This window comes from Lathyrus oleraceus, chromosome 6 (genome assembly GCF_024323335.1).
Source record: "Lathyrus oleraceus cultivar Zhongwan6 chromosome 6, CAAS_Psat_ZW6_1.0, whole genome shotgun sequence".
Taxonomy (NCBI): domain Eukaryota; kingdom Viridiplantae; phylum Streptophyta; class Magnoliopsida; order Fabales; family Fabaceae; genus Lathyrus; species Lathyrus oleraceus.
In genome coordinates this window covers 269,555,868-269,627,956 of record NC_066584.1, presented here as the reverse complement: position 1 = coordinate 269,627,956, position 72,089 = coordinate 269,555,868, and the positions used below count along the sequence as shown (strand labels likewise).

At 35.5% G+C, this 72,089-nt stretch overlaps 1 protein-coding gene across 1 annotated transcript; it reads left to right on the top strand.

The window, feature by feature from the left end:
- Positions 1 to 40,497: 40,497 nt before the first annotated feature.
- Positions 40,498 to 43,579, top strand: LOC127093162 (protein SIEVE ELEMENT OCCLUSION B). Its single transcript, XM_051032066.1, has 6 exons — positions 40,498 to 40,793; positions 40,869 to 40,958; positions 41,069 to 41,502; positions 41,584 to 41,812; positions 42,109 to 42,594; positions 42,730 to 43,579. Exons 1-6 carry the CDS (start codon positions 40,560 to 40,562, stop codon positions 43,363 to 43,365), a joined length of 2,109 nt encoding a protein of 702 aa, XP_050888023.1. The 5' UTR covers positions 40,498 to 40,559; the 3' UTR covers positions 43,366 to 43,579.
- The last annotated feature ends 28,510 nt before the right edge of the window (positions 43,580 to 72,089 follow it).

The following is a 72,089-nucleotide window of genomic DNA, read 5'->3' as shown; positions in this document are numbered from 1 at the left end:
ATTTGTTAAATTGGAGTAGATCCCTCCTATTCGCCAATGAGGAGAGTCCTCTCTCTTTTTAGCCATATCGTTATGTGCCATCTGTCCTTCTAGTGTGGTCCCATTTTTGAAATAAAAGAAAAAAAATCACTCACCCTTCAAGCTGCTCGCCGCGTGTCCTATTGGATATAGTGGGTAATATATGTGAGCTGCCTTTTTTAGTTGTCATGTGATTTCTAATTAGAGAGGATAAGAACGCTCGCTGGAAAGGGATATTTAAATGGTCTCCATGTCCGAATTTCAAAGAGAACTACTAGGGCTTCTTCAATTTGTTTTTTTTCTTTTTATTTCTTCTTCTTATTATTTTCGATATTTAAGAAAAAGTATTTAATAATTAAATTGAAAATAAATTAAACTACTCAAAATAAACCTAAACTAACTATTCACTTAATTTTATTTACATTTATTGATTATTTTGATAAAAGAATAAAAATAAAATGACTAAAAATAAATAAAGTAGGGCGCACATATGCTTAAAAAAATAAACTGAATGCATTAAAATGATCAACGCAAAATAAACCTCTCAGAAACATACAAGTTTTAATAAATTTTTGAAATAAAAAATGCCCGGTTGAAGAGCTTCAGGCTGATCAAAATGCAACTGAAAAAGTTTTTGGAAAAATAAAACGAGCACGTCAGATTAAACTACGCAAACTATAGGTTAATAATACTGACGTCTGCAAGCTTGATTTCGAAACTTTTCGTATGTTGATTTTACATACATTTGAAAATCAATTCAACCGGTCTGCATGTAAATCCAAAAAATTACTTTAGGCATTATGCACGGTGAAAGACATGTTATGTTGCGTAGATGATGCAAAGAAAAAATAAATTCGAATTTGTGAAAGTTTTAAAATGGCCCAGACAAAATTGGGGTATGACAGTGATGCAAACTCGTCAAAATGAAGATTTTAGAGATCAAAATCTCCATATAAGTGAAGTTCTCATGCAACTACTAAAGGGAAACCGCGATACAATATGCTTACAATTTTCTCTTAAGTCGATCCTTACAAATGAACATAATAAGTTATAGAAAAAATTAACTCTTGTGGCGATTAAAACATTTAACGTAGAATCAAATGAATGATCACAAGCGATGGACGATGGTCAACACTTCAACTCAACCCACACGAACAAAGTGCCTTCAATCTCAGTGATATCTTTAACATGATGGAAGAAGTTCAGTGAGAGGGAGATGCTATTATTTTTGCATAAAAGTTTATGAAAGAGGAATTTTTTTATCTCGAGAGTATATATTACAGAGAGGATGAGTGGTTATAAATGAGAGAGTGGAGAGAATGAGATAATGGGATGGTTTAGCTGCGGTGGATACAAGGAGATGAGAGGTTTTTCTGAGTACATGTCTACCTATTTCCACTTTTTTTTAGTAGAGTGAATATTCAGCTTATTGTGCAACATCCAAAAGGTGGGAGACAAAAATAGTAGGGATCATGTTGTAGATATTGTTAAGAGGTAATTTGCAGAACAAGAGGAAAGGGTGCTAAAGAAGGAAAAGAAAAATTTGTTAAATTGGAGTAGATCCCTCCTATTCGCCAATGAGGAGAGTCCTCTCTCTTTTTAGCCATATCGTTATGTGCCATCTGTCCTTCTAGTGTGGTCTCATTTTTGAAATAAAAGAAAAAAAATCACTCACCCTTCAAGCTGCTCGCCGCGTGTCCTATTGGATATAGTGGGTAATATATGTGAGCTGCCTTTTTTAGTTGTCATGTGATTTCTTATTAGAGAGGATAAGAACGCTCGCTGGAAAGGGATATTTAAATGGTTTTTAAATGGTCTCCATGTCCGAATTTCAAAGAGAACTACTAGGGCTTCTTCAATTTGTTTTTTTTCTTTTTATTTCTTCTTCTTATTATTTTCGATATTTAAGAAAAAGTATTTAATAATTAAATTGAAAATAAATTAAACTACTCAAAATAAACCTAAACTAACTATTCACTTAATTTTATTTACATTTATTGATTATTTTGATAAAAGAATAAAAATAAAATGACTAAAAATAAATAAAGTAGGGAGCAAATATGCTTAAAAAAATAAACTGAATGCATTAAAATGATCAACGCAAAATAAACCTCTCAGAAACATACAAGTTTTAATAAATTTTTGAAATAAAAAATGCCCGGTTGAAGAGCTTCAGGCTGATCAAAATGCAACTGAAAAAGTTTTTGGAAAAATAAAACGAGCACGTCAGATTAAACTACGCAAACTATAGGTTAATAATACTGACGTCTGCAAGCTTGATTTCAAAACTTTTCGTATGTTGATTTTACATACATTTGAAAATCAATTCAACCGGTCTGCATGTAAATCCAAAAAATTACTTTAGGCATTATGCACGGTGAAAGACATGTTATGTTGCGTAGATGATGCAAAGAAAAAATAAATTCGAATTTGTGAAAGTTTTAAAATGGCCCAGACAAAATTGGGGTATGACAGTGATGCAAACTCGTCAAAATGAAGATTTTAGAGATCAAAATCTCCATATAAGTGAAGTTCTCATGCAACTACTAAAGGGAAACCGCGATACAATATGCTTACAATTTTCTCTTAAGTCGATCCTTACAAATGAACATAATAAGTTATAGAAAAAATTAACTCTTGTGGCGATTAAAACATTTAACGTAGAATCAAATGAATGATCACAAGCGATGGACGATGGTCAACACTTCAACTCAACCCACACGAACAAAGTGCCTTCAATCTCAGTGATATCTTTAACATGATGGAAGAAGTTCAGTGAGAGGGAGATGCTATTATTTTTGCATAAAAGTTTATGAAAGAGGAATTTTTTTATCTCGAGAGTATATATTACAGAGAGGATGAGTGGTTATAAATGAGAGAGTGGAGAGAATGAGATAATGGGATGGTTTAGCTGCGGTGGATACAAGGAGATGAGAGGTTTTTCTGAGTACATGTCTACCTATTTCCACTTTTTTTTAGTAGAGTGAATATTCAGCTTATTGTGCAACATCCAAAAGGTGGGAGACAAAAATAGTAGGGATCATGTTGTAGATATTGTTAAGAGGTAATTTGCAGAACAAGAGGAAAGGGTGCTAAAGAAGGAAAAGAAAAATTTGTTAAATTGGAGTAGATCCCTCCTATTCGCCAATGAGGAGAGTCCTCTCTCTTTTTAGCCATATCGTTATGTGCCATCTGTCCTTCTAGTGTGGTCTCATTTTTGAAATAAAAGAAAAAAAATCACTCACCCTTCAAGCTGCTCGCCGCGTGTCCTATTGGATATAGTGGGTAATATATGTGAGCTGCCTTTTTTAGTTGTCATGTGATTTCTTATTAGAGAGGATAAGAACGCTCGCTGGAAAGGGATATTTAAATGGTTTTTAAATGGTCTCCATGTCCGAATTTCAAAGAGAACTACTAGGGCTTCTTCAATTTGTTTTTTTTCTTTTTTTTTCTTCTTCTTATTATTTTCGATATTTAAGAAAAAGTATTTAATAATTAAATTGAAAATAAATTAAACTACTCAAAATAAACCTAAACTAACTATTCACTTAATTTTATTTACATTTATTGATTATTTTGATAAAAGAATAAAAATAAAATGACTAAAAATAAATAAAGTAGGGAGCAAATATGCTTAAAAAAATAAACTGAATGCATTAAAATGATCAACGCAAAATAAACCTCTCAGAAACATACAAGTTTTAATAAATTTTTGAAATAAAAAATGCCCGGTTGAAGAGCTTCGGGCTGATCAAAATGCAACTGAAAAAGTTTTTGGAAAAATAAAACGAGCACGTCAGATTAAACTACGCAAACTATAGGTTAATAATACTGACGTCTGCAAGCTTGATTTCGAAACTTTTCGTATGTTGATTTTACATACATTTGAAAATCAATTCAACCGGTCTGCATGTAAATCCAAAAAATTACTTTAGGCATTATGCACGGTGAAAGACATGTTATGTTGCGTAGATGATGCAAAGAAAAAATAAATTCGAATTTGTGAAAGTTTTAAAATGGCCCAGACAAAATTGGGGTATGACAGTGATGCAAACTCGTCAAAATGAAGATTTTAGAGATCAAAATCTCCATATAAGTGAAGTTCTCATGCAACTACTAAAGGGAAACCGCGATACAATATGCTTACAATTTTCTCTTAAGTCGATCCTTACAAATGAACATAATAAGTTATAGAAAAAATTAACTCTTGTGGCGATTAAAACATTTAACGTAGAATCAAATGAATGATCACAAGCGATGGACGATGGTCAACACTTCAACTCAACCCACACGAACAAAGTGCCTTCAATCTCAGTGATATCTTTAACATGATGGAAGAAGTTCAGTGAGAGGGAGATGCTATTATTTTTGCATAAAAGTTTATGAAAGAGGAATTTTTTTATCTCGAGAGTATATATTACAGAGAGGATGAGTGGTTATAAATGAGAGAGTGGAGAGAATGAGATAATGGGATGGTTTAGCTGCGGTGGATACAAGGAGATGAGAGGTTTTTCTGAGTACATGTCTACCTATTTCCACTTTTTTTTAGTAGAGTGAATATTCAGCTTATTGTGCAACATCCAAAAGGTGGGAGACAAAAATAGTAGGGATCATGTGTAGATATTGTTAAGAGGTAATTTGCAGAACAAGAGGAAAGGGTGCTAAAGAAGGAAAAGAAAAATTTGTTAAATTGGAGTAGATCCCTCCTATTCGCCAATGAGGAGAGTCCTCTCTCTTTTTAGCCATATCGTTATGTGCCATCTGTCCTTCTAGTGTGGTCTCATTTTTGAAATAAAAGAAAAAAAATCACTCACCCGTCAAGCTGCTCGCCGCGTGTCCTATTGGATATAGTGGGTAATATATGTGAGCTGCCTTTTTTAGTTGTCATGTGATTTCTTATTAGAGAGGATAAGAACGCTCGCTGGAAAGGGATATTTAAATGGTTTTTAAATGGTCTCCATGTCCGCATTTCAAAGAGAACTACTAGGGATTCTTCAATTTGTTCTTTTTCTTTTTATTTCTTCTTCTTATTATTTTCGATATTTAAGAAAAAGTATTTAATAATTAAATTGAAAATAAATTAAACTACTCAAAATAAACCTAAACTAACTATTCACTTAATTTTATTTACATTTATTGATTATTTTGATAAAAGAATAAAAATAAAATGACTAAAAATAAATAAAGTAGGGAGCAAATATGCTTAAAAAAAAACTGAATGCATTAAAATGATCAACGCAAAATAAACCTCTCAGAAACATACAAGTTTTAATAAATTTTTGAAATAAAAAATGCCCGGTTGAAGAGCTTCGGGCTGATCAAAATGCAACTGAAAAAGTTTTTGGAAAAATAAAACGAGCACGTCAGATTAAACTACGTAAACTATAGGTTAATAATACTGACGTCTGCAAGCTTGATTTCGAAACTTTTCGTATGTTGATTTTACATACATTTGAAAATCAATTCAACCGGTCTGCATGTAAATCCAAAAAATTACTTTAGGCATTATGCACGGTGAAAGACATGTTATGTTGCGTAGATGATGCAAAGAAAAAATAAATTCGAATTTGTGAAAGTTTTAAAATGGCCCAGACAAAATTGGGGTATGACAGTGATGCAAACTCGTCAAAATGAAGATTTTAGAGATCAAAATCTCCATATAAGTGAAGTTCTCATGCAACTACTAAAGGGAAACCGCGATACAATATGCTTACAATTTTCTCTTAAGTCGATCCTTACAAATGAACATAATAAGTTATAGAAAAAATTAACTCTTGTGGCGATTAAAACATTTAACGTAGAATCAAATGAATGATCACAAGCGATGGACGATGGTCAACACTTCAACTCAACCCACACGAACAAAGTGCCTTCAATCTCAGTGATATCTTTAACATGATGGAAGAAGTTCAGTGAGAGGGAGATGCTATTATTTTTGCATAAAAGTTTATGAAAGAGGAATTTTTTTATCTCGAGAGTATATATTACAGAGAGGATGAGTGGTTATAAATGAGAGAGTGGAGAGAATGAGATAATGGGATGGTTTAGCTGCGGTGGATACAAGGAGATGAGAGGTTTTTCTGAGTACATGTCTACCTATTTCCACTTTTTTTTAGTAGAGTGAATATTCAGCTTATTGTGCAACATCCAAAAGGTGGGAGACAAAAATAGTAGGGATCATGGTGTAGATATTGTTAAGAGGTAATTTGCAGAACAAGAGGAAAGGGTGCTAAAGAAGGAAAAGAAAAATTTGTTAAATTGGAGTAGATCCCTCCTATTCGCCAATGAGGAGAGTCCTCTCTCTTTTTAGCCATATCGTTATGTGCCATCTGTCCTTCTAGTGTGGTCTCATTTTTGAAATAAAAGAAAAAAAATCACTCACCCTTCAAGCTGCTCGCCGCGTGTCCTATTGGATATAGTGGGTAATATATGTGAGCTGCCTTTTTTAGTTGTCATGTGATTTCTTATTAGAGAGGATAAGAACGCTCGCTGGAAAGGGATATTTAAATGGTTTTTAAATGGTCTCCATGTCCGAATTTCAAAGAGAACTACTAGGGCTTCTTCAATTTGTTTTTTTTCTTTTTATTTCTTCTTCTTATTATTTTCGATATTTAAGAAAAAGTATTTAATAATTAAATTGAAAATAAATTAAACTACTCAAAATAAACCTAAACTAACTATTCACTTAATTTTATTTACATTTATTGATTATTTTGATAAAAGAATAAAAATAAAATGACTAAAAATAAATAAAGTAGGGAGCAAATATGCTTAAAAAAATAAACTGAATGCATTAAAATGATCAACGCAAAATAAACCTCTCAGAAACATACAAGTTTTAATAAATTTTTGAAATAAAAAATGCCCGGTTGAAGAGCTTCGGGCTGATCAAAATGCAACTGAAAAAGTTTTTGGAAAAATAAAACGAGCACGTCAGATTAAACTACGCAAACTATAGGTTAATAATACTGACGTCTGCAAGCTTGATTTCGAAACTTTTCGTATGTTGATTTTACATACATTTGAAAATCAATTCAACCGGTCTGCATGTAAATCCAAAAAATTACTTTAGGCATTATGCACGGTGAAAGACATGTTATGTTGCGTAGATGATGCAAAGAAAAAATAAATTCGAATTTGTGAAAGTTTTAAAATGGCCCAGACAAAATTGGGGTATGACAGTGATGCAAACTCGTCAAAATGAAGATTTTAGAGATCAAAATCTCCATATAAGTGAAGTTCTCATGCAACTACTAAAGGGAAACTGCGATACAATATGCTTACAATTTTCTCTTAAGTCGATCCTTACAAATGAACATAATAAGTTATAGAAAAAATTAACTCTTGTGGCGATTAAAACATTTAACGTAGAATCAAATGAATGATCACAAGCGATGGACGATGGTCAACACTTCAACTCAACCCACACGAACAAAATGCCTTCAATCTCAGTGATAGCTTTAACATGATGGAAGAAGTACAGTGAGAGGGAGATGCTATTATTTTTGCATAAAAGTTTATGAAAGAGGAACTTTTTTATCTCGAGAGTATATATTACAGAGAGGATGAGTGGTTATAAATGAGAGAGTGGAGAGAATGAGATAATGGGATGGTTTAGCTGCGGTGGATACAAGGAGATGAGAGGTTTTTCTGAGTACATGTCTACCTATTTCCACTTTTTTTTAGGAGAGTGAATATTCAGCTTATTGTGCAACATCCAAAAGGTGGGAGACAAAAATAGTAGGGATCATGGTGTAGATATTGTTAAGAGGTAATTTGCAGAAAAAGAGGAAAGGGTGCTAAAGAAGGAAAAGAAAAATTTGTTAAATTGGAGTAGATCCCTCCTATTCGCCAATGAGGAGAGTCCTCTCTCTTTTTAGCCATATCGTTATGTGCCATCTGTCCTTCTAGTGTGGTCTCATTTTTGAAATAAAAGAAAAAAAATCACTCACCCTTCAAGCTGCTCGCCGCGTGTCCTATTGGATATAGTGGGTAATATATGTGAGCTGCCTTTTTTAGTTGTCATGTGATTTCTTATTAGAGAGGATAAGAACGCTCGCTGGAAAGGGATATTTAAATGGTTTTTAAATGGTCTCCATGTCCGAATTTCAAAGAGAACTACTAGGGCTTCTTCAATTTGTTTTTTTTCTTTTTATTTCTTCTTCTTATTATTTTCGATATTTAAGAAAAAGTATTTAATAATTAAATTGAAAATAAATTAAACTACTCAAAATAAACCTAAACTAACTATTCACTTAATTTTATTTACATTTATTGATTATTTTGATAAAAGAATAAAAATAAAATGACTAAAAATAAATAAAGTAGGGAGCAAATATGCTTAAAAAAATAAACTGAATGCATTAAAATGATCAACGCAAAATAAACCTCTCAGAAACATACAAGTTTTAATAAATTTTTGAAATAAAAAATGCCCGGTTGAAGAGCTTCAGGCTGATCAAAATGCAACTGAAAAAGTTTTTGGAAAAATAAAACGAGCACGTCAGATTAAACTACGCAAACTATAGGTTAATAATACTGACGTCTGCAAGCTTGATTTCAAAACTTTTCGTATGTTGATTTTACATACATTTGAAAATCAATTCAACCGGTCTGCATGTAAATCCAAAAAATTACTTTAGGCATTATGCACGGTGAAAGACATGTTATGTTGCGTAGATGATGCAAAGAAAAAATAAATTCGAATTTGTGAAAGTTTTAAAATGGCCCAGACAAAATTGGGGTATGACAGTGATGCAAACTCGTCAAAATGAAGATTTTAGAGATCAAAATCTCCATATAAGTGAAGTTCTCATGCAACTACTAAAGGGAAACCGCGATACAATATGCTTACAATTTTCTCTTAAGTCGATCCTTACAAATGAACATAATAAGTTATAGAAAAAATTAACTCTTGTGGCGATTAAAACATTTAACGTAGAATCAAATGAATGATCACAAGCGATGGACGATGGTCAACACTTCAACTCAACCCACACGAACAAAGTGCCTTCAATCTCAGTGATAGCTTTAACATGATGGAAGAAGTTCAGTGAGAGGGAGATACTATTATTTTTGCATAAAAGTTTATGAAAGAGGAATTTTTTTATCTCGAGAGTATATATTACAGAGAGGATGAGTGGTTATAAATGAGAGAGTGGAGAGAATGAGATAATGGGATGGTTTAGCTGCGGTGGATACAAGGAGATGAGAGGTTTTTCTGAGTACATGTCTACCTATTTCCACTTTTTTTTAGTAGAGTGAATATTCAGCTTATTGTGCAACATCCAAAAGGTGGGAGACAAAAATAGTAGGGATCATGGTGTAGATATTGTTAAGAGGTAATTTGCAGAACAAGAGGAAAGGGTGCTAAAGAAGGAAAAGAAAAATTTGTTAAATTGGAGTAGATCCCTCCTATTCGCCAATGAGGAGAGTCCTCTCTCTTTTTAGCCATATCGTTATGTGCCATCTGTCCTTCTAGTGTGGTCTCATTTTTGAAATAAAAGAAAAAAAATCACTCACCCTTCAAGCTGCTCGCCGCGTGTCCTATTGGATATAGTGGGTAATATATGTGAGCTGCCTTTTTTAGTTGTCATGTGATTTCTTATTAGAGAGGATAAGAACGCTCGCTGGAAAGGGATATTTAAATGGTTTTTAAATGGTCTCCATGTCCGAATTTCAAAGAGAACTACTAGGGCTTCTTCAATTTGTTTTTTTTCTTTTTATTTCTTCTTCTTATTATTTTCGATATTTAAGAAAAAGTATTTAATAATTAAATTGAAAATAAATTAAACTACTCAAAATAAACCTAAACTAACTATTCACTTAATTTTATTTACATTTATTGATTATTTTGATAAAAGAATAAAAATAAAATGACTAAAAATAAATAAAGTAGGGAGCAAATATGCTTAAAAAAATAAACTGAATGCATTAAAATGATCAACGCAAAATAAACCTCTCAGAAACATACAAGTTTTAATAAATTTTTGAAATAAAAAATGCCCGGTTGAAGAGCTTCGGGCTGATCAAAATGCAACTGAAAAAGTTTTTGGAAAAATAAAACGAGCACGTCAGATTAAACTACGCAAACTATAGGTTAATAATACTGACGTCTGCAAGCTTGATTTCAAAACTTTTCGTATGTTGATTTTACATACATTTGAAAATCAATTCAACCGGTCTGCATGTAAATCCAAAAAATTACTTTAGGCATTATGCACGGTGAAAGACATGTTATGTTGCGTAGATGATGCAAAGAAAAAATAAATTCGAATTTGTGAAAGTTTTAAAATGGCCCAGACAAAATTGGGGTATGACAGTGATGCAAACTCGTCAAAATGAAGATTTTAGAGATCAAAATCTCCATATAAGTGAAGTTCTCATGCAACTACTAAAGGGAAACCGCGATACAATATGCTTACAATTTTCTCTTAAGTCGATCCTTACAAATGAACATAATAAGTTATAGAAAAAATTAACTCTTGTGGCGATTAAAACATTTAACGTAGAATCAAATGAATGATCACAAGCGATGGACGATGGTCAACACTTCAACTCAACCCACACGAACAAAGTGCCTTCAATCTCAGTGATAGCTTTAACATGATGGAAGAAGTTCAGTGAGAGGGAGATACTATTATTTTTGCATAAAAGTTTATGAAAGAGGAATTTTTTTATCTCGAGAGTATATATTACAGAGAGGATGAGTGGTTATAAATGAGAGAGTGGAGAGAATGAGATAATGGGATGGTTTAGCTGCGGTGGATACAAGGAGATGAGAGGTTTTTCTGAGTACATGTCTACCTATTTCCACTTTTTTTTAGTAGAGTGAATATTCAGCTTATTGTGCAACATCCAAAAGGTGGGAGACAAAAATAGTAGGGATCATGGTGTACGTATTGTTAAGAGGTAATTTGCAGAACAAGAAGAAAGGGTGCTAAAGAAGGAAAAGAAAAATTTGTTAAATTGGAGTAGATCCCTCCTATTCGCCAATGAGGAGAGTCCTCTCTCTTTTTAGCCATATCGTTATGTGCCATCTGTCCTTCTAGTGTGGTCTCATTTTTGAAATAAAAGAAAAAAAATCACTCACCCTTCAAGCTGCTCGCCGCGTGTCCTATTGGATATAGTGGGTAATATATGTGAGCTGCCTTTTTTAGTTGTCATGTGATTTCTTATTAGAGAGGATAAGAACGCTCGCTGGAAAGGGATATTTAAATGGTTTTTAAATGGTCTCCATGTCCGAATTTCAAAGAGAACTACTAGGGCTTCTTCAATTTGTTTTTTTCTTTTTATTTCTTCTTCTTATTATTTTCGATATTTAAGAAAAAGTATTTAATAATTAAATTGAAAATAAATTAAACTACTCAAAATAAACCTAAACTAACTATTCACTTAATTTTATTTACATTTATTGATTATTTTGATAAAAGAATAAAAATAAAATGACTAAAAATAAATAAAGTAGGGAGCAAATATGCTTAAAAAAATAAACTGAATGCATTAAAATGATCAACGCAAAATAAACCTCTCAGAAACATACAAGTTTTAATAAATTTTTGAAATAAAAAATGCCCGGTTGAAGAGCTTCGGACTGATCAAAATGCAACTGAAAAAGTTTTTGGAAAAATAAAACGAGCACGTCAGATTAAACTACGCAAACTATAGGTTAATAATACTGACGTCTGCAAGCTTGATTTCAAAACTTTTCGTATGTTGATTTTACATACATTTGAAAATCAATTCAACCGGTCTGCATGTAAATCCAAAAAATTACTTTAGGCATTATGCACGGTGAAAGACATGTTATGTTGCGTAGATGATGCAAAGAAAAAATAAATTCGAATTTGTGAAAGTTTTAAAATGGCCCAGACAAAATTGGGGTATGACAGTGATGCAAACTCGTCAAAATGAAGATTTTAGAGATCAAAATCTCCATATAAGTGAAGTTCTCATGCAACTACTAAAGGGAAACCGCGATACAATATGCTTACAATTTTCTCTTAAGTCGATCCTTACAAATGAACATAATAAGTTATAGAAAAAATTAACTCTTGTGGCGATTAAAACATTTAACGTAGAATCAAATGAATGATCACAAGCGATGGACGATGGTCAACACTTCAACTCAACCCACACGAACAAAGTGCCTTCAATCTCAGTGATAGCTTTAACATGATGGAAGAAGTTCAGTGAGAGGGAGATACTATTATTTTTGCATAAAAGTTTATGAAAGAGGAATTTTTTTATCTCGAGAGTATATTACAGAGAGGATGAGTGGTTATAAATGAGAGAGTGGAGAGAATGAGATAATGGGATGGTTTAGCTGCGGTGGATACAAGGAGATGAGAGGTTTTTCTGAGTACATGTCTACCTATTTCCACTTTTTTTTAGTAGAGTGAATATTCAGCTTATTGTGCAACATCCAAAAGGTGGGAGACAAAAATAGTAGGGATCATGGTGTACGTATTGTTAAGAGGTAATTTGTAGAACAAGAGGAAAGTGTGCTAAAGAAGGAAAAGAAAAATTTGTTAAATTGGAGTAGATCCCTCCTATTCGCCAATGAGGAGAGTCCTCTCTCTTTTTAGCCATATCGTTATGTGCCATCTGTCCTTCTAGTGTGGTCTCATTTTTGAAAAAAAAGAAAAAAAATCACTCACCCTTCAAGCTGCTCGCCGCGTGTCCTATTGGATATAGTGGGTAATATATGTGAGCTGCCTTTTTTAGTTGTCATGTGATTTGTTATTAGAGAGGATAAGAACGCTCGCTGGAAAGGGATATTTAAATGGTTTTTAAATGGTCTCCATGTCCGAATTTCAAAGAGAACTACTAGGGCTTCTTCAATTTGTTTTTTTCTTTTTATTTCTTCTTCTTATTATTTTCGATATTTAAGAAAAAGTATTTAATAATTAAATTGAAAATAAATTAAACTACTCAAAATAAACCTAAACTAACTATTCACTTAATTTTATTTACATTTATTGATTATTTTGATAAAAGAATAAAAATAAAATGACTAAAAGTAAATAAAGTAGGGAGCAAATATGCTTAAAAAAATAAACTGAATGCATTAAAATGATCAACGCAAAATAAACCTCTCAGAAACATACAAGTTTTAATAAATTTTTGAAATAAAAAATGCCCGGTTGAAGAGCTTCGGACTGATCAAAATGCAACTGAAAAAGTTTTTGGAAAAATAAAACGAGCACGTCAGATTAAACTACGCAAACTATAGGTTAATAATACTGACGTCTGCAAGCTTGATTTCAAAACTTTTCGTATGTTGATTTTACATACATTTGAAAATCAATTCAACCGGTCTGCATGTAAATCCAAAAAATTACTTTAGGCATTATGCACGGTGAAAGACATGTTATGTTGCGTAGATGATGCAAAGTAAAAATAAATTCAAATTTGTGAAAGTTTTAAAATGGCCCAGACAAAATTGGGGTATGACAGTGATGCAAACTCGTCAAAATGAAGATTTTAGAGATCAAAATCTCCATATAAGTGAAGTTCTCATGCAACTACTAAAGGGAAACCGCGATACAATATGCTTACAATTTTCTCTTAAGTCGATCCTTACAAATGAACATAATAAGTTATAGAAAAAATTAACTCTTGTGGCGATTAAAACATTTAACGTAGAATCAAATGAATGATCACAAGCGATGGACGATGGTCAACACTTCAACTCAACCCACACGAACAAAGTGCCTTCAATCTCAGTGATAGCTTTAACATGATGGAAGAAGTTCAGTGAGAGGGAGATACTATTATTTTTGCATAAAAGTTTATGAAAGAGGAATTTTTTTATCGAGAGAGTATATTGACAGAGAGGATGAGTGGTTATAAATGAGAGAGTGGAGAGAATGAGATAATGGGATGGTTTAGCTGCGGTGGATACAAGGAGATGAGAGGTTTTTCTGAGTACATGTCTACCTATTTCCACTTTTTTTTATTAGAGTGAATATTCAGCTTATTGTGCAACATCCAAAAGGTGGGAGACAAAAATAGTAGGGATCATGGTGTAGGTATTGTTAAGAGGTAATTTGCAGAACAAGAGGAAAGTGTGCCAAAGAAGGAAAAGAAAAATTTGTTAAATTGGAGTAGATCCCTCCTATTCGCCAATGAGGAGAGTCCTCTCTCTTTTTAGCCATATCGTTATGTGCCATCTGTCCTTCTAGTGTGGTCCCATTTTTGAAATAAAAGAAAAAAAATCACTCACCCTTCAAGCTACTCGCCGCGTGTCCTATTGGATATAGTGGGTAATATATGTGAGCTGCCTTTTTTAGTTGTCATGTGATTTGTTATTAGAGAGGATAAGAACGCTCGCTGGAAAAGGATATTTAAATGGTCTCCATGTCCGAATTTAAAAGAGAACTACTAGGGCTTCTTCAATTTGTTTTTTTTCTTTTTATTTCTTCTTCTTATTATTTTCGATATTTAAGAAAAAGTATTTAATAATTAAATTGAAAATAAATTAAACTACTCAAAATAAACCTAAACTAACTATTCACTTAATTTTATTTAAATTTATTGATTATTTTGATAAAAGAATAAAAATAAAATGACTAAAAATAAATAAAGTAGGGCGCAAATATGCTTAAAAAAATAAACTGAATGCATTAAAATGATCAACGCAAAATAAACCTCTCAGAAACATACAAGTTTTAATAAATTTTTGAAATAAAAAATGCCCGGTTGAAGAGCTTCAGGCTGATCAAAATGCAACTGAAAAAGTTTTTGGAAAAATAAAACGAGCACGTCAGATTAAACTACGCAAACTATAGGTTAATAATACTGACGTCTGCAAGCTTGATTTCAAACTTTTCGTATGTTGATTTTACATACATTTGAAAATCAATTCAACCGGTCTGCATGTAAATCCAAAAAATTACTTTAGGCATTATGCACGGTGAAAGACATGTTATGTTGCGTAGATGATGCAAAGTAAAAATAAATTCGAATTTGTGAAAGTTTTAAAATGGCCCAGACAAAATTGGGGTATGACAGTGATGCAAACTCGTCAAAATGAAGATTTTAGAGATCAAAATCTCCATATAAGTGAAGTTCTCATGCAACTACTAAAGGGAAACCGCGATACAATATGCTTACAATTTTCTCTTAAGTCGATCCTTACAAATGAACATAATAAGTTATAGAAAAAATTAACTCTTGTGGCGATTAAAACATTTAACGTAGAATCAAATGAATGATCACAAGCGATGGACGATGGTCAACACTTCAACTCAACCCACACGAACAAAGTGCCTTCAATCTCAGTGATAGCTTTAACATGATGGAAGAAGTTCAGTGAGAGGGAGATACTATTATTTTTGCATAAAAGTTTATGAAAGAGGAATTTTTTTATCGAGAGAATATTGACAGAGAGGATGAGTGGTTATAAATGAGAGAGTGGAGAGAATGAGATAATGGGATGGTTTAGCTGCGGTGGATACAAGGAGATGAGAGGTTTTTCTGAGTACATGTCTACCTATTTCCACTTTTTTTTATTAGAGTGAATATTCAGCTTATTGTGCAACATCCAAAAGGTGGGAGACAAAAATAGTAGGGATCATGGTGTAGGTATTGTTAAGAGGTAATTTGCAGAACAAGAGGAAAGTGTGCCAAAGAAGGAAAAGAAAAATTTGTTAAATTGGAGTAGATCCCTCCTATTCGCCAATGAGGAGAGTCCTCTCTCTTTTTAGCCATATCGTTATGTGCCATCTGTCCTTCTAGTGTGGTCCCATTTTTGAAATAAAAGAAAAAAAATCACTCACCCTTCAAGCTACTCGCCGCGTGTCCTATTGGATATAGTGGGTAATATATGTGAGCTGCCTTTTTTAGTTGTCATGTGATTTGTTATTAGAGAGGATAAGAACGCTCGCTGGAAAGGGATATTTAAATGGTCTCCATGTCCGAATTTAAAAGAGAACTACTAGGGCTTCTTCAATTTGTTTTTTTTTTCTTTTTATTTCTTCTTCTTATTATTTTCGATATTTAAGAAAAAGTATTTAATAATTAAATTGAAAATAAATTAAACTACTCAAAATAAACCTAAACTAACTATTCACTTAATTTTATTTAAATTTATTGATTATTTTGAAAATAGAATAAAAATAAAATGACTAAAAAATAAATAAAGTAGGGCGCAAATATGCTTAAAAAAATAAATTGAATGCATTAAAATGATCAACGCAAAATAAACCTCTCAGAAACATACAAGTTTTAATAAATTTTTGAAATAAAAAATGCCCGGTTGAAGAGCTTCAGGCTGATCAAAATGCAACTGAAAAAGTTTTTGGAAAAATAAAACGAGCACGTCAGATTAAACTACGCAAACTATAGGTTAATAATACTGACGTCTGCAAGCTTGATTTCAAAACTTTTCGTATGTTGATTTTACATACATTTGAAAATCAATTCAACCGGTCTGCATGTAAATCCAAAAAATTACTTTAGGCATTATGCACGGTGAAAGACATGTTATGTTGCGTAGATGATGCAAAGTAAAAATAAATTCGAATTTGTGAAAGTTTTAAAATGGCCCAGACAAAATTGGGGTATGACAGTGATGCAAACTCGTCAAAATGAAGATTTTAGAGATCAAAATCTCCATATAAGTGAAGTTCTCATGCAACTACTAAAGGGAAACCGCGATACAATATGCTTACAATTTTCTCTTAAGTCGATCCTTACAAATGAACATAATAAGTTATAGAAAAAATTAACTCTTGTGGCGATTAAAACATTTAACGTAGAATCAAATGAATGATCACAAGCGATGGACGATGGTCAACACTTCAACTCAACCCACACGAACAAAGTGCCTTCAATCTCAGTGCTAGCTTTAACATGATGGAAGAAGTTCAGTGAGAGGGAGATACTATAATTTTTTTGTAAAAGTTTATGAAAGAGGAATTTTTTTATCGAGAGAGTATATTGACAGAGAGGATGAGTGGTTATAAATGAGAGAGTGGAGAGAATGAGATAATGGGATGGTTTAGTTGCGGTGGATACAAGGAGATGAGAGGTTTTTCTGAGTACATGTCTACCTATTTCCACTTTTTTTTATTAGAGTGAATATTCAGCTTATTGTGCAACATCCAAAAGTGGGAGACAAAAATAGTAGGGATCATGGTGTAGGTATTGTTAAGAGGTAATTTGCAGAACAAGAGGAAAGTGTGCCAAAGAAGGAAAAGAAAAATTTGTTAAATTGGAGTAGATCCCTCCTATTCGCCAATGAGGAGAGTCCTCTCTCTTTTTAGCCATATCGTTATGTGCCATCTGTCCTTCTAGTGTGGTCCCATTTTTGAAATAAAAGAAAAAAAATCACTCACCCTTCAAGCTGCTCGCCGCGTGTCCTATTGGATATAGTGGGTAATATATGTGAGCTGCCTTTTTTAGTTGTCATGTGATTTGTTATTAGAGAGGATAAGAACGCTCGCTGGAAAGGGGTATTTAAATGGTTTTTAAATGGTCTCCATGTCCGAATTTAAAAGAGAACTACTAGGGCTTCTTCAATTTGTTTTTTTTCTTTTTATTTCTTCTTCTTATTATTTTCGATATTTAAGAAAAAGTATTTAATAATTAAATTGAAAATAAATTAAACTACTCAAAATAAACCTAAACTAACTATTCACTTAATTTTATTTAAATTTATTGATTATTTTGATAAAAGAATAAAAATAAAATGACTAAAAATAAATAAAGTAGGGCGCAAATATGCTTAAAAAATAAACTGAATGCATTAAAATGATCAACGCAAAATAAACCTCTCAGAAACATACAAGTTTTAATAAATTTTTGAAATAAAAAATGCCCGGTTGAAGAGCTTCAGGCTGATCAAAATGCAACTGAAAAAGTTTTTGGAAAAATAAAACGAGCACGTCAGATTAAACTACGCAAACTATAGGTTAATAATACTGACGTCTGCAAGCTTGATTTCGAAACTTTTCGTATGTTGATTTTACATACATTTGAAAATCAATTCAACCGGTCTGCATGTAAATCCAAAAAATTACTTTAGGCATTATGCACGGTGAAAGACATGTTATGTTGCGTAGATGATGCAAAGTAAAAATAAATTCAAATTTGTGAAAGTTTTAAAATGGCCCAGACAAAATTGGGGTATGACAGTGATGCAAACTCGTCAAAATGAAGATTTTAGAGATCAAAATCTCCATATAAGTGAAGTTCTCATGCAACTACTAAAGGGAAACCGCGATACAATATGCTTACAATTTTCTCTTAGGTCGATCCTTACAAATGAACATAATAAGTTATAGAAAAAATTAACTCTTGTGGCGATTAAAACATTTAACGTAGAATCAAATGAATGATCACAAGCGATGGACGATGGTCAACACTTCAACTCAACCCACACGAACAAAGTGCCTTCAATCTCAGTGATAGCTTTAACATGATGGAAGAAGTTCAGTGAGAGGGAGATACTATTATTTTTGCATAAAAGTTTATGAAAGAGGAATTTTTTTATCGAGAGAGTATATTGACAGAGAGGATGAGTGGTTATAAATGAGAGAGTGGAGAGAATGAGATAATGGGATGGTTTAGCTGCGGTGGATACAAGGAGATGAGAGGTTTTTCTGAGTACATGTCTACCTATTTCCACTTTTTTTTATTAGAGTGAATATTCAGCTTATTGTGCAACATCCAAAAGGTGGGAGACAAAAATAGTAGGGATCATGGTGTAGGTATTGTTAAGAGGTAATTTGCAGAACAAGAGGAAAGTGTGTCAAAGAAGGAAAAGAAAAATTTGTTAAATTGGAGTAGATCCCTCCTATTCGCCAATGAGGAGAGTCCTCTCTCTTTTTAGCCATATCGTTATGTGCCATCTGTCCTTCTAGTGTGGTCCCATTTTTGAAATAAAAGAAAAAAAATCACTCACCCTTCAAGCTGCTCGCCGCGTGTCCTTATGGATATAGTGGGTAATATATGTGAGCTGCCTTTTTTAGTTGTCATGTGATTTGTTATTAGAGAGGATAAGAACGCTCGCTGGAAAGGGATATTTAAATGGTTTTTAAATGGTCTCCATGTCCGAATTTAAAAGAGAACTACTAGGGCTTCTTCAATTTTTTTTTCTTTTTATTTCTTCTTCTTATTATTTTCGATATTTATGAAAAAGTATTTAATAATTAAATTGAAAATAAATTAAACTACTCAAAACAAACTAAACTAACTATTCACTTAATTTTATTTAAATTTATTGATATTTTGAAAAAATAATAAAAATAAAATGACTAAAAATAAATAAAGTAGGTTGCAAATATGCTTAAAAAAATAAACTGAATGCATTAAAATGATCAACGCAAAATAAACCTCTCAGAAACATACAAGTTTTAATAAATTTTTGAAATAAAAAATGCCCGGTTGAAGAGCTTCAGGCTGATCAAAATGCAACTGAAAAAGTTTTTGGAAAAATAAAACGAGCACGTCAGATTAAACTACGCAAACTATAGGTTAATAATACTGACGTCTGCAAGCTTGATTTCAAAACTTTTCGTATGTTGATTTTACATACATTTGAAAATCAATTCAAACGGTCTGCATGTAAATCCAAAAAATTACTTTAGGCATTATGCACGGTGAAAGACATGTTATGTTGCGTAGATGATGCAAAGTAAAAATAAATTCAAATTTGTGAAAGTTTTAAAATGGCCCAGACAAAATTGGGGTATGACAGTGATGCAAACTCGTCAAAATGAAGATTTTAGAGATCAAAATCTCCATATAAGTGAAGTTCTCATGCAACTACTAAAGGGAAACCGCGATACAATATGCTTACAATTTTCTCTTAAGTCGATCCTTACAAATGAACATAATAAGTTATAGAAAAAATTAACTCTTGTGGCGATTAAAACATTTAACGGATCACAAGCGATGGACGATGGTCAACACTTCAACTCAACCCACACGAACAAAGTGCCTTCAATCTCAGTGATAGCTTTAACATGATGGAAGAAGTTCAGTGAGAGGGAGATACTATTATTTTTGCATAAAAGTTTATGAAAGAGGAATTTTTTTATCGAGAGAGTATATTGACAGAGAGGATGAGTGGTTATAAATGAGAGAGTGGAGAGAATGAGATAATGGGATGGTTTAGCTGCGGTGGATACAAGGAGATGAGAGGTTTTTCTGAGTACATGTCTACCTATTTCCACTTTTTTTTATTAGAGTGAATATTCAGCTTATTGTGCAACATCCAAAATGTGGGAGACAAAAATAGTAGGGATCATGGTGTAGGTATTGTTAAGAGGTAATTTGCAGAACAAGAGGAAAGTGTGTCAAAGAAGGAAAAGAAAAATTTGTTAAATTGGAGTAGATCCCTCCTATTCGCCAATGAGGAGAGTCCTCTCTCTTTTTAGCCATATCGTTATGTGCCATCTGTCCTTCTAGTGTGGTCCCATTTTTGAAATAAAAGAAAAAAAATCACTCACCCTTCAAGCTGCTCGCCGCGTGTCCTATTGGATATAGTGGGTAATATATGTGAGCTGCCTTTTTTAGTTGTCATGTGATTTGTTATTAGAGAGGATAAGAACGCTTGTTGGAAAGGGGTATTTAAATGGTTTTTAAATGGTCTCCATGTCTGAATTTAAAAGAGAACTACTAGGGCTTCTTCAATTTGTTTTTTTTCTTTTTATTTCTTCTTCTTATTATTTTCGATATTTAAGAAAAAGTATTTAATAATTAAATTGAAAATAAATTAAACTACTCAAAATAAACCTAAACTAACTATTCACTTAATTTTATTTAAATTTATTGATTATTTTGATAAAAGAATAAAAATAAAATGACTAAAAATAAATAAAGTAGGGCGCAAATATGCTTAAAAAAATAAACTGAATGCATTAAAACGATCAATGCAAAATAAACCTCTCAGAAACATACAAGTTTTAATATATTTTTGAAATAAAAAATGCCCGATTGAAGAGCCTCAGGCTGATCAAAATGCAACTGAAAAAGTTTTTGGAAAAATAAAACGAGCACGTCAGATTAAACTACGCAAACTATAGGTTAATAATACTGACGTCTGCAAGCTTGATTTCGAAACTTTTCGTATGTTGATTTTACATACATTTGAAAATCAATTCAACCGGTCTGCATGTAAATCCAAAAAATTACTTTAGGCATTATGCACGGTGAAAGACATGTTATGTTGCGTAGATGATGCAAAGTAAAAATAAATTCAAATTTGTGAAAGTTTTAAAATGGCCCAGACAAAATTGGGGTATGACAGTGATGCAAACTCGTCAAAATGAAGATTTTAGAGATCTAAATCTCCATATAAGTGAAGTTCTCATGCAACTACTAAAGGGAAACCGCGATACAATATGCTTACAATTTTCTCTTAGGTCGATCCTTACAAATGAACATAATAAGTTATAGAAAAAATTAACTCTTGTGGCGATTAAAACATTTAACGTAGAATCAAATGAATGATCACAAGCGATGGACGATGGTCAACACTTCAACTCAACCCACACGAACAAAGTGCCTTCAATCTCAGTGATAGCTTTAACATGATGGAAGAAGTTCAGTGAGAGGGAGATACTATTATTTTTGCATAAAAGTTTATGAAAGAGGAATTTTTTTATCGAGAGAGTATATTGACAGAGAGGATGAGTGGTTATAAATGAGAGAGTGGAGTGAATGAGATAATGGGATGGTTTAGCTGCGGTGGATACAAGGAGATGAGAGGTTTTTCTGAGTACATGTCTACCTATTTCCACTTTTTTTTATTAGAGTGAATATTCAGCTTATTGTGCAACATCCAAAATGTGGGAGACAAAAATAGTAGGGATCATGGTGTAGGTATTGTTAAGAGGTAATTTGCAGAACAAGAGGAAAGTGTGTCAAAGAAGGAAAAGAAAAATTTGTTAAATTGGAGTAGATCCCTCCTATTCGCCAATGAGGAGAGTCCTCTCTCTTTTTAGCCATATCGTTATGTGCCATCTGTCCTTCTAGTGTGGTCCCATTTTTGAAATAAAAGAAAAAAAATCACTCACCCTTCAAGCTGCTCGCCGCGTGTCCTTATGGATATAGTGGGTAATATATGTGAGCTGCCTTTTTTAGTTGACATGTGATTTGTTATTAGAGAGGATAAGAACGCTCGCTGGAAAGGGATATTTAAATGGTTTTTAAATGGTCTCCATGTCCGAATTTAAAAGAGAACTACTAGGGCTTCTTCAATTTTTTTTTCTTTTTATTTCTTCTTCTTATTATTTTCGATATTTATGAAAAAGTATTTAATAATTAAATTGAAAATAAATTAAACTACTCAAAACAAAGCTAAACTAACTATTCACTTAATTTTATTTAAATTTATTAAATATTTTGAAAAAATAATAAAAATAAAATGACTAAAAATAAATAAAGTAGGTTGCAAATATGCTTAAAAAAATAAACTGAATGCATTAAAATGATCAACGCAAAATAAACCTCTCAGAAACATACAAGTTTTAATAAATTTTTGAAATAAAAAATGCCCGGTTGAAGAGCTTCAGGCTGATCAAAATGCAACTGAAAAAGTTTTTGGAAAAATAAAACGAGCACGTCAGATTAAACTATGCAAACTATAGGTTAATAATACTGACGTCTGCAAGCTTGTTTTCAAAACTTTTCGTATGTTGATTTTACATACATTTGAAAATCAATTCAAACGGTCTGCATGTAAATCCAAAAACTTACTTTAGGCATTATGCACGGTGAAAGACATGTTATGTTGCGTAGATGATGCAAAGTAAAAATAAATTCAAATTTGTGAAAGTTTTAAAATGGCCCAGACAAAATTGGGGTATGACAGTGATGCAAACTCGTCAAAATGAAGATTTTAGAGATCTAAATCTCCATATAAGTGAAGTTCTCATGCAACTACTAAAGGGAAACCGCGATACAATATGCTTACAATTTTCTCTTAGGTCGATCCTTACAAATGAACATAATAAGTTATAGAAAAAATTAACTCTTGTGGCGATTAAAACATTTAACGGATCACAAGCGATGGACGATGGTCAACACTTCAACTCAACCCACACAAACAAAGTGCCTTCAATCTCAGTGATAGCTTTAACATGATGGAAGAAGTTCAGTGAGAGGGAGATACTATTATTTTTGCATAAAAGTTTATGAAAGAGGAATTTTTTTATCGAGAGAGTATATTGACAGAGAGGATGAGTGGTTATAAATGAGAGAGTGGAGAGAATGAGATAATGGGATGGTTTAGCTGTGTTGGATACAAGGAGATGAGAGGTTTTTCTGAGTACATGTCTACCTATTTCCACTTTTTTTTATTAGAGTGAATATTCAGCTTATTGTGCAACATCCAAAATGTGGGAGACAAAAATAGTAGGGATCATGGTGTAGGTATTGTTAAGAGGTAATTTGCAGAACAAGAGGAAAGTGTGTCAAAGAAGGAAAAGAAAAATTTGTTAAATTGGAGTAGATCCCTCCTATTCGCCAATGAGGAGAGTCCTCCCTCTTTTTAGCCATATCGTTATGTGCCATCTGTCCTTCTAGTGTGGTCCCATTTTTGAAATAAAAGAAAAAAAATCACTCACCCTTCAAGCTGCTCGCCGCGTGTCCTTATGGATATAGTGGGTAATATATGTGTGCTGCCTTTTTTAGTTGTCATGTGATTTGTTATTAGAGAGGATAAGAACGCTCGCTGGAAAGGGATATTTAAATGGTTTTTAAATGGTCTCCATGTCCGAATTTAAAAGAGAACTACTAGGGCTTCTTCAATTTTTTTTTCTTTTTATTTCTTCTTCTTATTATTTTCGATATTTATGAAAAAGTATTTAATAATTAAATTGAAAATAAATTAAACTACTCAAAACAAAGCTAAACTAACTATTCACATAATTTTATTTAAATTTATTAATTATTTTGAAAAAATAATAAAAATAAAATGACTAAAAATAAATAAAGTAGGTTGCAAATATGCTTAAAAAAATAAACTGAATGCATTAAAATGATCAACGCAAAATAAACCTCTCAGAAACATACAAGTTTTAATAAATTTTTGAAACAAAAAATGCCAGGTTGAAGAGCTTCATGCTGATCAAAATGCAACTGAAAAAGTTTTTGGAAAAATAAAACGAGCACGTCAGATTAAACTATGCAAACTATAGGTTAATAATACTGACGTCTGCAAGCTTGATTTCAAAACTTTTCGTATGTTGATTTTACATACATTTGAAAATCAATTCAAACGGTCTGCATGTAAATCCAAAAAATTACTTTAGGCATTATGCACGGTGAAAGACATGTTATGTTGCGTAGATGATGCAAAGTAAAAATAAATTCAAATTTGTGAAAGTTTTAAAATGGCCCAGACAAAATTGGGGTATGACAGTGATGCAAACTCGTCAAAATGAAGATTTTAGAGATCAAAATCTCCATATAAGTGAAGTTCTCATGCAACTACTAAAGGGAAACCGCGATACAATATGCTTACAATTTTCTCTTAAGTCGATCCTTACAAATGAACATAATAAGTTATAGAAAAAATTAACTCTTGTGGCGATTAAAACATTTAACGGATCACAAGCGATGGACGATGGTCAACACTTCAACTCAACCCACACGAACAAAGTGCCTTCAATCTCAGTGCTAGCTTTAACATGATGGAAGAAGTTCAGTGAGAGGGAGATACTATAATTTTTTTATAAAAGTTTATGAAAGAGGATTTTTTTTATCGAGAGAGTATATTGACAGAGAGGATGAGTGGTTATAAATGAGAGAGTGGAGAGAATGAGATAATGGGATGGTTTAGTTGCGGTGGATACAAGGAGATGAGAGGTTTTTCTGAGTACATGTCTACCTATTTCCACTTTTTTTTATTAGAGTGAATATTCAGCTTATTGTGCAACATCCAAAAGGTGGGAGACAAAAATAGTAGGGATCATGGTGTAGGTATTGTTAAGAGGTAATTTGCGGAACAAGAGGAAAGTGTGTCAAAGAAGGAAAAGAAAAATTTGTTAAATTGGAGTAGATCCCTCCTATTCGCCAATGAGGAGAGTCCTCTCTCTTTTTAGCCATATCGTTATGTGCCATCGGTCCTTCTAGTGTGGTCCCATTTTTGAAATAAAAGAAAAAAAAGCACTCACCCTTCAAGCTGCTCGCCGCGTGTCCTTATGGATATAGTGGGTAATATATGTGTGCTGCCTTTTTTAGTTGTCATGTGATTTGTTATTAGAGAGGATAAGAACGCTCGCTGGAAAGGGATATTTAAATGGTTTTTAAATGGTCTCCATGTCCGAATTTAAAAGAGAACTACTAGGGCTTCTTCAATTTTTTTTTCTTTTTATTTCTTCTTCTTATTATTTTCGATATTTATGAAAAAGTATTTAATAATTAAATTGAAAATAAATTAAACTACTCAAAACAAAGCTAAACTAACTATTCACTTAATTTTATTTAAATTTATTAATTATTTTGAAAAAATAATAAAAATAAAATGACTAAAAATAAATAAAGTAGGGCGCAAATATGCTTTAAAAAATAAACTGAATGCATTAAAATGATCAACGCAAAATAAACCTCTCAGAAACATACAAGTTTTAATAAATTTTTGAAATAAAAAATGCCCTGTTGAAGAGCTTCAGGCTGATCAAAATGCAACTGAAAAAGTTTTTGGCAAAATAAAACGAGCACGTCAGATTAAACTACGCAAACTATAGGTTAATAATACTGACGTCTGCAAGCTTGATTTCGAAACTTTTCGTATGTAGATTTTACACACATTTGAAAATCAATTCAACCGGTCTGCATGTAAATCCAAAAAATTACTTTAGGCATTATGCACGGTGAAAGACATGTTATGTTGCGTAGATGATGCAAAGTAAAAATAAATTCGAATTTGTGAAAGTTTTAAAATGGCCCAGACAAAATTGTGGTATGACAGTGATGCAAACTCGTCAAAATGAAGATTTTAGAGATCAAAATCTCCATATAAGTGAAGTTCTCATGCAACTACTAAAGGGAAACCGCGATACAATATGCTTACAATTTTCTCTTAAGTCGATCCTTACAAATGAACATAATAAGTTATAGAAAAAATTAACTCTTGTGGCGATTAAAACATTTAACGTAGAATCAAATGAATGATCACAAGCGATGGACGATGGTCAACACTTCAACTCAACCCACACGAACAAAGTGCCTTCAATCTCAGTGCTAGCTTTAACATGATGGAAGATGTTCAGTGAGAGGGAGATACTATTAGTTTTGTATAAAACTTTTTGAAAGAGGAATTTTTCTATCGAGAGAGTATATTGACAGAGAGGATGAGTGGTTATAAATGAGAGAGTGGAGAGAATGAGAAAATGGGATGGTTTAGCTGCGGTGGATACAAGGAGATGAGAGGTTTTTCTGAGTACATGTCTACCTATTTCCACTTTTTTTTATTAGAGTGAATATTCAGCTTAGTGTGCAACATCCAAAATGTGGGAGACAAAAATAGTAGGGATCGTGGTGTAGGTATTGTTAAGAGGTAATTTGCAGAACAAGAGGAAAGTGTGTCAAAGAAGGAAAAGAAAAATTTGTTAAATTGGAGTAGATCCCTCCTATTCGCCAATGAGGAGAGTCCTCTCTCTTTTTAGCCATATCGTTATGTGCCATCTGTCCTTCTAGTGTGGTCCCATTTTTGAAATAAAAGAAAAAAAATCACTCACCCTTCAAGCTGTTCGCCGCGTGTTCTTATGGATATAGTGGGTAATATGTGTGAGCTACCTTTTTCAGTTGTCATGTGATTTGTTATTAAAGAGGATAAGAACGCTCGCTAGAAAGGGATATTTAAATGGTTTTTAAATGGTCTCCATGTCCGAATTTAAAAGAGAACTACTAGGGCTTCTTCAATTTTTTTTTCTTTTTATTTCTTCTTCTTATTATTTTCGATATTTATGAAAAAGTATTTAATAATTAAATTGAAAATAAATTAAACTACTCAAAACAAAGCTAAACTAACTATTCACTTAATTTTATTTAAATTTATTAATTATTTTGAAAAAATAATAAAAATAAAATGACTAAAAATAAATAAAGTAGGTTGCAAATATGCTTAAAAAAATAAACTGAATGCATTAAAATGATCAACGCAAAATAAACCTCTCAGAAACATACAAGTTTTAATAAATTTTTGAAATAAAAAATGCCCGGTTGAAGAGCTTCAGGCTGATCAAAATGCAACTGAAAAAGTTTTTGGAAAAATAAAACGAGCACGTCAGATTAAACTATGCAAACTATAGGTTAATAATACTGACGTCTGCAAGCTTGATTTCAAAACTTTTCGTATGTTGATTTTACATACATTTGAAAATCAATTCAAACGGTCTGCATGTAAATCCAAAAAATTACTTTAGGCATTATGCACGGTGAAAGACATGTTATGTTGCGTAGATGATGCAAAGTAAAAATAAATTCAAATTTGTGAAAGTTTTAAAATGGCCCAGACAAAATTGGGGTATGACAGTGATGCAAACTCGTCAAAATGAAGATTTTAGAGATCAAAATCTCCATATAAGTGAAGTTCTCATGCAACTACTAAAGGGAAACCGCGATACAATATGCTTACAATTTTCTCTTAAGTCGATCCTTACAAATGAACATAATAAGTTATAGAAAAAATTAACTCTTGTGGCGATTAAAACATTTAACGTAGAATCAAATGAATGATCACAAGCGATGGACGATGGTCAACACTTCAACTCAACCCACACGAATAAAGTGCCTTCAATCTCAGTGCTAGCTTTAACATATATATATATATATATATATATATATATATATATATATATATATATATATATATATATATATATATATATATATATATATATATATATATATATATTTATATATATATATATATATATATATATATATATATATATATATATAGAGAGAGAGAGAGAGAGAGAGAGAGAGAGAGAGAGATTACGATGAAGTTTCACAAACCTAATTTCATAAAGTGTAAAAGCTTGTATATAAGAGTTTTATTTACAGAATCAGTTGTGTGGGCAATAACCTGAAAAAGTTCAACTTAAGTGCACCATATGTAATCATAATAATGATAATATTATATTATTATAATACTATTATTATAATAAATACATTATTATTATTATTATATTTAATAGCGATACTAATTATTATTATTATTATTATAATAACTATTATTTTTATAGTATACGGTGTTCCATATTTCACTTAAGTACAGGGTACATTACGGTGTTCTATAATTTCTCTCAAGTACATCGTTTACAATGTACCATATTTCACTTTTTCATTCTATCTCTCATCATTTGTCTTTATGTGTGTGATCCTGTATGTTCTCGTGACTTTGACAATTATATTAAATGACACATATAATATAACAAATAAATAGTGGTATCTGTTAACACATCACTGCTACCCAAGACACAAAAATTTCATGTGATCTGACAAAACCTTTTACGTGATAATATTATTGTGTATAGTTACCCTTTTTCCCTTATGTCTATATTGAGTAGAAGGTGGGTCGTTTCATCCTTATCTAGTTCAATATTGTGCCGTTAGACATTTATTCTATTACGTAGGATGAGAAAATGTCATCTTGGTCACTTATGTCCCTCGGCATGGTTTATGGAGTACCCATCAAGTGTCTTTATGTCAATCCAATTACATATAACATTTGATCAACAATAAATTACTCGACTCCACATCTAGGATCCATAGTGGTTTCAGGTCGAAGGGTTTTATACACCACTATCATTATGAGAATAACTTATGACACTTTGCATAATATTCTATGTAGTATTCTCATAACGGGTCAATCTAGTATAAATACTAATCCTAATATTCATACTTATATTAAGACTTGATAACTTTTTATACATGATCCATGACATTTAATGATCAGTCTACCCACATAATAGTCTTGGTGCTTCAATGTTATCCCACTTCATAATAAAGCTTGACTACGGATACTTTAAGAATAATGTTCTTATGTTTAATGAGATCTCATGATAAAGTCACACTTAACATTTCATTAAGATACACTATTGGATGTATTTGCTAGTGAGTGACTTCTCCTACGTGCACAAGATAATGAAATTATTCAGAATATGGTACTGGAATCTGTGTGTACTAAGGACGTCTCTGGTTCCGATTCTGGTTCTAGTTTAGACTATGCTCTTGATTACCTTGATGGTTCTAGTTTGGGCCTTTATTATTTGTATTCCGACTTTGGGGAGCTTGTCCTTGAGGTTATTGTTGTTGTTGCTGTTGTTGCTGTTGTTGTTGGTACTGAAATGGTTGTTGGAGTTGTGCCTCCGCCACATATGGATATGGATAGTATGGTGGAGGAACCATGGGAGTTCTGTACTGTAGAATATGGTTTTTATTGTGTTTGTTTCTCCTTATTTTATCTTGGTATATCCGCCAGAAGGTCTTCTACTCGCAGACAGTTGACTACCACCACCAGCGATCTTTCAAGTTTTTAGCCCGCTCTCAATCCTTTCTCCAATTATAATTATGTCAGCGAAGTTAGAAGATGAACTCCTAACCATCTTCTCATAATATAAGCTTTGGAGTGTTCCCATGAAAATGTCTACTAGCTCAGTGTTTGTCAAGGTCGGCCTGATCTTTGAAGCTATTTCACGCAGTCTCTACGCATATTTCTTAAAAGTTTCGTTTGACCGCTGAGTTGGTTCTGAAGTTGTAGTCTGGTGAGAGCCATGTACATGTTGTATTTGTATTGATTTAGAAAGGCATCAGACAGATCCTTCAAAGTCTGTATTTTTCCTGACTCTAACCCATATACTAGTCTAAAGATGCCCTAGACAAGCTATCTTGGAAACAATGGATTAACAACTTATCATTGTCTATGTAAGAAGCCATCTTGCGGCAGTACATGGTGATGTGACTGCATGAATACCTTAAACCTTTATACTTGGGGAGATCGGGAACTTTAAACTTTTGAGGCAACACTACATTGGGCACCAAACACAGTTCTCTCGCGTTTAGACTGAGAGCAGAGAAACCTTCCATGGCACGAATTCGTTCCTCCAAAAGTTGATATTCAATATCCCTATGTGGATTGATCCAAGGTACCCTCCGAGTAGCAACCCTGGGAGGGGGTTGCACTATGTTCTGAGCAGGCATAAGAGGCATAAATTGAGGAAACACTTGATGCATCAAAGCCGAATTCCGGGCCGGGGCAGCTGGAGCGCCATCTTGAGTGATTTGTCCCCCTAGGCTGCACATTCGGAGCCAGAGGTTCCCCATAATAGGCACAATGGAGTGCAAGGCTGTTGGAAAACGGTGGGATCATAACAGTAGAAGCATAGAGATTTGGTTGAACAGGTGGAACGAAGATATGGAAGTTGAGGGGAGGACCCCTATACTCAGGTTCCTGTTCTTCAACATTATCAACAACAAGTTTCTCTTCTGTTTCGACCCCTTGAGCAGAATACGGATTATGCACCCCCCACGAGAAAGCAGCAGGATTCACAGTGGTGGGAGTAGCAGCAAAGGACTGGTATGGCATGAATGGATCCCCAGTAGAAAACTGAGGATTGTAATTGTGTGGCATTCCCCATGGGTAAGAAGCAGCGAGCCTAGTGGAACCATCATGAGCCAAAGGTTGACTAGCAGTAGCAGGTGGAATAATTGAATTGGCATGATCCATCAGAACCAGAGTTGTGTCAGCAACTAAAGTCACTAGAGTAACATCAACTTGATTGACAACAACAGCGTTGTCTCTTTGAGTTTGCAGATGTTCAAAAATGGTACCCATATGTCCTTGGAGAAGAGCTAGAGCCTCCCTTGTTGCAGCATTCTCTTGTTCGAAATCAGACATAATTCACTTTTTGTTGGATCTGGTAAAGTACCGGTGAGTCTTCGTATTTCTGAAGAAGAGGAAGACGCATATAAGCATTTTGTATTTTTGGTTTTCTGAATGAGATGTTATACAAAACAATTTTTTTATTACTGTAAAGTTTTCCAAGGAATTCTCGAGTCTTTATTTGTCGCAAGTAATCATAAAGCATAAACAATAAGGCACAAGATAAAAACTGAAAGTGAAAAGAACCATTTTATATTCCTAATAATGAAGAGTGCAATATTACATCTTTTCCCCAAGGGCTACATCAAGTGTGCTCAAAATACAATAATGCAAAAGGAAATCCAAAATATAATTAGGCATTTGTTGAGTCTTAGTTAACCACCATTGCGTATCGTTGAAGGCATAAACTGAGTTGGTCTGCCCAATAGGTCTTGTAGCACAACCTCCTTCTGGTCTAAGAGTACTAGAAAATAGTGATTGTTTCCTTCCCAGTGCATAGCTTCTTGCTGAAGTTGATTGATGTCTTCCCTACTTTGGTGTGCTTGATCCTTCAACCATCGAATCTCTTGGAACCGCTTGTCAAGCTCTGTTTGGTGCTGAGATAAAGAAACCTTCAACTGCTTAGTACATATTCTTTCTTCCTTCAACTCCTTCTTGCAACTCTCTAGTTGTTCGAAGCTTCTTAAGCTGGTCCAGGAAACTGATCTCTACCTTACAAGCTTGGTAATGGGTGTCGGCGAGCTGTTTCTTCTTGATGAACAAACTGTCAATAGTTCCTTTCAAAGTATCACCTACTTTTATCCTTTTGAACTTCTCCTCTTGGGCTTCCTCCACCGCTTGGGATGTAATGATCCTCTTCTGGTTAAGGTTAAGCTCCAAGTCTTATTTTTCTCTTGTAAGCCTACCAAGATTAGATTGGATATCAGTGTTCTCTTTCTCTAAGATATTTATAGTATCTTTGAGTTTCCCCACCTCAGAGGTAGGAACAACTACAAGCACATGTTGTAGGATGTTCATAGATGGATCAAACGGAAATGACAACTGAATTTATTCAACCTTATCCTTAAACCATTGTGTATAAGCTTCCTTGGCAATGTAATTATTCTTCCTTAACTCGGATATTAATTGAGGAAGGACTTCCCTCCAAGCTTTTACAATCTTCTTTAGTAACACCGAATTGTCAACCCCTTCATACAAAACAAACTCATCCACATGCTCAGAATCTGGCTTGTGCATCAATGGGTAACCCAACTGACGTAAATATATCCTTGGATTATAATTGATCCCCCCCCCCTTTGTACCTATGATGGGAAAATTAGGGAAATTTCCATAACTAAGGATAATCTTGACATCATCATAAACTCTAGAGTACCACGGAATGTCATCAACGGTTAGAGACATGATTCTCTAAGACCACTTGATATTTCCCTTTCTCTCGACAAAGGGACCTTTGTTAGGTAGGTCCAAAAATAAATCACCTATACAACAAAGGAACATATCACACGATAGTACCCTTCTCCTTCTGAATCCTCATATGAATATAGTAATAAGTGTCAGTAAGAAGTGTATAAATTGGATTCTTGGACAGGAAGATGTGAATAGATGCAAGGTCCACAAAGTCTTCCATACTAATAAATAATAATATCCCATAGACGAGCAAAGCAAATACATCATTGAAATATATCCAACTTCCAACATCAGCAAAGGCAATGTCCTTCTCAACCAAAAACTTAAGAGTAAAACCACGAGTTTCACCCTTAGGCTTAAGGTTAAGCTCCACCTCATTCCTCTCTAAATGCAAAGCTTCGGCTAACATATAACACTTTGGTAGTTCCTTGGTACTGATGAAAGGAACCTGATCCTTAATTCTGACCCCCAGGATATATGAGTATTCTTCCAACGTCAGCGTCAACTGATAATCCCAAAAAGTGAAACACCTCAATAGAGGATCATAGAACTGCACCAGAGTATGGACTGATGTAGTGCTTACTTTAGTATTGAGAATACCTAGGAGATTCCCATAGGCCTTCTTGAAATCCTCTATGTGATCCATATCCAAACGAGTTCCTAGATCCCTGAAGGCTTTCAGCCGGGGTTTCCATAAACTTATAACTAAACACATTTCTTCTTCCAGGATTCATGTTGTCTTTGAGCACTCAACAACAAACTAGGCTCTTGGATTCCCTAGAACTGGATATGCAAAAAGAGTTATATGATGTTATAATGTTTTATGATATGCAAATGTTATGCAACAACATGGCCACATTTTGGATAATCTGAATATTTTGCTTGATGTAAGGATCAAAGGTCTGACGTTATATGAGAAACAAAAGGTATGTAGGAGCTTGGTTTCCTGCAAAAAGCCAATATCCCACTCACATGTATGAACTAGTCTTCAAAGGTGATCCCTAAAAGGCTTCCCAAAGTCATGGAATCAAGTGAAAATACTTTGCCGTTGTGAATTCTCATAGGACAAAAGTACCCACCCAGTGAAACTAGTCTGGGTGTGGGTCTCATGCCAACCCAATGTACGAAACACAGGTCAACACGACTATCCACGAGTCTATCATGTGTGTATACTCAAGCTCGGGTGTAGAGCTTCTCTCAAGTAACATCAACCCAACTCAACAATGACAAAAGACAAATATCTAGAATGGGTTAGCAAAATGCAATATCTAAAGCAATAAAATATGCAATAAAGATAAAAGCTAAAAGCATGCAAACAGAAAAACAAACACCCAAGCAAACAACGAACAAACAAAACTAGGCTCGAGTCCTTCTAGCAACTAAGGCTGCAATCCCCAATAGAGTCTCTAGCTGAAGCTAGCTGAAATATGCCCACCGAATACATCGCACACTCGAAGGTATAACAGAGTCGCCACCGAACTTTATTTATCCCAAAATATAGGGAAGGGAAAATATCGATCCATAAACACTACAGAAATACACTCCAGAAACACTACAAAATAATTATTTCCTAAACCTACAAATCAAAGCTTAATTCCTAAATCAAATAGAGCTCAAATATTAGAGCTCTATTTGGTTGAGCTCGGAACCACTACCACAACTAAGCTTATACAGAACAAGCAAAAGAAAACGAAAGGAAAGAGAGTAAGACGAATCAGAAACATACATAAGGAAAAGAAGTTGTACCTGTGTGGAATCATCCCTTCAATAACTTTTGAAGTGGTAAAAGCTCATCTATTTTCCTTCTGATTTAGTTTATGTTTGTAGCTTGCTAAGTTGATTTTTGCTTTGAATATTTGATAGTAAAACTTAGGATTGTCTCTGATTTGTTGAATTTTGGTATGAATCCATAACGTACTATTGATGTTTGTTCAAATTTGCTCTTGAATCGTTGATTTGATACAAGGTTAAGGTACGGTTTGGATTATGGTGAGGTTAGGGTTTCTGTATGTTTTGATCTCGCCGCTTGGTTGGGATTTTGGAAATAACAAGGTCTGATTTGGAACTAGGGGGTCACTTTAGGTAGGGTAAGTATTGGAGGTTTTTTGTTTGGAGGAGTTCCGAAGAGGTCTCGCCGGAGAAGAAGGCGGGAACCACCGTCGACTGCTGCGGGTGGCTCCTTCTCCGGCGGATGTTGAATAGAGAGCGGAGAAAGCCTTCAGGTTTTGAAACAAAGAGGGGGTGAGATTGTATGAATGAATCCTCTATCTTGTTTCTGCATTTTTAATCCATTCCTTTCCTTGTTTTTCGCATGACTACCACGCGTGTGTTCCTTTGACCAATGGCAGCCCCTGTTGTTGCCATACGTGTGTTGACTGTTGAGTCAACAGGGGATCCCACATGGATCCCTCACCGTAGCCTCCATGCGCTTGTGCAACCCCTGCCATCAAAACTCCCTAGCCTATGGTAGTCGATGCATCCTATGGCCTGGAGTGAGTCAAAGCTTTGATTCCTTCTTCTCGGGTCCTTTTCTTTCTAGGCCTGGAGCAAAATTGATTTTGACACCCCCTATTTTACTTTTGTTTTCTTCTACTTTTGGACCATTGGGCTTGTTTTTGTTATTAGTTATTTAATTATTTGTATTTGTTTCTTTCTCATGACATTAGTTTTAAATTAACAATTAAATGATAATTACAAAACATATAAACATTCTATTATTTCTTCTTATGTAATTAATTCTGATCTTTTTAGTGATTTATTTGTTCGATTATTATTAATCAATTAAATAAATATCAATTAATTAATTAAATATTTAACTAGTCTTAGATCTTGATATTGTTTTGTTATTATTTATTTCATTATTTAGTTAATTGTTTACTTATTTATTTATTTTGTTGCAAAAATTAAATAAATAAATATGTTGTAACATTTACTAAATAAATAGATAAATAATTATGAATTCCTCCAAAATCTTGGTCAAACATCAATTATTTTTCCCTAAACCCGATTAAATCTTTTTTGTCCCGATTCAAATATTCTCCAAAACGTAAATATTTTCCTAATCAAATACGAAAGAAATAGGTCCTTGGAGTCTCGTATTCCTTGAATCCTTGAATTATTTCTCTCGAGGCACACGTCTTAGGTTACCTTTTCATTCACTCTTTTGTTTCTAAAATACTTAACCTAATTACTTGGACAAAAAGAGGGGTCATTGGAGTCTAGCACTCCGGTGGAACCTTTGAACAATCTTTTGAATGTTCATCGTCCATCAAACAATTTCTTAAATACATTGAATGAAAAAGGTATTGTCGAAGTCAAGTATTCCGATGATATCCTGAATAATTGGTTCAAAGGCTCATGTCTTGTTCTTATCGAATATTCTTCATTTACCCTTAAAAAATACTCAGCACATCAAACTTACTTTCTCGCCCCCGTGCGATTGAAAACCTTTCATAAAAAAACATTTGTGTAATCCTTTCTAATGCGTACAAACTTGCACAAAAATGTCTAATCCTTTTTACCTTTAGAATACGATCTAGATACGTGTTCAATTCAATACACCGTTAATCTATCAAAATCTTTTCAAAAAGAGCGATGCTTAATCCTTTCTAATGCATATACAAACTAGCGCTTAAGTCTCCACCTCGAGAATGCAAGCCCATGTTTAGTCATTAGAACGCGATATAAGTACTTGCTCATTAAAACAAAACAACAAACAAATTGTAGCCTTTCCCCCGAACTATAAAGCTTTGAGTTCCTTATTGCACCTAAGGATACATAGGAGCGAGACCCGCAATCTCGTCAAGCACCCTAATAACAACATTTTTGTGACCCCTTTTCTTTTTTACACTTTCAATAATATGAAGAAAAAAAATAACATAAGCTAACATTCAATCGTAAGTTTAAACTAAAAGGTTCCCGTTGAGTACAATAGATGTGTCGAGTGCTAACTTCCCCTTACGTAATCGACTCTCGAACCCTTAATTTGGTTGTGACGACCATTTTTCTTCTGTTAAGGTTTTATTGATTTTTCACGTTCCTTCATTGGAATAAATAAAGTTCGGTGACAACTCTGTTCGAATAATTTTTTTCGCGGCCATCGCGAAGGATCGTATTTTTCGAGATGTGACAACCTTGTGGTACACCAAGGTTAGGTTAAAGCTTAGCCCTATATAAAAGATTGGATAAGGTTCGAGATTAGTTTGGTATTAAAATCTCTCAGGTTCTTGGTTATCCAGTGTAAAACCAAGGTTTAAGGTTCGTGAGCTCATCCTGTGATAAAAGCTTAAAAAGTTGGTTGAGAAGCTTTAAGACTAATTGCTCCAAGATTCTTATGGAAATAAGGCTAACCACTTCGATCTACTGTTTGTCGAAAGAGGATTAACCACTTTAATCCACCTTTTGGAATAGAAGACTCAATTGCAAAATTCACAGTCGTGTTGTCTTGGTTGGAAGTTAACCACATGTCCTTGTATAAGGGGATTCGTGAGTATTACCTGCTAAAAGCTCTCAAAGTTTATGTTTTCTTGTTTGACCGAACCTCTATAATTCTTGGTGTTCTCTCTTTTCCTAAACTTTTTATTTTCTGCAATTTATATTCCACAATTTATTTTCCGCTACTTAGTACCCAAACATACTTCAAAATGTCTTTTTACTCTAATTTTAATCCGCCAAGTTTTTCAAAACCATATTTTTTTGGACCACACAATTCACCTCGTCCTCTTGTATGAGAAGTTACATGTCCAACACCACCAACCAACATAGACCATGCTAGAACTCTGACAACAATCCCACCAACCACAGACCATAACCACAAGGAAACACCAATTAACCACTGAACAATAGGGGGTCAGGTTAGGAATCTCAATCCGCTATTGGTTCAGACACAAGATTAGTTTATGAAGCCAATCGGAGAAGGGGAGAGAGTTCATAGAGAATCTTTTAAGGAACCAACTCTAGGCCAAAAAAATAACCTTATCCTCCACATCTTTCATATTTGTTGACAAACTGGTAAAAAAGTTTATTATTATGAACATAGAAGATAGTCCACACCACCGCATGCCAAATCATAATAAACATATTCCTAAACTTAGCCTTGGGACCTAAACAAAGACAAAAAAAAACTTAAAAATAAATCTAAGATCCATATGGAGAGTCATTTGTACCACTAACCACCTAAAAAACCATATACCAGACAATATTGGATACCAAACTACAAGTAACAAATGAATGAGAAGTCGTCTCAATCTAATCCCTAAAGACAATACACTGGTCCCTTCCAAATGAATAAAGACATTCCGCTTGAATAGATTTTCCTTTTAGGGAACCCTAACTCGCATAAGTTGTCAAGAAAAAATCACCACCTTAACAGGGTTCTACTCTCCAAAATTGAGGGAAGAGTTGGAAACACATTCTCTACATGCTCCTTAGAGATAAGGCCAAATTTTGATTGGACTTATAAGCAGACGCCACTGAGACGACTCAACTTAACATTGTTAGACTTATTTCACATTTTCCAATTTAAATTTTGAGTGTGTTTAGATAAGGCATTTTAATGGAAAAAAAGCAATGCTTTTGAGGAATTTAAAATGATATAAACAAAATTCATTGTTTGGATAAAAAAATACAAAGAATTGTTAAAATGATGGAAATCTATAAAGTATTTTTGTTCAAGTTAAATTTAATGTTTTTAAAATGACACTTAAAATCTAAGAATTTGAAATTTCTCTCGTACTCCATAGAATGTGAATGCTAAATTGAATATTATTATTATTCAAATTTTACAGGTTGATTCCCATATTTTCGATAGTTTACAAATTGACCTTTAAAATTTTCCAAAAATTGCAATCGATCCTTAATAATTTTCATGATTTACGAACTAATCACTTTAAATTTTAAAAGTTATAACTTAATCCCTATTTTTCAAAAATGACTATAAAATTTTTACAATGAATAGTTTTAATACTCCACCTAAACAAAATAATTTTAAAATAAACAAATTTCACATTTATTTAAAATATTTAAATTATTTAAAAAAATTAATTACTCAATTCAAGCACACTCTTAGGCCTATTTGATATAAATAAAAGTTGGTAAGCTAACCGATAGTGTAAAGCTTATGACTGATAATTGATAGTTTATAATTTATAGTTGATAAGTTAATCCAAATGTTTGGTAAAATTAGCGTTCCATTAGTTGATAAATTAAAATGACATAAAAGATATTAAATATATAATTTTTTATTTAAATTAAAATAACTTATAAAAACTAATAATGGATTTTAATTAAAATAATAAAGACAAAAATAAAAGAAAAAGAAATAAGCTTTACAAGTTAAAACATTATTTAAAATAATGTCAAGAAAATAAACTATAAACTATAAAGACATGAATAAAGACTGTTTTCTAACAAATTTTTTTTATCATATAAGATTATAAATTATAAACTCAAAAAATATTTTGTTAAACAGAACTTTAATATCAAGAAACAAAATAGTAATATAAATTAACCAAGACACTTAATAAAATTGAAACTATGTTATTACCCTGCTGAAGTTACGTGCATGTTACTTAATTAATTTTGGAATGAATTGGCCCACACTTAACTATGTCTGTATCAATCCATTGCTTGTTATTGCAATCATAAAATATTCCACTTCTTTTTAACCTTTAGTAATAAAAATTTATTCCTTCCTTCAATGTTTTGATACAAGAATATATCACCATCTTTGTCAAAAGCAAAAGCTGCGGAAAATCATTTAAAGTGCCACTACTACGCTTATTTGCCTCATGATTTATCAACATTCGAGATTTTAAGTACCATACAAATAAAATTGGTCGATATATTGTCTTTAGGCTGAAATACACGCTACTAAAAGAAATTAAATTAACGAGGAAAGTTAAAAAAAAAAAAAGGAAGAATGTTAAATTTTGATTTCCACTTCTGTCACTATTTCATGCGAAATTTCGAATTTAATATGAATTATTATATTTATTTTTGTAAATGTTTATTTATTTAAATATGTGTTATATAATACATTAATAACAAAATTTAAAATTAATAATGAGTTATTTTTCATCTTTATTTTGGACTTTAAAGGTATGTATAGGTGAATAAGATGTACATCAAACATTAACTTTTATAAATTAATCTCAATAGTTATATATTAATTTATAAGTTCATAATTACTTTTTGAAACAAAATAAGAGATTATATCGGTATATAACTTTTATAAAATATGGTCTTAGAATTTGTATTAGGTCATCAATTTTTATAGATTAATTTGTGAGATGAATATTACTTCACTTATAAATATAATTTAAAATCTTATTTTACATGAAGATTGGACATTTAAATATTTAAAAAGTTTTAATAACATTTTAAAATTTAAATTTATCTTAATTCAACTATGACAAGATCAAGTTTTAAGACTAGAACTCTTTTCACATATAATTGCACTTAGATCATAACTTATATATATTATGAAACTATTAGTATGTCATATTATTAATATATTAAATTGATGGAATAAGATGAAATGAATTGATATAGATACTTTATTTTTAATTCAATTAAAATTGAATGGCGGATCTAAATGAAATTATATGAATTTTATTTTCATCATTTATTATAATATTCAAAATTGTCAAAAATTATATATATATATATATATATATATATATATATATATATATATATATATATATATATATATATATATATATATATATATATATATATATATATATATATATATATATATATATATATATATATATATATATATATATATATATATATATATATATATATATATTAGCTACAATTTAATTATTATAAAATTAATAGAGACTTTGAATTATATGAATTCTGTTATATCCTTTATTATCATCTGAGTCATCTCAAATTTTTGAATTATAGATTAATTTATTATAAAATTAGTGAAAACTCAAAATTATATGAATTCTTTTATCCTTCAAGCTTTTCAGATAGGTTTATTTTATTAAAAAAAAAACAGAAGAAAATTTTATTCTCTAAAATAATATATAATTATTTAACAAATCTGGATATGAACTTTGTCCTTTTAATTTTAACTTACAGTATCAAGCTAGACAAAGACAAAAACATATTATTTCATCTTTCTTATTATAGCGTCTCTTTTGAAAACTTGCTATTCAAAGTGTAAACTCTTGTCCATTCTCAACCTTATAAATACCCCCAAGAACCAAAAAACAAAACATCATTCACAACAACACCACACAAATACAATCATTTTCTTGGCCTAAACATGTCATCTTCCATTGCACCAGCTTCACTTGCAACATCACTTGCAAGCAGTGTCTCAACTTATCAACAAGCCAAAACCTCAAACCCATTGTCATGGACTGATGACAAGATCCTCGAAACCGTTTACATTACTCACGTCCACACCGGTGAAAGGTTCGACGTGGAATCGCTTTTCATTCTCACTTCAAACATCCTCAAACGCTCCACCGCAGTTGCTGACAGTGTCGTCTCCAAGGTACAAATTTTGTATCACTAATTACTATAATATGAAAATGTTTCAGTTCTAAAAATGTTGTATTATCTTTGCCAGACTGGAACTCCGGTCGGTCTTATTGAAGACAAAGTTCCGTTACCCGGTTACGAGCCTCCTTTCCGTAAACTGAAGCATATTTCTTCTCAGGTAATGAATTATTTTAAGCACTTTATCTTCGTTATATACGATTTTTCAGTTCTATATATATATGCATGGAAAATGTGAAATTTGTTGCTAATAAATCTTGTGATTTGTAGATGATGACCACGCTTCCCGGAGAACACCATGCGCATATGACAACAATGTCGATCCTCGACCAGTTGAAAACGCATACATGGGATGGAAAAGCGATCTTTGCTTTAGCTGCATTTTCGTTAGAATATGGAAATTTCTGGCACCTTGTTCAGACACCGAGCGGTGACACGCTTGGAAGATCATTAGCAGTAATGAATAAAGTTCATGGTGTTGAGAAAAACAGACAAGCTATTGCTGATTACAACAGTTTGGTGAAGAATCTGTTGTATTGTGTTGAGTGTATTACTGAGTTGGAGAAGCTTTCAACAAAAGGGTATGATAGTAAAGATGTTCCTGCATTGCCTGAAGCTATGCAAGAGATTCCTGTTGCTGTTTATTGGGCTATCATTACTGCTATTATCTGTGCTAATCATCTCGATCTTCTCGTCGGCGATTCGTAAGTAGTTTTCTTGCATCTTGATCTAATAGTCATTGAATGATGAAATCTCTTACTGATAAAAAATCAACATTGTTTCAGGGATGACAGGTATGAATTATCGAGTTTCGATGTGAAACTTGCTTCCATTGTAAGCAAATTAAAGGCTCATCTCACAAGAAGCAGAAGGCACATAGGTGAGCTTGAAGATTACTGGAGACGTAAGAGGGTCCTTCAAACTCCAACGGAAATTGTGGAGGTTATAAAAGTTCTGATCTTCCACAATGAAATTCAGGATCCACTTGTGTATGATGGTTTGAACAGACAAATGGTAAGCTACTGTGGTTTTTCAGTAGGACCGTCTTTCGGGATGTGTGAGATAGACTATATAGTTAAACTGTGGCTAAATAGAGCTCATAGTAGATTCGTCACGGATAAACCATGACAAAATAGGACTCTAGCTGTTTTGTCAAGGTTGAACCGTGACTAATCTACACAGAGAATCCAAAAATTCAAGACGTGTGTGTTTTGTTTTTCAGTATGTATCTAATTATTGGTTTCATTATGTATCTATTGAAAACATGACAAAATCCTATGTTTGTTTCTTTCACTTTTGTATCTCAACAGGTTAGCATTGAAGTTTTCAGAAAGAAAAATGTGTTGGTATTCATTTCAGGCTTAGACAGCATTCGAGACGAAATCCGTCTTCTGAATTCAATCTACATTGGACTCAATGAAGATCCAAAGGAATTAAAAGGGTACAGAAAAGAAGATTTCAAAATTCTGTGGATCCCAGTTGTGGATGAGTGGACACTGCTTCACAAAGCTGAATTCGATAATCTGAAACTCGATATGCCATGGTATGTTGCTGAGTACTTTTATCCATTGGCTGGAATAAGGTTGATAAGAGAAGACTTGAACTACAAGAATAAGCCTATTCTACCTGTTCTGAACTCTCAAGGTAGAATTGTGAACTATAATGCTATGCATATGATTTTTGTTTGGGGGATCGATGCTTTCCCTTTTCGTCCCGACGATGATGAGATTCTAACTCAAAAGTGGAATTGGTTTTGGGCTGAAATGAAGAAAGTTTATCCAAAGCTTCAAGAAATTGTAAGTATGCTATCACTCAGTAGCACTGATACTTCTGGAAAAATGCGTGTCCGTGTGTCTGTGTCATATGTTTTTCAATGTATAACTTTTCGATCAATTCTAATATATATTTATGTGTTCATTGTGATGAATCAGATTAAAGGGGACACATTCATCTTCATATATGGAGGAACAGACCCAAAATGGACAAACGATTTCTCCCTCGCAGTCGAGAAAATCAGAAGGCACGAGATAATCCGAAAAGCAGATGCTGTGATAGAACAATACCACTTCGGTAAAGAAGACAAAAGAATCGTTCCGCGTTTCTGGATAGGAATAGAGAGCCTATTTGCGAACATGATTCAGAAGAAACACAAAGACCCAACCATAGACGAAATCAAAAGCTTGTTATGTCTGAAACAAGACCAACCCGGTTGGGTTCTACTAAGCAAAGGACCAAACGTGAAACTCCTCGGTCGTGGCGATCAAATGTTAGCAACTGCTATAGATTTCGAGATATGGAAGGAGAAAGTGCTTGAGAAAGCTGGTTTTGATGTTGCTTTTAAGGAGTATTATGAGAGGAAGAGAAGGGATTTTCCTGTGGCTTGTGCTAATATGCAGTTGGCTAATTATCCTGCTGATATTCTTGATCCAATCTACTGTCCTGATAGTAGCTGTGGGAGATCAATGGAGATTGCTTCTGTGAGTTATAAGTGCTGTCATGGTCATACTCATCAGAAGAGTGATGCTCCTGCTGAGAGTGGTGTAGTTCAGATTGAGAAAAGGTCTTGATGATTTGAGTTTGTTGAATGATTTGTGGTTTGATTTGTGTGTCATGTTTCTGTTTTATGTTTTTGGTTTGTTTTGTGGTTGATGTTGTTTATCTGTCAACAACAGATGTGGTATTGCCTATTATGTGCCCTTTAATGGGTTACTTAGAATAATGGCTGCAAATGTCTGTTTTGTCTCGATGGATTAATGAAAGTATCTTATAATTTTAATGTTATTTTTATTTCAATATATACAATTATTAACTGAAATGTGTTAACGAAATAATATCGTTTTATTTTAATGTTTTTTTTAAATCTCAAATCTATAAATATCCGTGCCATATTTATTATATTTTTATTTATTGTATTTAATTTAAATAATTAAAATTAATAAGTATATTTTATTAAAAATACTCTATTGTGAAAAATTAATAGAATAATTTAAAAAAATTTATAAGAATTATTCCGATTTTCAAATACTAAAAAATTTGAGCGTGGGGAGAATGAACAATAACATCCAAAATAAATGATTTAAAGCAACATAATAATAAGTCATAAGCAAATAAAAATTTATAGCAACTTAGAAGAAGATAATTAACAAGAAACACTAAAATTATTTTCTCCAATTCGATAAAACTATCTACTATGGGAAGATAACAACTCTTTGAATCTCTACACTTCCTCAAATTGTTGCAAAATATTACAAATGAATTATAAGAAAACTGTCCCCTAAATTCTAAAGAACAAATCCCTTCACATTCTCTCTAACTCTTTATATATATATCACATAAGTTCAAGATATTTAAAATTGTTTCTCAATCCCTTCAAATATATCCCAAGATTACCAAATTCTAAAATTCCAAGAAATTTCAACATTTGTCTCTTAAAGTTTATCAAAGATTCATATTCTTTTTATGTCTTCATCGGTGAAATTTTTAGATTATGAAAATAAGAACATGTATATCTGCATATTTATAATTATTGAAGTCCAAAAGGATTCTGAACGAACCCAAAACACAACACATTAACTATTAAAATAAAAAAATATTATAAATATCTTACGATATCATTTATATTATCTTAGAGTATCTATAAATATCTTAAGTATTTCTAAATTAACATAAAATATATTTATAATATTCTCACACTAAAGAACAGATCTGTGAACCAAAGCGACCAAGCCTGATACTCACAAACTTCTCGAACCAAGCCTTCTTCTAGCTAAACCAGACATGTCACCCTTCAGACCGCCTTCGGGGCTCCGACATCTTTCTTCAACATTCTTGCTGCTTTTCAAATTTATGATTACTCGTAATCTCAAAATTATTAGTGCGCGAGACACTTTTACTGAGGAGAGAAAGAATAAGCGAGAATGAAAATAATGATTGATATTATTGAATTATGATTGTTCAAACTGAATTATAAAATATGTCTATTTATATACAACTAACTTGCACACTAAGTAACAAACCCTAAACCCTAATTAACTTTGGGCTTGGGCTACACAACTTGGATTATATCACAACATACCCCCCTATAATCCAAGTTGTCGAACATACGTTAATCATAGTCGATCTGAACTATTCTTAATTTCAGGAACTTGTCGATCGTCAATCCTTTAGTAAAAATGTCGGACAACTGTGCTTCACTTGAGCAATGTCTTACTTCTAGTTCACCTTGATTTACCTTCTCCCTTAAGAAGTGAAATCTAGTTTCGATATGCTTACTTCTTCCATGCAAAACTGAATTCTTCGCAAGATTTATGGATGACTTGTTGTCGATCTACAACACCAGTGGTTTCTTCACTTCAACCTCAATCTCTTCCAGCAGAGATCTGATCCAGATTACTTTACACTCATCATAGGATCCTGCTATATATTCAGCCTCACACAATGACAATGTCACCACAAGTTATTTTCTCTAGCACCATGAGATTGGGGCACCAAATGCTTGAAAGAAATAACCAGTTGTGCTTCTTTGATCTTCTTTATCTCCACATCAATCAACATCTGAATAGCAAGTAATCATAACTTCTTTCCTTTTAGAGTCTCGTCGAAATAGAATTTCATAGTTTATCGATTCTTTTAAGTATCTCAGGATTCTTCTTGTAGCCTTCATGTGTGACACCCTTGGTTCACTCATGTATCTTCTCACTAACCCGACTAAGAAACATATATCAGGTCGACTGTTGCACACATATCTTAGAGATCCGACAATTTGTTTCAACAAAGTTGCATCGAATTTTTCTTCCTCTCCATGCTTCTCCAACTTCTAATTTGGTTCGATGGGCAAAGATGTAGGAGTTCAATCATCCATCATGAACCTCTTGAGTATCTCTTTGACATACTTTATTTGATATAGCATCATACCTTGCTTCAACATTTGAAATTCCATGCCTAGGAAATAAGCCAAGTTTCCCATATCCGACATTTCAAATTCCCTTATCATCAGCTCTTTGAACTTCGACAAGTTCTTCAAGCTATTTCCAGTTACCAGCAAGTCATCGCCATATAAGCAGATTATTGTTATATCTTGCGCCCAAAAAATTCCATAGAAACCATAGTCAGACCTGCATTTGACGAATCTCAATTCGACTAAGTATGAGTCAATCTTCTTGTTCCAAGCTCTAGGTGTCTTCTTGAGGCTATATAGTGTTTTGTGCAACTTATACACTTTCCTTGCTTCCTCTTATATCACAAATCCAGGAGGTTGTGTGACATAGACTTCTTCGTCTAAGGGACCACTCAAAAATGATGATTTCACATCTAAGTGAAATATCGACCAACCTTGATTGCATGTCAGGGCTACAACCAATCAGACAGACTCCAATCTTACAACTGGTGCATATACCTTAGAATAGTCGGGTCTTTCTCTATAAAGAAATCCTTGAGCTACTAATCTTGCCTTATGTATTGCTATCAACCCATTTGTATTATGTTTCAACTTGAACACTCACTTCACTTTGATAACTTTTGTATGTGTTGGCAATTCGACTAGCTCCCATGTATTATTTCCTTCGATCGCTTGTAACTCTTTGACCATAGATGACTTCCATTGTTTATTCTTTAAAGCCTCACTAAAGTTGATTGGTTCAACACTTGTAATTAAAGCAAAATGAACTAATTCCCCATATGTTGTGACTTCATCATCACCAATCACTTCTTAGTCTTGAAGTCTTACTAGACAAACTCTATTTCTTTGAGATCTCTGGCTTGTGCTAACCATACCCTATTCGACTTCAACTGTGTCGGAAATGTCAACAACTGTTTCGACTAGAATATCAATAATTACTTCGACTTTGACTTCATAGGTTTCTTCTTCGATGCCATAGCTCATCAATGGCTTGTTAATTAGATCACCAGAATTCCAATCCCAGGAATAATTTTCACCAATAACCATATCTTGAATCATCATGATCTTCTCATTGATTGGATTGAATAGTCCGTATGCTTTAGTTTTGTGATATCATACCAGAATCATAGGTTCGCTCTTCTCATCAAGCTTCCTTCTTCTCTCATCAGGAACATTCTTATAACAAATAGATCTAAACACGTTCATATGACTCATTGATGGTCATTTGCCACTTCACACTTCTTCAGGAACCTTGTTCTTAATCTTCTTAAGAGGGCACCTATTTATAATATAAACAGCAGTGGAAACAGCTTCACCCCATAAGGATTTTGGAAAATTCTTCTGCTACAGCATGCATCTCACCATGTCCAATATGGTCATGTTTATTCTTTCTGCTTTTCCATTATATTGAGGTGTGTAAGGAGTAGTTACCTCATGATCAATACCATGTTCTGCACATAATTCTTCAAACATATTTGATGTATATTGGCCACCTCCATCTGTTCACGGAACCTTGATCATCTTTTCACTCTGGTTTTTTATAAGTATTTTCAATCTCTTCAAGATTGCAAATACTTCATCCTTTCGCTTGATCACATAGATCCAAAGCTTTCGACTATACTCATCGACAAATAAGACAAAATACGTGTTTCCACCAATGATGGGATCCTCAAACGGGGCTACATACATCTGAATGTACTATTTCTAGTATATAAGAGGATCTCATTGGCATAGTTGAAACGAAAGACTTTTTGGATTCCTTTTCGACTAAGCAACCTTCATAGAGTTTGTCGGGCATCTCAAGAATTGGTGTTACAATTACCATATCTTGAGTAATTAGTTGATTGAGTGATCGAAAGTTAAAATGTATAAACCTCAAATGCCACAGCCACCTATGTTATGGTCGACAATAGTTTTTAGACATTGTACTTCAGTCGAACTGATCATGGTCTTGCATGTCTTATTCTTTGACAAAGGAGATTTCAAGACCAAATTATTCTGAGTGTCAAAAAGTTCCAAGGCTCCATCTTTCATAATTACTGAGAAATATTTTTCGACCAGTTTTCCAACACTTAGCAAGTTGCACTTCATTCTAGGTGCATAGAGTATGTCTTTGATCATAACTTTTGCTTTATTACTCATTTGAATAACGATGTCGTTGGTACCTTCCGCTTGCAACAAGATATTATCAGCAAGTTTGACCTTTCTCTTCTTCGACTCATCAAAATCTACTAACCACAATTTTCGACCAGTCATGTGATTCTAACAATCTGTGTCAATAAACCAGATCTTGGTGTCGACATGCTCATCTGCAACTGCAACCATAACCATCATGTCTTCATAATCATTTGAATCTTGGTGTGCAAGGTTCACTCCTTCCTTCTTGCCTTTTGTATCTTCCTTGTCTTTCTTATACCAATAATTCTTGGTCATGTGGCCCCATATTTCACATTTATAGCACTGCACACCTTTTTTTCTTCTTTGTCTTTCTGATAGGAGTTTGATTCTCCTCTTTTGGAGGATTCATAAGCTCTATTATCTACCTTATGCTTTTGAGGCTTTGACCAAGGCTTCTTACTCTGAGTCTTGTCTCATTTTCCCTTGAACTTGTTGGAACCTCCATGTTTCTTCCATGTCTGAGCTTGTAGAGCTTGAACACCTTTCCTTTCGACAATCCTCATCTCATGTGCCTCCAACGAACCAACCAAATATTGCAATTTCAATATTTCAAGATTGTTAGATTCTTGAATAGAAACAATAACGTGATCAAAGTGAGAGGTCAATGTACGTATTACCTTTTCAACTATCATCTTATGAGTTAGGGTTTCACCATAATATTTTATGAGACGAACAAGATTTTGCACCTTCAAAACATAACCTGCAATCTTTTCTTCTTCTCCCATCTTCAGTAATTCATATTGCATTCACAACGTTTATAATTTGACGACTTTAACCTTTTCACCTCCTTCGTAATACCTGACAAGAATACCCAATGCCTCCTTCGCCGATTCAACGTGAGAAATTCGATCAAAGTTTGTCGCATCTACCGTCAATTGAATACAAAATATAGCCTTGCAGTCTTTCTTCTTGGCCTCCTTGTGAGCGACTCTTTGAGCATCGGTTGCATTCTCAGAAAGTTCAAGGACACCATTAGTAACCACTTCTAGGATTTCATGAAAGTCAAATAGAGATTGCATTTGTTTTCTCCACCGGATTCAATTTTTTCCGTCAATAATTGGAAGAGAATTCGGAATGCCATTGTTACCATTCATCTTTATAGAAAACACAGTTAATAATTCATGATCCCGGAAACACGATCACCGGCGTGTAATTCTTGAAAACACGATCTAGAAACTAAAGGAGCTCTAGATAACAATTTGCTAGTGCACGAGTTACTTTTAGTGAGGAGAGAAAGAATAAGAGAGAATGAAAATAAATATTGATACTATTGAATTATGATTGTTCAAAATGAATTACAAAATATTTCTATTTATATACAACTAACGTGTATAGTAAGTAACAAGTCCTAAATCCTAATTAACTTTGGGCTTGGGATACACAACTTGGAATATATCACAACAAAAATATGTTCTTTTTATCTTTATCACTTGAGGTTTTAATGCATACTTATACAATTCTCCACCTTGACTTTAAACTTTGGTGATGTCAATTTATCCATCGACCACCTTCTTTCTCTCTACCCATTTTATTCACTATTCAACAATCTTGATCAAGTTCAAGCCACACTTGAACATTGATATTTAACACTTGCATTCATTTACTTCCAATCACCTTTTCCTGTTTAAGTAGTATAAGAAACCCACAAACATGTTTCTTCAACCATCTTTGATTCTCCTTGCTTTTGAGTACCTCTTTAATGGTCATTATTTCTGAGTTTTGCAACACTTATGTCGCGATTGGAAAATTTACAGATTCGTCATCATCCTTTATTCGTTCCTAAGAAACAGAAAAATAATGATAAAACCTAAATTTAAGGATGAAACTTGGGGTTCAGGAGTCGATTAAGTGGGGGGAAGATGATAGGCACCCCTCACTTTCATTGTACTAAATGGGAGTCTTCTCTAGTTCTAGGGTTAATTGTGTTTGCTTCAGGGAGGTTTGTTTATATTATTTATTATTTCCTAATGGTTTATTTACAAGGGATTATTTCATTATTATTTACAAGAAAATTAAGTTATTGATTTAATAAAAGAAAATTTAATCAAGAAATAGGACAAAGAAAATGTTTTTTGTTATTGTACCCGACAGAGTGTTACAACTATGTGCCTACGTACCCTCAAATAGTATGAGGGATCAGAGCACCATAGTTCGTCTAAAAAATGATCGTGGGTTGATTGATTATAGAGAATAATGTTTGCTCGTCCGATAGAGGCTTAAGCGTTATTTGCATTCGCGTTAAATGGATCGAACTATCCCTTTATGAAAAAGCTTTGAATTGGATGCACAAGGGGAAAAAAGGAATTTGATGAGGGGAGTTGATTTTAATTTATAAAAAACTTGTTATTTTAATTTTTAATTTTTTGTTACTGATTTATCAACAAGTTTATAGAATTACTCCAATAAAACTAGTTAAACTAATTTTTTGTGTTTGTAATCAAAATTTAGTTAATTTAAAAATCTAATGAAAATCAAATGAAGACTTGAATATAAAAAATATGAGATTTTTGTATTTTTGGTTAAGTAAAAAAAAGATGTTTTTTTTTTAATTTTGATTTGTTAATGATTAAAAAGAAAACTAATCCTACATTAATTTAATACAATGAGAAAAGACTTAATAAAATTAATTAACTAAAATTAATTAATTACGATAAGATAAATAAATATTTATTTTTCTTTTTATGTGGTTTCTATTGTAGGTCGTATTAAAAATAATATTATTACATTTTGAAAATGATAAATAAAAATATTTAAAATTATATCGAAGCATGCAAAGTAATATTGATACTATGTAATCAATGATGTTCTTTAAGAGGAATATCGAACATGAAATCTCTACGCGAAGTATTTTCTTTTTCCCTGCAATTGTTTTCCGTAGTAAAGAAAAAATGTAAGACTCTTAAATTAGAAACTTTTTAGAGAAAAAGATAGTAAAATTAATAGTAAGTAGTGTAATCAAGTTTTTGTTTACCTTATAAAGATTCGAATCAATTCTTCGTACATCCATTTATCAATGCACTTTTGAGATTTAAAGAACTATAAATACACGACGAAATGTCATATCATCAAAGAAATACATTCAGAATATTTGACTCGTTTAAATATAATATGGTTTATTGCGACACAAATAATACCTGGAGAATGAAGATACTTTGTTTTAGTCTAGATTTGGTAGAACAACAATTATGACTTGTTTCTGAATTACTTGAATTTCTGGTAAATAAGAAAAACAATGGATTTAGTAAATATATATGGTTTTGTTTACATAAACCACAAATAGAAGTTAAATTCATGCATTCAAAAATAGTATAGAGTAAAAATATTCTTAAATGAATTAAGTAAAAACTTCTCCATCCTTTGAGATATTATTTCTCTTTTAACCATTTTCCAAAGTTGTGTTTTATCTGTTATCACTGTGGAGCTCCAATATAAGAATGTGACTTAATGTCTCTGTTAATGTTTATGTTTAATTATTTATTAAACACATTTTATCTTATTTTATCTAAATCTTTTTATGATTTTCAACTATCTATAAAATTATATAAAGACAAAACTTAATTTTGGTGTAACGTATTTTCTTTTTTTCATAATATATGATATTCCTAATCACCAAATTATTCCACTCACAACTGGTTGAACAAAGTCACGTCGAAATGCGGTTTTCTCAATTCAAACAAAATTTAATGCGCGAATATTACATATTGCAAACAAAACTTAATATGTATCTGAATAAATACCAATATAATTCATCATATAAATAGTTTATATTAAAATCAAACATATAAAAAAAGACGCTATTAATATTTTTACGCATTAGCGCAGTAAAAAAAGCGGACAAACGGACACGGAGTGCTCGTTTGGACGCTAGTTGATATAATATTGATATGTTCATCAACACAAAATACAGTTTTTTTATTGGTACAATTTCGAGTTGTTTTAAGTAAATTAAATTTCAATTTTTTGAATCTATTTATTAAAGAAAAAATAAAAAATAAATGTTAGATTAGAAATCTTCCATTTCACTCATCCCACGATACTGCCAGGGTTCTCTTTCCTATTGTAATGTTCTTCCTCTTTTGAAAAAAGAGTATACATGTAACATATACAAAAACATTATAGATACATTCAAGAAAATTTTATAATTTGGTGCATCTTATTGACATCAAAGTGTTAGCAACCTTTACTCTCAAGAATCATAAAACATAGTAAAAATGGAAGAGAAGTAATAGATATAATTATAGTCATACATATCAATGGGATATAGCAATCATCAACTACCTTTTATTATTTTTCTTATTTTCTCCCATTTATTTTTACTCTACAAAATGTCTTCCATTACAATTCTGTAACATTGTGCATAAATTATGTGAATACTGCATATAATTTAAAAATACAAGTATTATGATGATCATTTTGCTATGTTAGATGATTTTATAAAAAACAAATAGATATAAAAATGAGAGTTCATGAGACAACATCATAATATTTGATTTCTAATAAAGAAGGAGCATGTACCTGTTATTCGATTTTCTTCACCTATACTATTATGTTCTTTCTTGCCTTGAATCTTCATTGTGTTGCTCAATATATTTTATCCAAAAAGAACAAAAAAGAGAAGTGTATCTTCAATGTGATCTTGTAAAACATAGAAAAGTAATAAAAAAGATGAAGAGGGAGATGTATTTTGGGATTAAAAAAATATGACTCAACAAATCTTAGCAGTTTTGATTCAATGTGTGATTGCATCCCGTTTTCATCTTTTATTCAATTTTATGTTTTTAATTTGTTTCCAGTTTTCACACAGATAGATAAATAATTGCTATATCAGTTATGTAAATGTAAGGGTGGTAGTTACTTTTATTCTTTCATTAACTGTGGATACAATTTAGTGGTTAAAAAGATAATTGTTTAAGGGTAATTTAGGAATTAAATTAGGTCACACCAAAAGAATGACTCATTAATCTTCAAACAATTAAAAGAATTACTACACAAAAATTGTGAAATTGACATTTATCAAAATCAATTACATGTGGTATTTTCTTTTCTATCAAATGTTAGTTACTCCAAATTAAAATAAAACTATTGAAGAAAAAAAAGCGGAGGCATGAAATGATAAAGATTCAGAATTTTACAATAGTACTATGTAATAAGAGATATAATTCATTTGCTTTGGTCTTGCAGATGATTTACATTCTATCAGAAACTGAAATAGAAAATGATTTAAATTAAAAAATACTTAAATGAGTGAATATTGATTTCTATTTTAAGAAGAAAAAGAAATTAAAAATTAAATTATAAGTGTTAAAAATTAAGAGTAGAGAAAATCTGATCTAGAGAAAATAGTTAAATGAGGCATGCCTTTAGAATGCTAAATTTGTTGAAGAGCAACTATGCCTCATGCCTTTAGAATGCTAAAGTTTAAAGTTGACCTCAAATGACTTCTCATCCAAACTTATTCTTTGTCCATTCCCCTTATTGTGTTGTGAACTTTTTGATGTTTGTTCTTGTGTCATAGGGATCCCACTTTGAGATTGTGAGAAGAGGACCATTATCATGAATAGCCAAGTTAAGAGACAAGCCAAATGGAGATCCTAGGAGCTTGAATTCAATTTGTCTGGTTGCTTGTTTGTGTGCTAAGTCCAAAGGAAAGGAGCATCTTGAATCATCTCTATGATTTCAAGAAAAGGAACTCCAAGGGTTTATCTTTCCCCTCTTATCTTTGTATTGCTTTAGGACTAGCCCTTCTCTTCTTCTCCCCACTCTAACCAAGCCAAAATCATTTTCTAAACTTTGACTTTGTTTCAAATTAGAAACCTAGGCCTTAAGCCTTTGACTTTTCAAAATCATTTTCATCAATACTCATTGTGAATAAAACTTTAATACAAACTTTGACTTTATTTTGTAAATAAATCTAACTTGTAAATATAACTCACTTCAAGTTGTTTTTGTGGTTCCAATGACCACCTTATTAAAACCTTTTCATAAACATTAGTCATAGGTTTGAGTTATCATAGTGGTTGATGTAAATCTCACCTCATCCTTAGCGATTGGATTATAAGTCTTCCATGCTTATTATAGGGTTAACCCCTCACTAGCATGTTGAAGCCTTTCTCACATGGTGGATTGTTGGTTTAGGTTGAGTTTTCTCCCTTTGATAACAAAATACCTTAAGACTTTTGGCCAAACCAATTCACCAATCTTTGAGATTTTTACCCCAAACTACGAGGTTTTGATCCTACCTTTGTGATGGTACGTAGGCAATGGGTTCACCCATTCAAACAACAAATCTGTAAATATAATCTATTCTCTTCTCATCCCTCCAATCTTTTACACAAATATTTTCACAAATACCAACCTACAACACATATTTGCAAAAAGGGTTCCCTTAGAATGCTAAGGATGTTTTGGGTGCGTAAAACCTTCCCATTTCATAACCAACCCCCTTACCCAGATCTCTGACATTTTTATTAATTTTTGATTTGAAAAACTTCTTACCTTGGCTTTTGTTCGCTTTTTAGCCTTTCCTTTGGACAAATAAAAGTGCGATGGCGACTCGAATTGTATGTTGACTTTTGGTTTAGTCAATAAACCTAAAGGTAACAAAAACCCCACTACAGAAAAGTGGCGACTCTGCTGGGGACAGGCAATAAGATCCGCCGGAGAGGAAACTCTACTGGGGAACCTATCAAAGAATAATGTGAAACTCCGTGGGGAACAACCACCAGTCGGATATACATCAATCAAAACACTCTCTTCTATCTGTTGGAGAGGAAACTATGCTGAGGGGCGAAATAACACTTTGCTCCACTGGGGAAGGAAACAAATAAGAGTGCAAAGAATTGGATAAAGACTCAAATTTATTTAATAGAATGGTAGTCCGCAAATGGCGAGATTCCATGGATCTTTACAAATTTGAAATTGGTGATATACATGGAAAAAAGGGCTACATTGAACATAATGACCATTTCTTCACCAACTCTGAATCCACTGTATTCGAAACTTCAGTTGATGATGACTGAGCGAGAATCTTGGACAGACAACAGTTGTAGAACAAAGTCTTGTCAGGATGCAGTTACTTGCCAAATCCCTAATTTTTTCCTAGATTGCCCCAGGGTGAGGTACTCAATATAGCGGGAAATATATTCATTTTTTTTCATGTCTCTAACTTTTGCCTGGACCGCCCTTTCGGGTTTTCAATCCACCGAGACGCTCATTTTTGCCTAAGCCTCCCTTTCGGGTTTTCAACTTAGCGAGCTATTCTGTTTTTATTTTTTGGCAAAGTATTTCTTGACTGCATCTGAATTCACAGGACAAGTGAAATCCTCCCCATCCATAGTCGTAAGAAACAAAGCACCGCCTGAAAAGGCTCTCTTAACAACGTATGGACCTTCATAGTTTGGAGTCCACTTTCCCCTGGAATCGGGTGCGAAAGACAAGACTTTCCTGAGCACGCGGTCACCTTCTCGAAACACATGAGGCTTGACCTTCTTATCAAAATCTTTCTTCATCCTCTGCTGATATAACTGACCATGGCACATGGCAGTTAATCTCTTCTCTTCAATCAAATTCAGCGGGTCATAACGACTCTGAATCCATTCAGCCTCAGTCAACTTGGCTTCCATCAAGACTCTCATTAATGGGATCTCAACCTCTACCGGGAGCACAACCTCCATGCCATATACAAGAGAAAAAGGGGTTACCCCTGTTGAAGTGCGGACGGATGTACGATAGCCATGCAAAGCAAATGGCAGCATCTCATGCCAATCTTTGTACGTAACGACTATCTTCTGAATAATTTTCTTGATGTTCTTGTTCTCTGCTTCAACAACCCCATTCATCTTGGGTCTATAGGGAGAAGAATTATGATGTGCAACCTTGAACTCGCTACACAACTCTTTCATCATCTTGTTGTTCAAGTTAGATCCATTATCAGTAATGATCTTGTCTGGAACACCATATCGGTATATGAGTTGGTTCTTGATAAACTTCACAACCACCTTCCTGGTCACATTCGCATACGATGCCGCTTCAACCCACTTGGTGAAGTAATCAATGGCTACGAGAATAAAACGGTGACCGTTCGACGCCTTAGGTTCAATCATGCCAATCATGTTAATTCCCCACATGGAGAAAGGCCATGGTGAGGAAATAACATTCAGAAGTGTCGGGGGAATATAAATCTTGTCCGCATAAATCTGACACTTGTGGCATTTCTTCACATACTTGCAGCAGTCAGACTCCATTGTCAGCCAATAGTAGCCTACTGTCAACATCTTTTTCGCCATAGCATGTCCATTGGAATGAGTACCAAATGAACCTTCATGAACTTCAGTCATCAACAGGTCTGCTTCATGTCTATCCACGCATCTGAGCTGAACCATGTCAAAATTCCTCTTGTAAAGCACATCTCCATTAAGGTAGAAACTGCTAGATAATCTCCTCAAAGTCTTCTTATCTTTAACAGATGCCCCAGGAGGGTAAGTTTGACTTTGAAGAAACCACTTGATATCATAATACCACGGCTTATCATCTTTCACTTCATCAACTGCGAACACATGAGCTGGTCTATCCAAGCGCATCACAGTAATATTCGGGACTTCATTCCAATACTTTACTATAATCATTGAAGCAAGCGTAGCGAGAGCATCTGCCATCTGATTCTCATATCGAGGAATATGATGAAAGTAAACTTTAGTAAAGAAAGTTGAAATCCTCCTCGCATAATCTCTATATGGGATGAGGCCAGGCTGATTCGTCTCCCATTCACCCTTAATCTGATTAACAACAAGGGCTGAATCACCATAAACATCGAGATGTTTGGTCCTAAGATCAATACATTCTTCCAAACCCATAATACAAGCCTCATACTCCGCCATATTATTCGTGCATTTGAAAGTTAGCCTTGCTGTAAAAGGAAAATGTGTGCCTTGAGGAGTAATAATCACTGCCCCAATACCATTTCCATACTGATTGACAGCACCATCGAACATCATACCTGATCGAGAATCAGGCTCTGGCCCTTCATCGAGCGTAAGCTCATCACAATCTTTCATCTTCAAATACAGAATCTCCTCATCAGGGAAGTCGTACTGCACAGACTGATAATCTTCAATTGGTTGATGTGCCAAATGGTCATCCAAGATACTACCTTTAATAGCTTTTTGAGTTCGATACTCAATATCATACTCAGACAACAACATCTGCCAACGGGAAATCCTCCCAGTTAAAGCAGGCTTCTCAAAGATATACTTGATTGGATCCATTTTGGATATCAACCAAGTTGTATGATTCAACATATACTGACGTAAGCGCTTAGCGGCCCAAGCTAAAGCACAACATGTCTTCTCAAGCATTGAGTACCGAGACTCACAATCAGTGAACTTCTTACTCAAGTAGTATATCGCATATTCTTTATTTCTTGATTCGTCTTGCTGACCAAGGACACAACCCATGGAATCATCAAGCACAGTCAAGTACATAATCAAGGGTCTCCCTTTAATAGACGGAGACAGAATCGGAGGCTTGGGCAAATACTCTTCGATATTGTCGAAGGCCTTTTGGCAATCCTCTGTTCAATCATGATGCTGATCTTTCGGGAGGAGCTTGAATATAGACGCACATGTGGCAGTCATGTGGGATATAAATCTCGAAATATCATTCAAGCGGCCAAGAAAACCTCAGACCTGCTTCTCAGTTTTGGGCGCATGCATCTCTTGTATTGCTTTGACCTTGGCAGGATCAACCTCAATACCTCTCTCGCTGACAATAAAGCCCAATAACTTGCCGGAACGGACTCCAAATGTACACTTGTTCGGATTCAAGCGGAGTTTGTACTTCCTCAAACGCTGGAAAAGCTTCAACAAGTGTTCTACATGTTCAACTTCCGTTTTCAACTTCACAATCATATCATCAACATACACCTCAATCTCCTTGTGCATCATATCATGAAACAAGGTAGTCATAGCGCGTTGATACGTGGCTCCGGCGTTCTTCAAACTGAAGGGCATCACTCGATAATAGAATGTTCCTCAGGGTGTGATGAATGTTGTTTTCTCCATATCCTCGGGTGCCATTTTAATCTGATTATAACCGGAAAATCCGTCCATAAACGAAAAGACATTGAATTTAGTTGTATTGTCTACCAACATATCAATGTGTGGTAGTGGAAAATCATCTTTCGGACTAGCTTTATTCAAGTCACGGTAATCCACACACATTCGGAGTTTTTCATCTTTCTTAGGCACATGCACAATCTTGGCCACCCATTGAGGATATGTAGAAGTCCCCAGAAACCCCGCATCAATTTGCTTCTGAACTTTTTCTTTAATCTTCATTTCCATATTAGGATGAGTCCTTCTGAGCTTTTGCTTCACAGGCACACACTCAGGCTTCAACGGAAAGAAATGTTGCACGATATCAGTATCTAGACTAGGCATGTCTTCATACGACCAGGCAAAGACGTCGACATATTCTCGTAGCAACTCAATCAACCCCTTCTTAACAGACTCTTCAAGGAGTGCCCCAATCTTCACTTCAGGAATGCAGTCTTCAGACCCCAAGTTGATTGTTTCCAGATTCTCAAGATGTGGATGAATGATCTTTTCCTCGTGCTCAAGCAGACAGGTAATCTCATCAGGAATCTCTTCAACGTCATCTTCTTCTGCCTCAAATACAGGGAACTCAAAGTTGGGAGATGGTGTTGGATCATTATGTTCAATGGGTTTGATTAACCTGCATAATGATTTTGAGTATAAAAGAGATTTCAAAATTCAAACAAGGTAAATCATTACGCAGATGGAAAATTTATTTTATTCTCTTTTTTAGGGTTTTATGGTGATCACCAATTTCATGCAAAAAGAAAAAAAGAAAAATAATTTGAGAAAACAAACATTTAACATGCGACTATTGAATGAATATCATTGTATTAATCAAATTATGCCAACAATGTCTTCACTTCCCCTTTTGGCATGGGAGAAGGGTTTTTAAACAAAATGAACACATTACGTTGACTTATGGATAACTGCTAGAACATAAACAGCGACCCAGTTATTGCAAATTCCTCCGGGTATGACAAAGTTGCCAAGGTCTTCCTCTTCATCTTCTTCAATGATGGCAGTAGCTTCCTGATCTTCAACTGTGTGGATGAAACCTCCACTCTGGAACAACCCAAGATCATTGGAAACACCATAAGAGTACCATATGCCAGCCCGGGATTTATTATCTTCCAACTTGATCATTTTCCCCAAACAAGTAGTTGCACCATGTTCAATGGCCAACTTCGCATCATTATAGGATACAAATGAAGAAAGTCCTTTCCTAGAAGGCTCAGCAATAGATAAGGCTTGGAACAGAGTCCCAAACTCATCCTCAACATCAATATAGAAGAAGGAAGATAAATGGCTGACCAAAAGAGCCTTCTCTCCTCCTATCACCACCAACTTTTTGTTCTTTACGAACTTCAACTTTTGGTACAGGGTGGATGTCACGGCGCCTGCCTCGTGAATCCATGGTCTACCAAGCAAACAACTATATGAAGGATGTATATCCATGACCTGGAAAATGATATGGAAATCACTAGGTCCAATCTTGATCGGGAGTTCTAATTCGCCAATTACAGTTTTGCGCGATCCATCAAAAGCTTTCACTTCCACTCCACTTTGCCTCATGGGAGGCCCCTGATATGAAAGTTTGGCAAGAGTGGATTTTGGAAATACATTGAGTGATGACCCTGTATCCATCAGCACATTGGACAGGGCATCGTCTTTATAGTTCATAGATATATGTAAAGGAAAATTGTGGTCTTTTCCCTCCTCGGGAAGATCAGCATCACAGAAGCTCAAATTATTGCAGGCCGTTATATTTGCAACAATGCTATCAAACTACTCAATTGTGACATCATGATCCACGTATGCCATGCCCAACACCCTTTGCAGCGCTTCACGGTGTGGCTTTGAATTCATCAACAAAGATAAGACAGATATCTTCGATGGAGTTTGTAGCAACTGATCCATAACATTATACTCACTCCTCTTGATGAGCCTTAGCATATCATCACCATCCTCTCTCAAAATGGCAGACTGACCAACTAGGATAGGAGTATTATTGGTTTTAACGATAACAGAGTCAACACCCTTCACAACAGGAATGGATTGATTTGAAGAAGAAGTCCCCACGGGACCGACATGATTGATAACAACTTTCTTCATAATGTCTTTGTGGGATTTCGGCTGAGTTGAGAAAACACGACCACTACGGGTCACTCCACTAACGTCAGAAATGCTCACAACAGAGGTTAAGGGCAACGACACCTCCTTCCCATCTTCCAGCATAACAACGTTATAACGATAGGGGACCGCTTTGTCTGATACATACGTGACAGGACCCGCTGGCTTAATCACAAGAGTTGGTGAAACTTTCTTCTTGCTGCCATCATACATGATAATAACAGGATCAAGAATTTTAAACACGGGAGTAATAACATCAACTTCATCCTCGTTATGATTCTGAAGTATCTCAATCATCCCGTGATCTAGCATCTCTTGGATGTCCTTTCTCACTTGACGGTATCCTCTTTCATTGATAGTGCACACCTAGCACCTATCATGATCATGCTCATAATGATTGTGTTCACACAACAGCTTATGCATCTCTACCAAGGACTGCCTTATGTCATTCACATAAAGGACTTTGTATTTTCCAGGGCACCCTTGAACCATATTAACAGCCGCTTTCCCATACTCGGGCAATGGGTTCTTCTTCACATTAGGGCCTACGTCCTCAAAGAACAGTATCCCACTCCTCACCAGGTCTTGCACCTTGGTCCTTAATGGAAAGCAATTCTCTACATCATGTCCGGGAGCACCAGAATGATACACACAATGAAGTTCGGGCTTATACCACCATTGGGGATTGGCTGGCACAGCAGGAGGATCACGCAGAGTTATCAGCTTCCTATCAATTAAGGAAGGATAAAGTTCAGCATACGTCATCGGAATCGGGTCAAAAGTCACCCTCTTCCTCTCATAGTTGCTGGTGCTGGTTGTCGCAACCTGAAAAATACAGTGCGCGAAAAAACAACCGGCGAAAGAAAAAGACAGAAGAGTCGCCACCGTGCGTTATTTATCCCAAGGGAGGGAAAGGAAACGCTCGAAGTAAACCTGAAAAAGGAAAGGACAAGACGGGGTCTCGCAACCAAATCTTGGGTTCGGGAGTCGGTTATGCGAAGGGAAGGTATTAGCACCCCTACGCATCCATAGTACTTTACGGGATCCACTTTTGTGGTTTTTGTCTAAAGGGTGTGGGTTTACCTAATGTGTTTATTTACTAAAAAGGTTAAGAGAAATGACTCGCGCGGATGTCGCATCCACTGTATACGTATCTCATCTGAATATGAGAATCAGAGTCTTCGTAGCTCGGCTGACCTATGGGTTAGGGGATGTGTGCTCGCTAAGACATCGCGTCTTATGCCTACGTATCTCATCTGGAATGAGAATCAGAGCAAGCCGTAGTTCGGCTAACTACGGGGTTATGGATTGGGTTTTGGACGAACGACGTCACTACGCAATCTACCGGATGCTCGACCTTTGGAGACTTACTCGCCTGTAGTAGAAGGAGTAAACGTGTTGCTTTGGGTTTTAGGGTTTGGCATGCTCGAGGGCAAACAGGCAGTCCTTGACGAAGGAACCACGCTACCTGTGGGGGATACGAATACAAAACACAAAACATGTATCTCAAAGTAAAATGCCACCAAGGGGCTCAGACATTGCCTCCTATCGAGGTCTTCCAGCTAAGAAAGCGATAAAGCATGAGAAAGGGAAAAAATTACCACACGGATAAAGATCCGAAGCTATAGCAGTTAAAGGGTTAGCAACCCTGAGACCTCTCCAGCTAGACCATCAAAGAAAATCAGTCAATACGAGTAATTTGAATAAACCTCCGAATGGTATCCCTGCAAGAGTGTATGAGTCCTCACAAAAACTCGACAGAAAGGTTAGACAAACAAGATGAGATCCCGGGAAAACAATGGCATGGCAACACCAAAAACAGGTTAGAACAAAACAGAACAAAAGCAGATACTGTCACGTTCGCGACTGCTTCGCCTAGCGAAGGCTTAGCGAAGCTTCGCTACAGGCTCGCCTAGCGAGGCGGCTAGCGAAGGCCTGCGGGTTTTGGATTCCTCCTTGATAACAGTTCGATCTCTATGATCCGAAACCCTATGGTATCCAACTCATAAACAAAAATGATTAAAACATTCAAGGTATTGTTATACATATTCATACACAAATGTAAACCCGTGGGCAAAACCAGATGTTACCTCATATATTCACAATATTCAAATTCGAGGCGTAAAGTAGTAGGAACAAAGGCATACCTGATGAGAGAGACTGATTAGGATTGAATGGTGCGGCCGGATCTGCAAAGTAGCACTAGGGTTCGTGTGAGGCGGAGTGAACTTCTCAGAGCTGTCTGAAGATTGCTGCAGAGTAGTTCCTAGGTCTCTTTCTCCAGTCTGGTCTTTTCTGTTCAGCCAGTGTTCCCGTTATCTCATTGACTACTCTGGTATTTATAGGCCAAATTTCGCAGCTTGTGGGCTTTGAATGGGGACAGCTCAAGCCCAAAACTTTTTTGTTATGTTCTGCAATACGCGCCCTTCGCCTAGCGAAGGATCTGTTCGCCTAGCGAGCATGATAGTACTCTTTGCTAGGCGAAGCATCTGCTCGCCTAGCGAGCATGACAGCTCAGCAGCAGATTCTCGCTTCTTCCAGCTTGGCGATTTGTACGGTGAATAGGCCTCATCTGGCCCTGTTGGTAGTACCTCAAGTCTTTTCCTTGTGTTGACTGACCATTTGAATAAAACCCACAAAGTGTCCTAGATGATGTCCGAGCTTCTTGGAGCTAATCCCGATTGACATGATGCAATGTGGTATGAAATGCTAAATGACCTAAAAAGTGAATGCATGAATGAGGAGGGCAAATTTTGGGGTGTTACAGCTGCCCCTATTCAATCAACTGGAGACCCGGAAAGAAGATAGCGGCGGCTCTCGCACTTTCGAGGTATCAAGGGATTGAATACAATAGAAGCCCAAAAATTTGCACTGAAGTGAAGTGAAGTAACAATTCCTTGAAAGAAGAATCCGTCTGGTACGGTGAGAGTCAGTCCGAATACCGAAAAAGAATGCTAACCTGGATACCAAAATAAATGGTAACACAGAAATGACCATGGCCTGAATGCCGCTCATCAGTCTGAATACTGGAAATGACTTCGATCTGAACATCGGGAGATATGCGATTATTACTATCGGTCTGAACACCGAGAGGCTGGCCTGAATGCCACAAGTTGCGTCGACCTGAATGTCGGAACCTTCTTCGATCTGAACATCGGAAAACTGGCCTGAATGCCACTTCGATCTGAATATCGGAAAATTGGCCTGAATGCCACTTCGATCTGAATATCGGAAAACTGGCCTGAATGCCACTTCGATCTGAATATCGGAGATCTGGCCTGAACGCCACTTCGGTCTGGATACCGGAAATCTGGCCTGAACGCCACTTCGATCTGAATATCGGAAAACTGGCCTGAATGCCACTTCGGTCTGGATACCGGAACACTCATGCCTGTCAGTATCGGCAGAGATAGAGAATGATGGTAGAGGCGGCGCATGAGCCAATGACACTTGCTGGGGATAACAAAGGTAAGTCATGAACAATCTTCAGTCTGAGTACTGGAAACAACTTCTAGCTTATCACTTGGGATACCGAGAATGTTTTATGCTTACATGCGTATGTTTGAATTTTTCAATGGCGTAATGCTCCATGAAAATGGAAATGCTACGCGATTTGGAAGGATGCAATGCAATATGATTCTACATGCAGGGATGTGAAATGCTGGGTAGAATGCCAAGCTAAGGCAAGGGGATCTACTGGGGACATGATCACCATCTTCTGAACCCTGGCAAGGCTGTTGGAGATGCACAACGCAAAGAACTCTGTCGGGAGATGACTAGCCATGCGGTGTTCTGGCCGTACCGAGACTCTGATCGGGGAAAGAATGGCATTGGAAGCCTGCTGCTGAGGAAAGCTACAATGGTTCTGGCAACCACGATTTGCGAGAGATGACTCAGCAGGGGGAGCAAACACTGATATGGTACCGAGGTTCTGCTTCAAGGAAAGAAACCATGGATCTGGCATTGGGATTATCGATCTGGCATCGAACTCTAAGGAGCAGCCACTTCTGCTGGGAAGATACAGTCTGGCACTGTCAACTCCGCTGGGGATATATAGTCTGGCACTGTCAACTCTACTGGGGAGTGTATGTCCTGAAACAAACGCTTGGGGAAGTACAGTGGTGAGAACCTGCTGGGGATTGAAGAATCCAACACTCTGATCAGCTCTGCAGGGATAAGACACCGAATTTGTCTGTTGGTGACTTCACTGAGGAAGATACTCACGATCATCTGCAGGGAATTTTAAGGAAATGCCCCGAGGGTATCTGTTCTGAATAGACGATCCAAAGCACTTAAAATTTACAGCAATTTTAAATGTTTATTAAGCATGTACCTGTAAGGCCCTTATGTGTCATGATGCAATGTTTATCAAAAATTCGGACGTCATTTTTGCAAACAAAACAGTAAAATGAAAATGAAAACAGATATATACTGAATAACATGATTTTATTGATTGAATGGCCTCTGAATAGGCATTTACATTAAGAAGCAATCCCTGAAAGAGGTAATCGCACAATAGATAAAAACAGAAATTAATCTAATGGCAATGTGAAATGGATTTCTATTGGATTCCAATTCTACTATGACTTGCCCGTCTTCAAGATCCTCCAGATGATCAGCCTTCTGAAAAGGTGATTGGACTGTTTCCTACCTTTCGAAAATTTCCAGTCATCGACATGAGATGAGATTCAGAACTAACTCAGAACGCAGTCATTCGCTTAATCCCTAACTTTTGCCTGGATCGCCCTTTTCGGGTTTTCAATCCACCGGGATACCCATTTTTGCCTAAGTTGCGCTTTCAGGTTTTCAACTTACCGGGTGTACGATCTTTTCATTTTCAATCCCTAATTTTTGCCCGAACCTTTTCATTTTCTTGGTTCGTCGGGATGCCCATTTTTGCCTGGACTATTCTTTTTACTGTCCAGCGGGTCTATTTTATGCGAAGTATTTTTTAACTGCGTCTGAGTTCACAGCGGAAGTGAAGTTTTCACCATCCATAGTTGCAAGCATTAAGGCCCCACCATCGAAAACCTTGGTGACAATATACGGTCCATCATAGTTAGGAGTCCACTTGCCCCTGTGATCTGTCTGAGGAGGAAGGATCCTTTTCAACACTAAATCTCCGACTTGGAAACAACGAGGATGCACTTTCTGATCAAAGGCTCTCTTCATCCGACTCTGATACAACTGCCCATGATAGATGGTTGCCATTCGCTTCTCTTCGATAAGACTCAACTCATTGAACCTTGTCTGAATCCATTCGGCTTCGTCTAGCTTGACATCCAACAAGACTCTTAGAGAAGGAATCTCCACTTCAACAGGTAGGACTGCTTCCATACCATACACCAGAGAGTAAGGGGTTGCCCCGGTCGATATACGTACTGAAGTACGGTACCCATGCAAGGCGAAGGGTAGCATCTCATGCCAATCTCTGTACGTGACGACCATCTTCTGCACAATCTTCTTTATGTTCTTATTTGCCGCCTCAACAGCGCCGTTCATCTTAGGGCGGTAAGGGGAAGAATTGTGATGCTGAATGTTGAAGTTCTGACACAACTCCTTCATCATTTTGTTGTTGAGATTAGAACCATTATCAGTAATGATTCTTTCGGGAATCCCATAGCGACAAATGGTTTCTTTCTTGATGAAACGGGCAACCACATGTCTGGTGACATTCGCGAACGACGCTGCCTCGACCCACTTGGTGAAATAGTCGATGGCAACGAGGATGAAGCGATGCCCATTGGAAGCTGTCGGCTCAATCTTTCCAATCATATCAATACCCCACATAGCAAACGGCCACGGCGAAGACATCACATTCAGAGGACTCGGCGGTACATGCACCTTATCAGCATAAATCTGGCATTTATGACACTTCCGAGCATACTTGAAACAATCTGATTCCATGGTCATCCAATAATAACCCTCTCTCAACAATTTCTTAGCCATTGCATGTCCGCCCGCATGAGTACCGAAGGAACCTTCATGAACTTCCTGTATTAATATGTCCGCCTCGTGTCTGTCCACACATCTGAGCAAAACCATGTCGAAGTTCCTCTTATACAACACATCGTCTTTGTTCAAGAAGAAACTGCCTGCCAATCTTCTCAAAGTTTTTCTGTCATTGTTGGATGCCCCTGCAGGGTACTCTTGATTCTTCAGAAAGCACTTGATGTCGTGATACCAGGGCTTGTCATCGACTACCAGTTCAGCAGCAAACACATGCGCGGCCCTGTCAAGGCGCATCACATCGATCTTGGGAGCATGGTTCCAACGAATTACCTTGATCATGGAGGATAGAGTAGCAAGCGCGTCTGCCATCTGGTTCTCATCACGAGGTATATGATACAATTTTACTGTTGTGAAGAAAGTCAACAGTCTTCTCGTGTAATCTCTGTAGGGGACCAGAGTGGGTTGGAGAGTATTCCAATCACCATTTACTTGATTGATCACCAGAGCTGAATCTCCGAAGATGTCCAGAGTCTTGATTCTCAGATCAATGGCTTGCTCAATACCCAAGATACAGGCCTCGTACTCAGCTTCATTATTTGTGCACTCAAAAGTCAAACGAGCGGTGAAAGGCATGTGGGCACCTTTCGGAGTTGTGAGGACAGCGCCAATTCCACTTCCTCTAGCATTGACAGCCCCATCAAACAACAAAGTCCACTTTTCGTTTGGATCAGGTCCCTCCTCAACAACTGGCTCTTCACAGTCTTTTATCTTGAGGAACATGATGTCTTCATCAGGGAATTCAAACTTCATTGGCTCATAATCATCAATCGGCTGCTCGGCAAGGTAGTCTGACAGAATACTACCTTTGATGGCCTTCTGTGACGTGTACTGAATATCATACTCTGTTAAAATCATTTGCCAACGAGCGACCCTTCCGGTGAGAGTTGGCTTCTCGAATATGTATTTCACTGGATCCATCTTAGAAATCAACAAGGTAGTATGGTTCAACATATACTGCCTCAGTCGGCGAGCAGCCCAGGCCAAAGCACAACAAGTTTTCTCAAGCTGCGAATATTTGACTTCACAGTCGGTAAACTTTTTGCTAAGGTAGTATATGGCATGCTCTTTTCGACCAGACTCGTCATGCTGTCCCAATACACACCCCATCGAGTTCTCAGTCACTGATAGGTACATTATCAGAGGTCTCCCCGGAACTGGAGGTATAAGGATTGGAGGTTTCTGCAAATACTCTTTTATCTTCTCAAAAGCCCTTTGACAATCTTCATTCCACCTGATAGCCTGATCTTTCCTCAGCAATTTGAAAATTGGCTCACACGTGGTTGTTAGGTGAGAGATGAACCTTGCAATGTAGTTCAACCTCCCTAAGAAACTACGGACTTGCTTCTCTATTCTTGGCTCTGGCATTTCCTGTATCGCTTTTACTTTGTCAGGATCCACCTCAATCCCTTTTCCGCTAACAATAAAACCCAGCAATTTTCCCGATCTCACCCCGAAAGTGCACTTGTTCGGATTAAGTCTCAGTTTGAATTTCCTCAAACGCTCAAACAGTTTCTGCAAATTCACCAAATGTTCTTCTTCTATCTGAGATTTGGCAATCATATCATCAACATAAACCTCGATTTCATGATGAATCATATCATGGAACAGAGTCACCATAGCTCGTTGATATGTTGCTCCGGCATTTTTCAGACCAAACGGCATCACCTTGTAGCAGAAGGTGCCCCATGGGGTTATGAAAGTTGTCTTTTCCATGTCTTCTGGTGCCATCTTGATTTGGTTATAGCCAGAAAAGCCATCCATGAAGGAGAATACCGAGAACTGAGCTGTATTATCCACCAAAACATCGATGTGAGGTAATGGGAAATCATCTTTAGGGCTAGCTCTGTTCAGATCCCGGTAGTCGACACACATCCGTACCTTTCCATCCTTCTTAGGTACTGGGACGATGTTTGCAACCCATGGCGGATAATTGGTGACTGCTAGAAACCCTGCATCCAACTACTTTTGCACTTCTTCCTTTATCTTGACAGCCATCTCTGGTCTTGTTCTTCTAAGTTTCTGCTTGACCGGAGGACAACCTTCTTTGAGAGGCAAGCGGTGTACCACGATGTCTGTGTCCAGCCCAGGCATGTCCTGATAAGACCAGGCGAAGATGTCAACGTATTCTTGCAGCGATTCAATCAGCCCTTTCTTCACATCATCTTCCAAAGCAGCCCCTATCTTGATTTCTCTCTTGGCGTCCTCGGTGCCGAGATTAATCACTTCAACAGACTCTTGATGCGGTTGAATAACCCTTTCCTCTTGTTTTAATAACCTGGTAAGCTCTTCAGGGAGTTCACAATCTTCATCATCCTCTTCTTCAGCTTGAAAGATTGGATTTTCAAAGTCGAAGCGAGCCATAGCAGAACTGTTATCAATAGGATCCGGTGATGTGCATCTGCATGAGTGATGGTATGTGCTTATGAGTGTGAACAAGAAGTAAAAACTAAACAAAACATTGCCATTTTTTTATTTTGAAAAACTGCAAAAATAGAAAGACAGGGAACGAAATATTTGGATGCAAAAATACGTCCTTTATTTTTGATAAAAAATGCAAGTGTCACATAGACGGGCCCTACAATGAGTCATTACGCCCTGGGCGGAACGTAAGACTTGGATATGCATGAATAAACAAAGAAAATTACTCTTCAAGAAGAGTGACTTGGATAATCTCTTCAGAAGACCAATTGTTGATGACTTCACCCGGGATCCTCGGACGCACCCAGTTGTCAATGTCACAATCACTATCCCCATCCTCTTTGTTGATTGCTGATATCTGACCATACTGAATGATGCCAGCACTGGAGAAAGTGATCGGCCCCTGAAGTGTTGTAGAAGTCAAAACTGGCTGATACCCAATCCCGAACTTATCTTCTTTCACTGGTAATTCCAACAGACGCCCCCAACCGGGAGCAACACCTGAATCCACCACGGCCCGTGCCTGCTTAAAGGATGAGATAGAGGCACCCGCTTTGACCTCTTCCACCGGAGCTGCATCCTTGATTCGAACTGACTCAAAAGCCTGACACAGAGTCTCATGAATTTCACCTTCTACTTCTACATACTTGAATGTAGACAGGTTACTGACCAGGATGTCCTCCTCACCACAGACGGTGATAATTCGTCCGTTGACCGGAAACTTAATCTTCTGATGTAGAGTTGAAGAGACTGCCCCAGCATTATGGATCCAAGGACGACCCAGCAAGCAACTGTAGGAAGGGCTGATATCCATCACGTAGAAGACAGTGTTGAAGGTTTGTGATCCAATCAGAATTGGCAATTCTACCTCTCCAAACACCGACCTCTTAGAACCATCGAAGGCTCTCACAATAAGATCTGAAGGTTTCAAGACCAAACCCTCTACTTCTAACTTCGACAGGGCTCTCCTGGGTAGCACATTGAGAGAGGAGCCTGTATCCACCAGAACATGCGATAGCACGGTGTCTCTGCACTCCATCGAGATGTGTAGAGCCTTGTTATGATTGCGTCCGGCTGGTGTCAAGTCAGAATCGGTAAAACCCAACCCGTTGCCTACATGAACATTTGCAACGATCCCTTCTAGTTGGTTTACTGAGATCTCCGAAGGCACATATGCAGCATTAAGAACCTTCAGAAGTGCCTCCCTGTGTGCCTCTGAACACAACAGGAGTAAGAGAATGGATATCTTGGACGGAGTCTGAATCAACTGATCGACTACCTTGTAATCGCTTTTCTTTATGATTCTCAGAAGCTCGTCCACATCCTTTGCAAAAGCAGGCTCAAAGCCAGCCTGTGGTGCAGAGGTACCCTCATTCACGACTTGCTTGCCTTTGGCTTTCACCGCAGCATCAACATTATCAGCTTGGGTAACCGGTGGTGAGAACAATCTACCACTCCTGGTGAATCGCCCGATTCCACCAACATTGTCCACTGCGAGACCTTCGACTTCAAATTCAGGCTTCTGACCCTCTTCTACTTTCAGTGGCCGTTCCATCCTATGATCGTGGGTGTATACATTCCCCCCATAATGCCACGGAATGGCCCTTTCACTGGTGAAAGGTAAAGGACCAGGGATTGTGATGGTCATAGAAGACTGCCGCGTTGGTGGCACGGGTTGCGCTTCTGGCACCCTGATCTGATTAGTTGGATAGAAAATAGTGATAGTAGCAACATCACAGTCGTACTCAGGAATCTCATTCATTGAAATGCAAGCATCCGAAACATCGGAATCAAGTTCAATTACATCAGGATCAACCACATTGGAAAAAATAAATACATCATCATGGATTACAGAATCAGTAGGAACAACAACTGCGAATTCATCAGTAGCATCTTCAAACCCTTCTCCCTCAACCCCTTCCATAGACTCTTGGACAGACAAATCTTCAACCTGGAGGATACCTTTGTCGAGCAAGGCCTGGATACCCTGTTGTAGCTTCAAACAACCTTCACTCTGAGTAGCACAATCCAAACAACCCTTCCCACAACCGGGGAAAACATCGGCCTTTAGCAAGCATCCTTTGATATCCAACAATGGAGTCTTCAACTTCAACACATCATTAATGGACTTGGCTTCTCCCTCTACCAAATTAACATTTGCACCACCATGCTGGGGCATGGGATTGTTGACGACATTCGGAGCCGGTGCAAGGTCGATGGCCTTTGAATCTATGAGGTCTTGAACTACGTGCTTAAAAGCTTTGCAGTTCTCAATGTCATGGCTAGGTGCCCCAGAGTGGAAGCTACACCTAGCGTTGGCGTCATAACCCACCGGAAGTCTACCAACAGGAGGAGCCAGAGTGCGCAATTGCACAAGTTGTAGTTGTTGAAGACTAGAAAGCATCTGAGCGTACGACATTGGAAGGGTGTCGAAACGCCGGTCCATCATCCTTTGCCTCTGCTGATAAGCGGGTCTGTTACCTGGTTGTTGCTGCTGTTGATACTGAGCTGGTTGACGTTGTGATTGTTGTTGTTGTAGTGGTGCTGCAGCTGGAATGGTCACAGCCGCAACATACGGTTGCTGATGATAATTCTGAAAATTATTCCTCCGGTTATCCCTGTTCTGATAAGAAGATATGGCATTTGCATCCCCTTCTCTTCTCTTCTGTCCCTGAATGAACGGCTTCTTCACCCCTGATGAGGATCCACCTCCACTCTGGCTCTTATAGGTCTTTAGGTAATTCTCCACCCTTTCTCCAGTAGAGACCACATCAGCAAAGTTGGAAGCATTGCACCCTACCAGACGCTCCAGGTAAGGTCCAGGCAGCGTATTCATGAACATGTTGGCCATTTCCTTTTCCAACATAGGAGGCTGAACACGGGAAGCTCTATCCCTCCAGCGTTGAGCGTATTCCCTGAAGCACTCATTGCCTTTAAGAGACAGATTCTGAAGTTGAGTTCTGTCCGGAGCCATGTCTGCGTTATACTGATACGGCTTCACGAAAGCCTCTGCCAAATCCCTCCAGCAACGGATGTGGGCTCTGTCCAACCTCATATACCATTCCAAGGATGCCCCAGCTAGACTATCCTGGAAGAAGTGCATAAGTAGCTTCTCGTCATCAGAGTATGCAACCATTTTACGGAAATAGGCTTGCACGTGAGTTTTGGGGCAAGAGCTGCCATTGTATTTGTCAAATACCGGGACCTTGAATTTCGGTGGCACTCTCATACCTGGGACCAGCCCTAAGTCAGCAACATCTACTCCCAGAGGATTCTGTCCTTCCACTGCTTTCAACCTCTCTTCCAGTCTTCTAAACATGGGGTCCATGCCAAAGTCTTCCTGAAGCAAGGGGAACTGATCATCCTGACCATCCTGAATAGGTTGTTGATCTAGGTTGGTACGCGGGATCGGGATAGGCCCCGGTCCATTGGGACCATTAGCCTCTCCAGCTGGAGGATCAGCCAACGTCTCCGGTTGAGTAATAGGGGGATCCCTCTGCACCAACAATCTAAGCTCCTGCTGTCCTTGAGCCACCCCTTGAACCAAATCCATGAATTGATT

Excerpts from the sequence above, each read along its gene's own strand:
- LOC127093162 (XM_051032066.1), top strand. The coding sequence starts at position 40,560 with ATGTCATCTTCCATTGCACCAGCTTCACTTGCAACATCACTTGCAAGC. Across the intron at positions 40,794-40,868 it reads CTGACAGTGTCGTCTCCAAG|ACTGGAACTCCGGTCGGTCT; the intron begins GTACAAATTTTG and ends TATCTTTGCCAG. Across the intron at positions 42,595-42,729 it reads ATCCAAAGCTTCAAGAAATT|ATTAAAGGGGACACATTCAT; the intron begins GTAAGTATGCTA and ends GTGATGAATCAG.